Below are 72,089 nucleotides of genomic sequence, written 5' to 3'. Positions count from 1 at the left end.
TATGTATTTTAATACTTAACAGTGCAGTCAAATTGATTAATTGTGATTAATCGCATCCAAAAGAAGTTTATGTTTACATAACATACTGTATATGTGCGTACTGTGTGCATATGTATTTATAAATACACACATACATGTATATATTTAAGAAATATTTACATGAGTATGTATGTATGCATGCATGTATGTGTATGTGTATGTATGTGTATGTATGTATGTATGTATATATGTATATATATATATGAAAAGGATATTCATATATTTATATATACATGAAAAACATATACAGAGGATATACAGATGTATTATGTAAACACAAACTTTTATTTTAGATGTGATTAATCGATTTGACCACACTAGTACTTAAACTAAAGAGAAATGAAAAATGTTGCCTTGGAAAATCAGCTTTTCTTTGTTTTATTTTATTTCAGTTAATATTTATTGTATTTCTAAACAAAGGTTAAACCTCACTGTGTCCCTTTTAACATTTATACTTTTGAATGACTATTTTTGGCCACTTCTTTCAGCATTACACTTTTGATAAACATCTTGGTAAAAGCATATCTTCTTCTCTGTAGTTCTATTCAACATGCATGACACTGACAATGATGGCGTCATCACACTGGAAGAATACAGACGTGTAAGATTCATTTATTTTATATAAAACAACAAACTCAGTGACGGCTTGTTTGACCGCAGTGTGACTGTGATTGTAGGTGGTGGAGGAGCTGCTGTCCAGCTATGAAACCATAGGAGCAGAAACCGCTAAAGCTATTTCAGATGGCGCAATGCTGGAGGTGGCCAGTGTCACAGTGGGTCAGATGGTATGCTGGAAATCCATGATGACCATTTTAAAGTTCTAATGTGATTCTGTAATTAAAAATCCTGTTGATCTGGTACTTTTTTTTTTGGTTTTAGGCCCCTGATGAATTTTATGAGGGAATCACCTTTGAACAGTTCATGCAGGTTTGTACTTTATCATATGGATTATAATTAAATATAATTGTATAACATGCATGGTGCTCATACCTCACACTTGAATGTCTCTCTTACAGATATTGCAGAATTTAGAAATCGAGACCAAGATGAATATTCACTTTTGGAACTTGGACAAAACAACAATGAAATGTGGGAAATGAGTGTCACTTCACCTTCACAGCAGCACTTTTATTTTTAGCTCTAAACATGTCCATTTTTTTATTGAGTTTAAGTTCTCTTAAATATCTTCAATGCTCAAGATATGGACGTGACTACAAGAGAACATGACTACATTTCAGCATCCAAACCAAACATGCCAAGTATTTATATATGTTCGAAAGACATTTATGAGCCCCACGAGGCCTGGCTATTTTTGTGGCTTCTCAGCATATGTTGACATATGCTCAACTCAAGGCATTTAGATTCATACGTACTTTCAGATGCAATGCATACTGGACTTTTAACAGGGGAATTGAGCCGTGCGATTGTAAATTTCCCTTCTGATCAAAGTGCTCATTTCATAATGGCGGAGGTTTTTCACAAAATCAACATTTACCACTCCACACCCTAAGTTAATGAATACACAAATCTTATTCACTTTAAAAACAGCAGGGAGTGATTGTTTTGTTGCCCTTGTGCGTTTGCCCTCTTATTACAATAATATTTAATCCATCTGGCTTCCTTCCACCAAAGTTATATATTAATATTTATTACAGGGTGTGTATTGTTTTTACAGCGACAACATTTACTGTAGGATAGTAAAGTATGATAATTTTGTATATTATTGTCAGTTGAAACGCTCACCTTGACCGTTAACCCTTTCTTTATATTGAAGAGAATAAAATACTAATAGTTTTAAAATAAGCCTTTTTCATATTTGTGCATTTTTGAAGATGAAGTCATGAATCTATGCAAGGTTATAAAATGCTTCCCATACCATATTAAGTCAAAGGTTGTTGGTTCAGATGAACTGGTATTTTGGTGCAAATTCATCTTTTTTCTTTCTTGGTTGATGCCAAATTAGGTAAATGCAATGTAATCATGCTTGAAAAACAAAACTACACATGAGGAAAGGAACAAGACCAGATTAAATATAGATTCACTTGCACAAAAACATGGTATGTGTCGACTACGAAAAGGTTTTTTTTTGTTTTTTTTTTTAGAAATGACTTTTATTCAGCAAGAAAGAATTAAATTGATTAAAAAAAGTACTACTAACACTACTACTAATTATTAATATTAATACTTTATAGCTATATTGACCACAAAACTGTGCAAAAAAGCACAGCAAACCTGGAATGTTTTTAAATCACATTTTAAATATATTAATATCCATTATTAATATTATAAATTAATATTATTAATATTATCCATTTATATCTACTAAAACTACAAATGCATAAAAACTACACAGACATATTTAAAAATTAGGGCTGTCAAACGATTAATTGCATACAAAATAAATGTTTGAGTTTGCCTAATATATGTGTGTGTGCTGTGTGTAATTATTATGTATATATAAATATACACAAATAAATGTATATTTTTAAGAGAAATATGTTATTTATGCTTATGTACAATTTTTTTATTCATATATAATAAAAACAATTATATACAAATTATAATACGTATACTTGTAAATATTTCTTCAATATATACATGAATTTGTTTGTATTTATATATACATAATAATTACACACAGTACACGCACATATATTTGGCAAACTTAAAACTATTTTGTATGCGATTAATCGCGATTAATCATTTGGCAGCCCTATTAAAAGTAGAAAAAATAATAAAGAAAATGACAAAACTTTAAATAAATTTAAATGAAAACAATTAAAATGATAAAATATAAAAACAAACTCAAAATAATAATAAATTAATAAAAAATAAATAAATAATAAATAATAATAAAAACTATAAGGGTATCTTAGTTATTCTAAAATAACACTGATTGTACCCCTTTTCAAAAATACTGGCCCCTAAGCTAAAAACAAAAACTTTGGTTGGTTGCATTACATGTCTAAATGGTCAAATCTTGGCCATTAACAAAAGTTTCAACAAAAAATTAAGCTGCACAACTGTTTTCATCATTGATAATAATCAGTAATGTTTCTTGAGCAGCAGATCAGCATATTAGAATGAAAAGATCATGTGTCACTGAAGACTGGAGTAATGATGCTAAAAAATTCAGCTTTGCATCACAGGAATAAATTGTATTTTATAATATAAAAAAATTTAAGTTCTCTAATTAAGATCAAATAAAAGCACCCTTGGTGACACTTCTTTCATTAAATAAATAAATGATACTCACCTCAAACTTTTAAACAATAGCATATTTTGTCTGAATTACTGACTAAGTATGAAACCACTGAAACTGTACCATTTGTATGTTCTCAGATTGTGATTTAATATAATAATATTGTATACTAAAATGTGCATGAACAGCACATGATACAATACGTATATAGAAACAAAGATGTAGAATCAGAAATAATATTAAAATAATGTATGCAATTCTAGTCCTCATACATATCTTAATGGGTCATCCAGACAAACACTTTTGATTGAATTAATAATTCATTTTAAGGAATATGACCCTACATCATCTTAAAATTCAAAAAGCAAATTCAAATCCTTCCAGTGCAGCTGGTCCTTAAAAAAACAACCTAGGGGCCATTCACTGTGTCGTACGGCATCGCCAAACCAATGTTATAGTTGTATCCAGAGGACTCTGTGTAGTTGGACCTGCAGATGGGCAGAACGTGCTCCTGGGTAGACAAGTCCACTGAGAAGTCATAGTGACAGATCAGCCCTCTGTATCTAAGGAAATAATAGAAGTACAAAATAAACAGATGGAAACACAACAGCAAAGATAGCACAATATAATGTAATGTGTGTTTTTACCTGCGGTGAGCGGTGAGGTCATCGTCTGTGATACAAGCCCCGCGAGGGCTCTTCTCATCAGGGATGTTAGCCGTCACCAGGGTGCTAGTGTTGAACCGTACGTGGCGAACCGGGTGTCTGTTCACACACAGAACCATTATGTGTCGTCAGCGCACTTTTGCTTTTGAAAACATGCAGGATGATCTTAACTCTGTAAAGCCTGACTTATTCCATGTTTAAATGCTATAATCGGGTCCCCGGTGCATCTACCAACCCAGACAACGTGAAAAAGAACAACCCAGTAATTGCATAAAAAAGTGTTTTTTGTTAAGTGTTGAGTGTTTGTTGAGATGCATCAGGCTTTTATGGTTCATATAGTATGATATATGAGAATATGAGAACAGGAGAAAATAAACGTTCTCACCTGTTGTGCATTTCCCAGAGTTTGGCTCCTATCCTCATCTCCCACACACTGACCAATCCCTCGCCACCGCCACTCACGATCTTCCAATCATCTGCCTGGACGGTGGTCACGCCCATGTGATGGGCATATAAAGAGACCACTGAAGAGCCAGTACGCAAATCAAACACTCTTACTCTGAAACAGAGAAGCAACTCAATGTCATTATCAGTACACTTATGATCCACTTAAAGTGACGACAGTCCATGCATAGAACATCTAATTAGGCTGCACAATTAATTGAAATAAAACCGAAATCGCGATATGGCTTAGTGCAATTATTAATTTTAATTAAATATTTAATTAAATAAATAAAAGCACCATCAAAATATATTTAAATCAGAATGGTTTCAAATATTGATGGTTTAATATTTGAAAAAGAAGAAATAAATAAGTATGAAGAAGTAAGAAATATTTGCACTGAAATTTTACAGTTGTAAATTAAAATAAAATGATTTTCTTTTTCTAAAATACTACATTTTTTCATTACAATACTAATATTTTTTTTGCTGTTTTTATTTAGTATTTTTTGTATTTTTTATTTACTACTACTAATAATAATAAAATGATTTTCTTTTTCTGAAATACTTCATTTTTTACATTTTATTCTGACATATTATAATAGTAATATTTCTTTTTTTGTTTTTATTTCTTTTTTTTTAATATATTTAGTATATTTAGTACTACTACTACTGTTATTCTTCTTCTTATTATTATTATTATTATAATTATATAGCCATATTGATATATAATCACAAAATCATGCAAAAAAGCAAGGCAAACCTGGAATTTTTAAAATCATATTTTAAGTATATTAATATACAAAGTATTGTAATAACGGTAGTTCACTAAATAGTAAACTAAAACCATACATTTTCATTACCTTTTCATACATTTAAAATATAAAGAGTTGAGCTTATTTTATTTCAAATAGTTTCAACATTCTAATTTTCATTTAGTTTAATTTAATGTACTAAAATGACTAAAACTGAATTCAAAATTAATAAAGAATTTATATAGACATGTTTAAAAATATAAAAATGTATGAAACAAAAGCACACAAAAACTAAAATTTTAACTAAAAAACTAATTATAAAATACAAAAAAAAAACCATTCAAAATTAGGGCTAAAAAAATGAGTAATCGTGATAAATTGCATTCAAAATAAAAGTTTATGTTTACATACTATATGTGTGTGTACTATGTATATTTATTATGAATATATAAATACACACACATACATGTATATATTAAAGAAAAATCTGTTAGATTTATATATAAAATATTTTTATATACAATTATATACAAGAATAAATATATATATTTTTTTAAATATGTGTGTGTATTTATGTATGCATAATATATATATATATATATATATATATATATATATATTACACACGCATATAGTATGTAAGCAAACTTTTATTTTGAATGTGATTAATCGCGATTAATCGTTTTGCAGCTCTATTCAAAATATTAATAAAAACTATAATAGTATCTCAATGATTCTAAAATAACACTGATTTTAAAGACCCATTTCAAACATACTGGCCCCTAAACTAAAACAAAAACACTGGTTGGTTGCATTACATGTCTAAATGGTCAAATCTTGGCCAGAATAAAGCATAAGTCTGTCTACACAAGACTAATGTGTTATAGAAACTGCAATATGACAGCTTTCCCCTCTAACGGAGCACCACTGTGCGATGACATTAGTAGCTGGTATAAAGAAATTACTTTTACAGGCCCAAAGGAGCTCAATTCCATCTGTCCTCTTTAATGGTACCGGAGGCAGCCAAAGAATGACTCTATGCTGGTGCTTTCCAAAAGATAATCGACAAAATTAAATTTTGCTTGGACCAAAAAAAAAAACAACACTTGGAGGACAAAAGATATTAGTCAGAATGAATCGTTAATGCATAGCCAAGCAGGATTTAATGCAGCGAGTAATTATGTGGATGTGCCTATCTATTGTCCTGTTTTAATTTCATCACAGCATTTATTCTTGTAAGAGGCTGTAATATATTTACTGGCAGGTTGCAGTGGTCATAAATCTAATGCTAAAACAAGATCTAGTTTCACCGAGCTGTCAGCAGACAGGCTTCCTTCAATTAATCAAGAATATTGTTCACAGGCACTTCCAATGCCACCAGCCGTGAGCAAAAACACAACAGGATACACGCGGCCATGAAAAACGCATGTACAGAGATAGCACACATGAGCCCATCATCAGCACCATAACTAACTTTACCACATTTATAAGCAGTGAAACAAAAACCTCGGGTGTTTTCAAAATAGTGTAGCTTTAACAGTAACAAACAATAAAAAAAAAAAAAAAAAAAAACTTTCATAATTACTTTTGTTTAATATGCTTTCTTTTCAAATCTTTATTAAACCTGTTCAAAGAACAGCCATTATCATTGTTAAAAACACACAAAATAAATCCAAGCAGTATCAAGTGAAAGACAAAAAATACATATGTAATATAGCATGTAATACAGTTAAAGTCAAAAGTTCACATACACCTTGCAGAATCTGCAAAATGATAATTATTTTATCAAAATAAGAGGGATCAAAAAAAAATAAAAAGCATGTTATTGTTTATTTAGTACCGACCTGAATAAGATATTTCACATAAAATACATTTACATGTAGTCCACAAGATAAAATAATAGTTGAATTTACAAAAATTGCCCTGTTCGAAAGTTTACATACACTTGATTCTTAATACTGTGTTGTTACGTGAATGATCCACTGCTGTGTTTTTTATTAGTAATAGTTGTTCATGAATTCCTTGTTTGTCCTGAACACTTAAACTGCCTGCTGTTCTTCAGAAAAGTCCTTCAGGTCCCACAAATTCTTTGGTTTTTCAACATTTTTGTGTGTTTGAACCCTTTCCAACAATGACTGTATGATTTTGAGATGCATCTTTTCACACTGAGGACAACTGAGGGACTCATATGCAACTATTACAGAAGGTTCAAATGCTCGCTGATACTGCAGAAGGAAAAACCATGCATTAAGTGGTGGGGGGTGAAAACTTTTGAAATGAATGAGGATGCAAATTTTTTTTTTATTATTTATTTATATTATTATTATTATTTCATTTAGTACTGCCCTTCAAAAGATATGGAAGATACTTACATGCTCCCCAGAAGACAAAATAAAGTAAATGTACCCTGATCTTCAAATTCCAAAAGTTTACACCCCGGCTCTAAATGCACTGTGTTTCCTTCTGCAGCATCAGTGAGCGTTTGAACCTTCTGTAATAGTTGCATATGAGTCCCTCATAGTCATTGTTAAAAAAGGGTTTAAATACACAAAAATGTTGAAAAACCAAAGAATTTGTGGGACCTGAAGGACTTTTCTGAAGAACAGCAGGCAGTTTAAGTGTTCAGGACAAACAAGGGACTCACGAACAACCATCACTAAACAAAAAAAAAAAAAACACACACACAGCTGTGGATCATTCAGGTAACACAATATTAAGAATCAGGCATATGCAAACTTTTGAACAGGGTAATTTTTACAGATGTCACTATTATTTTTTTTTTTTGGACTATATGTAAACATCTTTTATGTAAAATATCTTATTCAGGTCAGTATTAAATAAAAAATAACATGCATTTCGGTCAAATAATTAACATTTTGCAGATTCTGCAAGGTGTATGTAAACTTGACTTCAACTGTATATATTTTATGTGTATACTAAATATTATACTTAATACTAAAATATATGCTAGCAAATTATGACATAAATTAGGCTTTATGTTAATCAGTATATAATAATTAAGAAGCAATTAGGAGAGCATTAAGGCATTCCTTTTTTTAGCTGCTTTAACAATTAGAATAACATTTTTAAATAATTATTAAACGCCACAAAACTTCATTTGTGTAAGTAAAATTAAGGGTAACACTTTACAATAAGTTTCATTAGTTTACATTAGTTAACTACATCAGGTAACATGAAGTAAGAATGAACAATACTTCTACAGCATTTCTTAATCTTAGTTTATGTTAATTTCAGCATTTCTGCAGGCTGGTTTTAGAGGGCTTTTGGGCCTCTTCTTTTACATGTCAAGATGGGAAACTAGCTGACCAACCAGCTGAACACCAGCTTGAGTGACCAGGGGCTGGTTGCATAAAAGGTTTAACCTAGTGTTAAAAGTTAGTCACCTAATTTTTTTCTTGAAGACTAGTCAAAAAATTTTAAATTCAGTTACATAAAAACTTAGATTAGTCCAAGCTGAATCCAAAATAAAAGACTGATTACCCATTGGTTAACTGCTAGTTGGTCAAACTATTTCTTAAGACACTGTCTTAACACAGAGGCTTTAGTTTATGCAACTGGCCCTAGTTAAAGCCAGCTACTTCCTGCTTTAAGCCTGGTTTTAGCTGTTTAGCCAGGAGGGTTCTTAAATGACTAACAAAATCAAAAGGCAGCAGCTTCCCTAGCAATGTTGGTGACACTCATCCATAAATGTTTCGGCGTCTAAAGAAACAACCGCAATCCTTGTTCTGTTCTTAATTATCATGCCTGGAGCTGAACATGCCGATCACTTATGGCTCCGACTTCCTGGCAGATTCAATCAGGCACAACAACACAAACACAGATTCCTCTCTCTCCACAGCTAAAGAGGCCGAACAAATTGGAGAGCAGAAGCGATGCATTAGGTCCTGGCCTTTGGCCACGCTAATAAAGGGCAGGACCCGAGCCCTCATTTCCTCTGGGCTGTTTGGTGTTTCGCCCGCAGATGAATCAGACAGGGTCAAATCATTACAGGCAAAATGACACTCCAAGGAGTGTTTCGCTTCGCTCATTCATCAAAAGACGAACAAAAGGTGAGAGCATTCGCTTTTGTTTGAACCGTGGAAAGACGGACGAAGAAAGAGGGATGTTTTAAAAGAGAGCGCAGCTGGCCAGAGAGACATCATGTCCTCCCTCTTGGCACTCTATATAGTGTCTGAGCGAAGATGCAGTTGGAATTTATTTACAAAGACCTGCCAAGCATCTCTCCACCTGCCAAAACAGCGCTCCCGCTGTCACAAGTGTCAATGAAATGGCTCTTTATTCGGCGAAGACTAATTGAGACGCAAGCATCAGATGTGGACCGCGCTCGGGATGCTGTATTGAGTCCGCTGGGCAGATGTACCGCATCTCTCCTCGTCTCCAACATCTCTTTGTCCACTAAATCAATAGCCCTCAGTGATGCACCGCTGACAATAACACCATCCTTTCAGACCGAGAGCTTTCATTATTCCCATTCCCACTTCTATAAGTGCCTGAGCTTTTCAGATGCTCTCCGTAAAATGATTTTCAAGGTAAGCCAAAAATAGTCGAGAGCAAGCCCAAGTGCTCGTCGCGCTTTGAAAGGACCACAGCTGTAGGAAAAAAGTTTCTCCGCTTTGGAAATAATTAGGTGTGTTTTATTCTAAGTGCTTTAATCTTGGATATCTAATGCAAATCTATTAAACTCTGTCCAAATGTGCTGTGTGTGGCCAGTCGACAATGAAGCAGCCATTTATCAAAAACTTCTGTTCTCAGCGGTGTGGTTTAGCGGTTAGTGCACAACCTTTAGATATTGAGCTGTGGTGCACATGTGGAAGGTTAGAATTCAGCTTGCATCCTGATGAATTGCTGGATTAATCTCTTTAACCCTTTTAAAAACATGCCCAGGTAACATTTTCTCCCAACATTTAAAGAGAAAATTAAAAAATGATATTTTGCATAAACAAAATGAAGATTACATTTTTTTGTTGTGTGTTATTTTCATGACAATTAAGCTCATTTACACCCTCAGATTTCTACACTGAATTTGTGGCAAGCTTCTAGCAACAGTTTTATATTAGGGAAAAGGTTGTTTTAAAGATATTAAAGGTAAAAAGTGAAAATGCTGTTCAATTGTAACACAATAACAGGCACTTTTGAACAGTCAGATTCTCAAAATTCCTACTTGAAAAAAAGAATGGAACACAAATAAACTATTTTGAATTACAAGTACACATGTTCCTATTAGTATTACCATTTTTTTTAAAGTGCACTTCACTAAATTCACCAAGAAAAACAAGTTTATTTTATTTTTATTTCATTTTTAAGGGATAGTTCACCCAAAAATGAAAATTCTGTCATTAAGTACTCACCTTCATGTCTTTCCAAACCTGTATAAACTTTGTTCATTTTTGGAATAAAATTAAGTTATTTTTGATGAAATCCGAGAGCTTTCTGACCCTGCATGAACAGCAACACAATTACCACATTCAAGGCTCAGAAAGGTAGTAAGGACATCATTAAAATAGTCCATGTGACATCAGTGGTTCAACATTTTTTCAGTGTGCAAAGAAAACAAAAATAATGACTTTATTCAACAATTTCTTCTCTTCCACTGATGTCACATGGACCATTTTAATGATGTCCTGACTACATTTCTGGGCCTTCAACATGTCAGCTGTGTTGCTGTCTATGCAAGGTCAGAAAGTTCTCAGATTTCATCAAAAATATCTAAAGTTATGTTCCGAAGATGAACGAAGGTCTAACAAGTCTCGAAAGACATGAGGTAAGAAATTAATGACAGAATTTTCATTTTTAAGTGAACTATCCCTTTAAAGAGAACTAAAAATGACTACTAACAAAAGGCAACTATTTCTAACAATTACCCATTTCATTATATGGGAAAAAGAAAGAATAATACAATAAACTTCTAAAAGTTTGTGGTAGTTTTTTTGGACAAATGCTGTGCATAAATACAATTTAACAAGAAACATCTATATAATCCCACATCTAAATGTATCTCTCTTAAAGGGATAGTTCACCCAAAAATTAAAATTTGATGTTTATCTGCTTACTCCCAGGCCATCCAAGATGTAGGTGACTTTGTTTCTTCAGTAGAACACAAACAAAGATTTTTAACTCAAACCGTTGCAGTCTGTCAGTCATATAATGGCAGCCAATGGGATCCTCGGCTTTGTGTGTCAAAAAAACATACACAGACAAAACCAAATTAAACCCTGTGGCTCATGATGATACATTGAGGTGTTAAGTAACGAAACAAAAGGTTTGTGCAAGAAACTGAACAGTACTTCTATATCATTTTTTTTTTTACCTTTGATCCACCACAATGTCCAACTGTCCTGAGCGCGTTCCCAACAGCTGTTTTTAATCAGTTGCAACAATCAGGATAGGCATAAGTAATTACCATTTTGAGTAGCTGTCGTACCCACAATATGTGTAAACAATGAGTGATGTATACGTGCGGCATATTGCATCTGCACATGCGTCTAATATGCCAGAGCATGTTTACGCATCACGCGTCAGCTGTTGTGAACGCGCTCAGGACAGTTGGACATTGTGGTGGATCAGAAGTAAAAAATTATATAAATACTGTTCAGTTTCCTGCACAGACCGGTTGTTTTGTGTCTTAACACCTCAGTGTATCTTAATGAGCCACAGTGTTTAGTTTGGTTTTGTCTGTGTATGTTTTTTTTGACTCTCAAAGCCGTGGACACCATTGACTGCCATTATATGACTGACAGACTGCAACAAGTTAAAAATCTTTGTTTGTGTTCTACTGATGAAACAAAGTCACCTACATCTTGGATGCCTTGGGGGCATTTTCATATTAATTTTTGGGGGAACTATCCCTTCAATTTAGCTGATGTTATAACCAATTACTAATAAATGAATAAATAAAGAAATGTATTTATTTTCTTAACATAAAAAAACCTGCTGTAAAGCAACAAAATCCTTTTTTCATTACTGTAACATTAAAATAAAAAGTACAATATTGTTCCAAAGGTTAGGGGTCAATTTTTATTAAAAAGCAATTAATACTTTCACACAGACATTTATAAAATATAAAATATATTAAAATCCAAAAATGAGTTTAAATTATAATAAAATTTCAGAACATTACTGTTTTTACTCTATTTTCGATCAAATAAAGGCAGCCTTAAGAGCATAAGAGACTACCTTTAAAAAGAAACAATTTTATTGGCCTCAAACTTTGAACGTTAAAGAGCATTATTTATGGTATTTTAAAGTGTACGAATATTTTCAGGTTTAAATGCATCTAAGGTCAGAAAAAAATTTAATTTTTCCAGAATATACATTTATCCATAGAGTCATTTCTCAATTTCGAAACAATGCGTTCAAAGCATCTGTCTGTAAACCCCTCCCTTCCATAAGCCTACTCTGCTCTGATTGGTCAGTCGGCCAAGTCTGTTGTGATTGGTCTTTCCATATACAATGCAAGCGAATTGTGCCCACAGCTAAAGTTTAGCAATAAATAATAGTCTGAAGAAAGACAGACAAAAGATGCTCCGTGTCTTAAAAGGGATCATCAGATGCTGACTAAGTTCACTTTTACATTAATGTGTGCTGGCAGTGTATGTACAAATCTACCCTATAATGCTAAAAATCCATGCAGTGGTTTTTAATTAATCTGTAAAACTAATATCCCCTTTTTCAAATCGAGCCATTCTCAGATGCCTATCGGTGTGGCATCACACAGACAGAGGCCGCTATCATGGTAGTTGATTGACATGAGCGTCTTACCTAAGATCAGTTGTAACAGTCCAACCTCCATGTTTTGATGCCGGAGCAGGGACTTTTCAATAAGACCCTAAAGAATCATATCAACTAGTGGAAACTGGGCATCCGATGACAACTTTTAATTAGAATGCAGAACAGCTGTATTACAGGCACACCAGCCTAACTAACTTGCTCGTCTCTCTCTTCCGGGTCTTTTATTCCCGCATTAAACTTATAACTGCTGGTGCAGCAAAATAAACAGCAATTTCAGAATGATTATACATTATGTGCAGTACACTACATTGGGGATTATGTGGGAATTATGCTAATGTGTTACTGAGTGATGTAGATCGGTAACAGGCAGAAGATTTGAAAATACAACGACTCATTAAGGCGATTCAGAATTGACTCTCTCTTTTAAGAGACAGTATCTTTATCGTGCAATTTTTTGATTAACAACTTTGCAGATTTAAGGATAGCCATGTTACAAACTGCAAAAAATATATTTTTCAAAAACCCATATGACCTGCTTTTTAACGAATAATAAAAAAATACTTCTACTTTATAGTAATATGTATTGTTTGGTTTATGTAAGTTTTAAAAAGAAAAGCTAATTGCTTTAGGGAAATGTAATGCAACCTAAAATAAGAGAATTCACACTAGCTGCAGGTGTAAATGAGAGTGCTACTATTCCATCCGAACTCATCAAACTCTCCATGTTTAAGAAACTCAAGTCACAGGAGGTTTTAAGTTGCCAGACAGAAGACAGAAAGAGCATGAGTGTGTGTGAATGTAACGGTGATAGATGAGGTACACATGTTTGCGAGCGTGTCGTACCTCCTGTCTTTGTTCCCACACACCAGCAGGTGAGGGTGGCTGTCTCTCAGGTTGACGCAGGTGAAGTCTCCCGCCGAGTTCCCCACGGTCAGCTCGCACTGGCTGGTCTCCAGGCTGTACACCTGAATCTGAGGAGAGAGGACGATTGCTCCTGGTGAGATGGAAGATAGATTGTAAAATTGGCAGGATTGTGCCATAACACCTGCTAAGGTTCAAATGTCAGGCCCACAGCTTGCATCCACAGATGCCAGATAACACATTTCACAAGTCTTGCATGCCTTTCTATGAACTTCTAACACACTTTTAACATTTCAGGTACACAATCAGCTCAAAACAACAGAAACAACCTGTTTTACCATGTAAAACATTCTCATTATGCAGATGCTTTTATATAAAGGGATTTGAAGTTTTCGGGTAAAGGGGACACTTAATTGACAGGTATATAAATTAACACTTTTATTCAACTATGCTGCACTAAACTGATCTGAAGTGACAGTAAAGACTAAAAAGTAAAATATTAAGCAGCACAACTGTTTTTGACGTTGATAATAAAACGTGTTTCTCAACCAGCGCATCAGCATATTAGAGTGATTTCTGAAGGATCATGTGACACTGAAGACTGGAGAAAGGATGCTTAAAATTCAGCCTTGCATCACAGGAATAAATTACATTTTAAAATCTACTACAATAGAAAACAGTTATTTTAAACTGTAATATTATTTAATATGATGGTGTTTTAGTGTCACGTTAAAAAATGAAAAAATCTAAAGTTGAAATATTACAAGAATAAAGTTAAAAATATGAGAATAAAGTCTAAATATTACGAGAATGAAGTCAAAATATTTCGAGAATAAAGTCGAAATTACGAGAATAAATTCTAAATATTCAAGAATAAATCGAAATTATGACAATAGTCTAAATATTTCGAGAATAAAGTCAAAATTACGAGGATAAAGTCGAAATATTTTGAGAATAAAGTCGAAATATTACGAGAATAATGTTGAAATTACGACAATAAAGTCGAAATACTGCAAGAATAACGTCTAAATATTTTGAGAATAAAGTCAAAATTACGAGAATAAAGTTGAAATATTACGAGAATGAAGTTAAAATATTTAAAGAATAAAGTCAAAATTACGAGAATAAAGTTGAAATATTACAAGAATAAAGTAAAAATATTTTGAAAATAAAGTTGAAATATTACAAAAATAAAGTAAAAATATTTAGAGAATAAAGTTGAAATATTATGAGAATAAAGTTAAAATATTTCGAGAATAATGTCAAAACTATGAGAATAAAGTTGAAATATTAAGCGAACAAAGTCAAAATATTTTGAGAATAAAGTTGAAATATTACGAGAATGAAGCTGAAATATTTTGAGAATAAAGTCGAAATTACGAGAATAAATACAAAATATTTCGAGAATAAAGTTGAAATATAATGAGAATAAAGTTAAATATTAAGCGAAAAAAGCATAAATGTTCGAGAATAAAGTCAAAATTACGAGAATAAAGTTGAAATGTTCGATTCGGGAATTTGAATGAGCAATAGGCTAGAATATACGTTCAAAATATTATAACTTTAATAAGCGTAATTGCTACAAATTAATTCTCGAAATATTTTGACTTTATTCTTGAAATATTTCGACTTAATTCTCGAAATATTTTGACTTTATTCTTGAAATATCGACTAATAACGATATTCTCAAAATATTATGAATCGTTTTTTTTTTTTTTTTAAGACTGGCACTAAAACACTGTCGTACTTTAACAATATTACTGCTTTTACTGTAATCTGGATCAAATAATTGCAGCCTTGGTGTGCATAAAAGACTTTGTTTGAAAATATTAAAAAAAAAAAAAAAAACTTTTTAACAGTAGGTTTAGTTTAAGAGAAGAAATTGTTCTTTGCTAGCAAAAACTATTATTGCAACTTCATAATATTACGGTTGAATCACTGATGTCAATTAGACTATTTTAATGATGTCCTTACTACCTTTCTGGGCCTTGAATGTGTCAGATGCGTTGCTGTCCATGCAGGGTCAGAAAGCTTTCGGACTTCATCAGAAATATCTTAATTTGTGCTCCGAAGAGGAACGAAGGTCTTAGGGGTTTGGAATGACATGAAGATGAGTATTTAATAATGGAATTTTTATTTTTGGTTGAACTGTCCCTTTAAAACTTTTCTGAAAGCACAGAGAAGCAAAGTGTTCAACAGTCGATTATGAATCGTTGTATTGCCAGTCCAGGTGCTTTAAAACATCTGAAGCTCTTGATCAATGCGCACACATTAAACGGCATCTCTGAGGTAATTCAATCCTAAAAAGAGATTGGTTAACTGATTGCATCAGCTGCCGTTTAAACAGCGAGCAAAGGAAAGACAACGGCACGGGCCAAATTGGACACGAGTTATTGAGGCAACAGATAGAGATGTTAAACAAAAGAGAGAAGAGAGAAGAACTGCATGATGTCAGATTTGAGCTCATGCCAGCTGTTTAGTGCCTCCAGTTTGGGCCAGACACACTTAATTGCGAGCCACCGCGCTGCCAGCCAAAATCCTTGAGAGGACCCAAAAATTACAGCCAACCGGAGTTTGTCGTCAAGACACGAGAAAAGCTTCCAATATGTAGAGCTACAATATGTAAAGACTTGAGGAGGAAAGCTGATTAGAATGAAGAGGTGATGAGTGCATATGTCACTGGCGAGAAGACAGACTACCGGGATTATGTTTGGGATTTAGTCATCATTACAGGATTCAGGAGTTTGTGGAGATGTTTACACAAGTAAACAATGATTTAGCTGCTGCGCTGAGGTTGAGCACATTTCACAAATAGCATTTTCATATGCACATCACCGCCTTTACTTGTATCAAGATGAAGCTTTGCCATGTGAAAATACTCAGTTTTCACGTTAGTAAAATGTACATTACCATTCAAAAGTTTGGGGCCCGATTTTATTTTCTGGAAAGAAATTAATACTTTTCAGCAAGAATGCATCAAATTAATCACAATTTATAATGTTACAAAAAAAAAAAAAAAAAAAAAAAATCAAATAAATGCTGTTCTTTTGAACTTTCTATTTAGTCTTTCTATTAAATAAACCCGAAAAAAAAATGATCATGGTTTCAGATGTTTTCAGCATTTATAATAAGAAGAAATGTTTCTTGACCACCAAATTAGAAATAAATTACATTTTAAAATATATTAAAATACAAAATAGTTAATTGTAATATTAATATTTGTAATAATAATTTATAATAACGATTTTATTGTATTTTTAATCAAATAAATGTCAAAACAATCAAATTCATACCAACCCCAAACGGAAGTGTATTAAAAAATACATTTGGTGTGTTTTGTATTGTTGCTTTACTCAAGATTCTTTTAAAATATAAAATAGACTTAACTGTATAATGAAATCTGTAGAAATTGGCATGTAATAACAACAAATGTGTTATTCATTCATTCATTCATTTATTTATTTTTTGTGACCAATAACTTTGTGGTTGGTAATTGTTATCTCTGTCAACAGGTTAAAAATGTAATTTAAATAAAAAAATAATAATAAACAATACAACAATACAATACAATACAATACAATACAATACAATTACTACAAGTTAAAAAAAAAACTGTAAAAAATAAATTAATTAAAAAAATAATAATAATAATAAATAATTTTAAAATCTAACAACATTTAAGAAGAAATGTTTGTTGACCACCAAATTAAAAATAAATTACATTAAAAATATATTCAAATTCAAAACAGTTATTTTAAATAGAAATAGTAATTTTTGTAATAATAGTTTATAATTTAGTAATGATTTTACTGTATTTTTAAATACAGAATAAAAGACTTCTATCAAAAACAAAAATCTTTCCAATCCCAAACTTTTAAACAGCAGTGGATTAAAAGAATAGATTTGGTGTTTAAATTTTTCTATAACAAATATGTTTTGTATTGTGGCTTTATTCAAGTCTATTTTAAATATAAAAATAGGCTTAATTGTATAATGAAATCTGGTAAACATTTGCATGTTATAATATACTTTTTTGTTATAATAACCACTAAAAACTTGACTTTTTATCCTTTTTTATAGTTTTGTGACCAATAACTATGTTGTTGGTAATTGTCAGAGATCTCTGTCAATAGGTTAAAGATGTAATTTAAAAATAATAATAAAAAAACCTTTGACAATTACTACAAATAAAAAAAAAGTAAAAAATAAATAAATAAATAATAATAATAATAATAATAAATGCAAAAAATAAAGCAATTAAAAAAAATAATGTCAAAATCTTAAATAAAATGTTGGTAGCTATTATGACGCATTTGCCAAAGCGACAATTCAAGAAAATGCTCACTGAAAAATAACTATTTCAAAAATAGTTGGATGCTTTCTGAAATTTTGGTAATCAATAGAAAGTTTCTTACATAGAAACCAAAATTCTCAAATTCAACTAAAATCATCATTCACTGTAAAGTGTCCTTTATATTCTGTATAAATCTAGATTTTTCAAGCCTTTATATCTTGTTAGACAGATTCATCCTGATCTCACCAGATACTGTTCTACGTCTCTGAATTTCAGCACCTGGAGGTGCAACAGTGTGCCACATTTTCACCAGCCTCTCTGGCTGTTAAACATGAAAGTGGAGCCTCAGGGTTTGCCAGCATGATCTGCGCACTGTGTATGTGTGTGTCTGGGTCAGTGCTTCAAACACACACTGTGCTGCACATACACAACAGATGCCCGAGCTTCCAGTCCTCCAACTTAAAAAGATGATGACATTAGAAAGCTCAAATAACACATTTGACTCCCATTTACACTAAATAAAGCGGCTAGAGAAAAACAAACCGGATTAAAACACGTAAAGGCCTCTAGACATTAGACACTAACCTTCTTGGTAAAAACTGCTGAGATCCCAATCTCATCCTAATTATTATACATAATCACAGATGTGCATTGGTAATAATAGTAATTCAAAGTCTGAATGGTGCTCATCTTCTGAAATTAACACCAAAGCATGCTGTATGACTCACTCTGTTACCTCACAGACAGTGAACTCCACTTGCCGCCTCTGTTTTTGACAAGTTTTAATGAGGCATATGTCTTCTCATTTAATAACACACAAACACCTTGGATTCACCAGCGTCGGTTCTGGCACGTTTGACTTCCCTCTCGCAGTTTGAAAATCCTGTCAACATACACCGCGGCTGACAGACATGACATCACACGGATGGGAAAGGTGCTAATCATGAATTGGTTTAATGGAAACTTGTAGGGTAACTAGCAGGAGTGACACAACATGAAACAAAGAGTATGATTTCGGCAAAACGTGCTGCAAGATAAAGTGCCGACATTCTCAAAAGACTGAAGACAGACGCAACAAATTAAAGTGAGATTAACGGTTTCACTTTCTAAAGTACAATGATGATAAATATCTGCAGAAAACAACACATAAGCAGTTGTTTCTTGTTAGAAGAAACTTACAAAAGCTATGATGCTAATAATTAATCAAAATTTACAATGTTACCAAAATTTTGTTTCAAATAAATGCTGTTCTTTTGAACTTTCCATTTAGTCTTTCTATCAAATAAACTTGAAGAAAAAAAATCTATCACGGTTTCAAATGTTTTCAGCATTTATTAAGAAATGTTTCTTGACCACCAAATTAGAAATAAATTACATTTTAAAATATATAATATATAAATAAAAAAAATTATATATAATTATTACAATAACTACAAAATAGTTAATTGTAATATTAATATTTGTAATAATATTTTATGATAATGATTTTACTGTATTTTTAATCAAATAAATATCAAAACCATCCCCAAACTTTTGAGCGGAAGTGTATTTAAAAAAACATTTGGTGTGTTTTGTATTGTTGCTTTACTCAAGATTCTTTTTAAATATAAAAATAGACTTAATTGTATAATTAAATCTACAGAAAATGGCATGTAGTAACAACAAATGTGTTATTCATTCATTCATTCATTCAAGGGAGAAAATACGATTGGAGTTTTTCGACATACCCTAACTGTCTTGAGCCAGAATACACAGAGTTTAGGGAGAGAAAGACAAGACGAGCGTTTGAGAATAAAAAGTATTTAAATTGTATTTTTTTTTTCATAAAAAAATAACCAATCATTTCGCTAGATAAGACCCTTCTTCCTTGGCTGGGATCGTTTACAACCGCATTTGGGATCGTTTGAAGCTGCATTTAAGCTGCATTTTGGAAGTTCAAAATCGGGGGCACCATATCAGTCCATTACATGAAGAAAAATCCCGAAATGTTTTCCTCAAAAAACATAATTTCTTTATGACTGAAGAAGAAAGAGATGAACATCTTGGATGACAAGGGGGTGAGAACATTATCTTTAAATTGTTGTTCTGGAAGTGGGCTTCTCCTTTGATTTTTTAACTTCACCTCGTTCCAAACCCGTAAGACCTTCGTTCGTCTTTGCATCACAAATTAAGATATTTTTTGATGAAATCTAAGAGCTTTCTGACCCTGCATAGACAGCAACGCAACTACCACGTTCAAGGCCCAGAAAGGTAGCAAGGACATCATTAAAATAGTACATGTGACATCAGTGGTTCAACCTTAATTTTATGAAGCTGCGAGAACACTTTTAGTGTGCAAAGAAAACAAAAGTAATGACTTTACTGAACAATTTCTTCTCTTCTGCTACGAAGATGAACAAAGTTTTTACAGGTTTGTAACAACATGAGGGTGAGTAATTAATGACAGAATTTTCATTTTTGCGTGAACTATCCCTTTAAAAAGGCACTGGAAAAAAGACAAATAAGACAAATAAAACCTTTTTGTTAGGTAATGCAAAAAAAACTCAGTGCAACATGATAAGCAATGAGCTATTCTTGGAACACTTTGGATTCAATAAAATAGTGAAACAAGACAGTCCAGCAGAGGCTGACTTTGACAAACTGTCCTGTCGTTTAAACTCTCGGCTGCCTCTAAACAGCCGCTCCGGTGCCCGTTTGGTTAATGAGAGTGTTTAAATGAGGGTGATGTCAGTGGAGAAGGAGAGCCAAAGCATTGTGTGATACAACAGGACACCATCTGCATCCATCTATCAAGCACTCATCTGATTACTGTCAACATCTACGCCTGTCGCTTTACTGAAAAACTACCAGCCTCCCTTGAGGACACCCATCCCTCCCCCTCGAGCGCTGATCTCCCCCCAGACACGAACGCAGACTATTTAAACGGTTGCATAAACACGCTGGGGACTTGCCGTGAAGGCTATTGTGATTTGGAGAGGTTTATTTTAAGGTCTATTTCACATGGTAGTTGAGCTTTTAATCAGGAGAGTATGAGTACAAGATTGCAGCGGCTCAAACTCAAAGCTCTGGAGAAACTTTGCATCAGGTTTGTTATTGTTGACCAAAACGAAATACCACAACGAAAACATTTTAATTACTTAAGGTAAAATAATCATTAACTGAAATCAAATGTATGCAGTTTTATTTTTGATTATGCAGTTTTATGAACTTTATAAACTATTATTTATGAATAATTATAAATTATAGTCATAATTCTAATCATTGACAATTTGTTGTTATTTATTAGTGTAATTTTATTTCAGCCAGTGTTATTTTAGTAACATTAGGATATTATTATAGTTTTTGTTTTTGAATATTTTGAATTAGATATTTTTCATTCATGATTTCACGTTAATTTTAGTTATAGTTTTAGCAATGTTGTTGTGTGTTTTCGTCATTTTTATGACACTATATAATTTTTATTATTTTTTATTTAAGTTTTAGTTCAAGTTATTTTACATTAAGTTAAACTAAATTAAAATGGGATGTGCTGCCTTGGAAGTTTTTTTTTATTAGTTTATTTATTTTTTTATATTTGATTTCAGTTAACATTTATTTTATTTCAAGTAATTAATTTTTTATAGTTTTAGTTAACTATAATAATCCTAATTTCAGATAGCTGCCAAGGAAACGCTTCTCATTTGCTTTTAGTTTAAGTTTAGTTTATGTACTAAAATAACAGGTAATAAAAACTAGATATATTTTAATTATAATAGACATATTTTCATTACACATTTTTAATAAAAACAATAAAATTAAATACATAAAAAAGCAGAAAATATTTAAATAAAATTACATTTAATTCAAAATATTAACAAAAACTATAATATCACATAGTAAAATAACACCGATTTGCACCATCTATGGCATCTAAATGAATCCCTGAGTTTTACATGCCAGACTTAGAAACAAACGAGGGACTCTTAGGAGCGCTGGGACACAAGGTTGTGTTAATTAAGTAACTATTCCTAAAATAACAACAGCTTTTTATTTAATATGACTTTGGGAATAAGGTCACACTGTACTTTACTGGTGGGCTCAAATTATGTAAACATCAGGGATGAGCCACATGAGATCACCAGACCACACTTGTTGACATCACCATGTGGTGGTGTGGCTTTAGTGGTTAAAGACCTCAGCTAGTAAGCCAAAAAACTGTAGGGACACAACTCATGAGGGATGATCCATAAAATATTACCTCTGTGCCTTTGAGCAACGCTCTAAACCTCAGCTTACTCCCTAGTGACCATGTAATAATGTACTGTCTATCATTTACTTAAGATAACATCACCTGCCAATACATCATGCAATACATTTTTGCACAATTAAAAGATGAAATGTGTTATTTCTGTGCCACCAGTGGCACAAAGTGAAAGTGTGATTTATTTGTTTGAGCAGCCTGACTAGGTTGAATATAACTCAGTGGATAGAGTACAGAAGGGACCTTGTTCAACCAATGGAAGAATGTAAATTTGACATTAGTCATGATTTCCACTATTCTGTCAGCTTCAAGGACGAGTACAATCAAAGACAAGTCAACTAAGCTTATATTTCACCACTGTTGTTTGTTAAATGCAACATTCAAATGCAAGCATTACATAAGAGCTTGAAAAGGTAAGCACCAAAAACATATTTTATATAAATTTAGCAAAAATAATCACATTAAATGCTGTTTCTGTAAGAGACTGCTTAAAATAATCAAATCTTGAAAACCCTCATGTCTACTCTGATGCATAAACTGACCAATCAGATTTGCTATGTAAATGAAGCCACACAAAAGGCAGCTGAAAACAGGAAATGGAAGAAGAAACGTAATTTGCCTCTTTCTGAATAAATAGCCAATCATTTATCAGAAGTAGTCTCTCTAATCTGTATATGGCACTGCAAGATTTCCTATACTGACAATAAGATATTCAATATGAAAAATGTATAGCGGGGCTTGATTTAATTTATACACTAGATTATGAAAAGTGGCCATTGCATACCCAAATAGTATTGAAAAATAAGAGCGCTTGGTGACGTCAGGCAGCATAATCAAAGTTGTTTTGATATGATGCAGATGAGCACAATAAGACCAGAAAAATATATTAAGAAAGTAAATATGGTCAGTTTTGATGTGAGAGTTTTTCGTAGCAAACAGATTTGAAGAGAAATCTATTATTCTTATTATTAATAGTTAAAGGAGAAGTCCACTTCCAAAACAAAGATTCATATATATTGTACTCACTCCCTTGTCATCCAAGATGTTCATGTCTTTCTTTTTTCAGTCGTGAAGAAATTATGTTTTTTGAGGAAAACATTTCAGCATTTTTCTCCATATAATGGACTGATAAGTTTGAACTTCCAAAATGCAGTTTAAATGCAGCTTTAAACAATCCCAAATGCAGTTGTAAACGATCCCAGCCGAGGAAGAAGGGTGTTACCTAGCGAAACGATCAGTTATTTTTATTTTAAAAAAATGCAATTTAAATACTTTTTAACACTTTTTCAAACACTTGACTTGCCTTTCTCTCCCTGAACTCTGTGTGTTCTGACTCAGGACAGTTAGGGTATGTTGAAAAACTCCAATCGTATTTTCTCCCTCAACTTCAAAAATCATTTCGAAATCATCCTACATCACTCCAGAAGTACCGACCCAGTCTTTGCAAACTGAACATGCAAAGATCATCAAACACCCTTAACGAAAAAGGTAAAACAGCGATATAGGACGATTTCAAAACTGAGGGAGAACATGAGATGGGAGTTTTTCAACATACCCTAACTGTCACGAACTGGAACAAAAACAGTCCAGGGAGAGTACGAGCGTTTGGCATTAAAAAGTATATAAATGGTATTATTTTTATTAAAATAACCGATCGTTTCATTAGATGAGACCCTTCTTTCTCAGCTGGGATCGTTTACAACCGCATTTGGGATCGTTTGAAGCCACAAAACTGCATTTTGGAAGTTCAAAATCGGGGCACCATAGCAATCCATCATACGGAGAAAAATGCTGAAATGTTTTCCTCAAAAAACATAATATTTTTACGACTGAAGAAAGACAGACATGAACATCTTGGATGACAAGAGGGTTGGGTACATTATATGTGAATCTTTGTTTTGGAAGTGGACTTCTCCTTTAAAGTAAGTCTCTTTTGCTCACCAAGGCTGAAACGTGATACGTAATATTGTGAAATATTATTACCATTTAAAATAAGTATTTTCTATTTGTGATATATTTTAAAAAGCTGCATTTTCAACATAATCCTTCAGAAATCATTCTAATATGCTGATTTGCTGCTCAAGAAAAACTTCATATTTTTAATAGTTGAAAACAGTCGTGCTGAATAATATTTTTGTGAAAACCAGCTTTTTTCAGGATTCTTTGATGAATATAATTTTTTTCTGACATTATAAATGTCTTTACTGTCACTTTTGATCATTTTAATGCATACATACTGAATAAAAGTATTCATTTCTTTTAAAAAAATGTGTATTATTACCATTATTTATGTACTATATTATAGGGATGTAACAATATCAAAATCTCACGATACAATAATATGTTATATTGTTATATGAAAATTGAAAATTTTGTACATTTTAAAGTTAAATTCTTCTATCTAATAAACTTTGAGAGTTCAAAATTAAGAGCTCCAAACCATGTTCTTAACTAAAAACTTCAGAAAGTCAGAAAAAAGTCACCTGAACTTTAAAGGGGACTCAGGCCTTGTTATATTTGTGATATACTGTCTCAGTCTAAATTACATTAACACTAGTGTTTTAAGAAGGCAAACAAATTAGAATATAATAACAGAAATAACAACAATGACAGTGATAGCCATGTATTGTAAAACAATTGCACTTCCAAATAAATGAAAATGAATATTTCATAGGTATATTATTTTTGCTTTACACTACAGTAGGAAAATTACAATACTTCTTTTCTAATTTCTACATTTGAAAGAGATATTTTTAATTTGGACTGCATTTAAACTGGCAGCTTCCAACAACTCTGCACTTTTAAGCTTTTATTTTCACGGAAACGACAGTAGAGCTTTTATTTTCACAGAAAACTCCAGCTTCAGTGAAAACAGGCTTGCAAAAACGCATTTCACTACAAATCTAGTGAAATGCTGTAATCATCTCCCGCGAAAATAAAGCATAACTGGTGGCCATTGCATTCCCAAATGCACACTAAACTCAGCACATGCAATCAACAAGTTCACTGTATTCATTCACCATGAAGGGAGAGTTCTGAGGTGCAGAAAACACCAGATCACGAGCTGAACGCCTGAACGAAGTGTTCACTTTGCTTTGAAACGCGCAGTAAAAACAGACTTGATGAAGCGATTAAGTCATATTGCGCTTTCGGTTTTAGTTCGTTTAACAGATACTGTGTCAAAGCATAATGGCCCAAAAAACAACTTTAAAGACCTTTTAAGTTAGAATAAGAAGTTTAAAGTTATTTTAAAAACCTACATTTTTTGCCCAGAAGACCTATCATTTCATATCGCCATGCAACCACAATAATTGATAATATCGTTGCATCCCTAATACATACTGAATAAAAGTATTCATTTCTTTTTTTTTAAAAAAAATATGTTTTATTATCATTATTTATGTACTACATTACTATTATTTTTTACTTTTTGGCTCAAAACTGCACTATGAGTCTGTGTTTGTACATATACCTTGTTTCCACCATCATTCATGCCCCATCCACAGCTCTTGATCCCTAGTGCGGCTCTACTGGGTGACACGTCTACACAGGTCACCGGATGGCCGTATACAAAGTGAAGCACTCTTGGTTCCAGTTCTTCCTTCCATCTGGAATCCAGCAGGTAAACGCTCTCACCTGCCCATGCTGTGACCAAAGGGAAGTCCCGCCTCCCTGGCACCACTAATACTCCATCTACCTGCAAATCACAGTTTCTCTGATCAATACATGATTTGTATGTGGTTGAGTTGTGGATGCAACAAACAACTCAAATCTATGGAATGCCTTTCTGCTGCCAAAATCACCCACATGCATGATGTCAGCTGTTACTATGGTTGGCATATGCTCCGCTTGTCTCAGATTCAACTTACAGGCTTTGGTAACTGAACGAGACATCGTGATCTCCAGTAGCCCTGCTCGTCTGGAGCGTCCACGCGCACGTCTTGTCCTGATGCAGAGGCCACAGCCGAACCGTCGGGACTTAGATCCAGAGCATGAACCTTCTGGAGATGCTGGTACTGATGAACAGGCTCAAGGCCCGTTTCAGTGCTCCACACATCTACACAGCCTACACATACATGACAAAATGTATTATCAGAATTAAATTAATTTTATTTATTTGATCCCAATTTGATCCATTTATTTGACCCAAAGTACAGCAAAAACATTCTGAAATATTTTTACTATTCAAAATAACTTTTCTATTTGAATATATTGTAAAATGTAATTTATTCCTGTTTCAAAGCTGAATTTTTAGCATCATTGCCCCAGTCACATGATCCTTCAGAAATCATTCTAATATTCTGATTTGCTGCTCAAAAAACAGTTATTGTTATTTTTTTATTTTTTTTTCAGGTTTCTTTGATGAATAAAAAGATCCAAAGATCAATAAATAGCTTTTGTAACATTATGCACTATACCATTCAAAAGCTTGGAGCCAGTATAATTTTTGGGGGGGAAGAAGCTATAGAAATTAATACTTTTATTTAGCAAGGATGCTGTAAATCCATTAGAAATGATGATTAAGACATTTATAATGTTACAAAAGATTTCTATTCCAGATAAATGCTGTTCCTCTGAACTTTCTATTCATCACAGAAACCTGAAATAAATTCTACTCAGCTGTTATCAACATAATAATAATAATAAATGTTTTGAATATTAAATATTGAATGCTTTAAAATCTGAATATTAGAATGATTTCCGAAAGATCATGTGACTGGAGTAACGATGCTAAAAAGCTTTGAATTCACAGGAATTTAATTTTTTTTTAATATATATTTAAATAGAAAACAGTTATTTTAAAAAGTAAAAACATTTAAAAAAATGTTGCTGTACTTCGGATCAAATAAGGCTGCAGGCTTTGTGAGCACAAGAGACTTCTTTAAAAAAAAAACATTAAAAAAAAACATAAAATTCTTACTGTTCAAAACCTTGTATATTCTGAAAGTTTTTATAGCTTTTTCTTTTCTTAAAATCAAGGTAGAAAATTTTGTTGTTGATGTTGTTATGTAATTTATGCGAAAAAATGAGTTTCCCAGTTTTTACTACAACAAAATGAAGCAACAATTTTAAACCTGGCTTTACACAATGTTTAGATTTCTGTTCTGGAAATTTATGCTAATGGGCGCACATTAAATTATATAATGCCACATAACATTTTATAAAATTTGTAAAAAAAAAGTTTGCAACTGGAGTACCTTGTCCTAAATAATATTAATGGATACAACTTTAGATTTAAATAATGTATCAGTAAATGATGAAATTAACATTAAGATTAATAAAAGCTTTAGATGTAGTATATCGTTAGTTTTTGTTAACTACTGTAGTTAACTAACTAAAAAACCTACTGTAAAATGTTACAGTTTTGTTTTTTTTTTAAGAACATGTGTTATACTTTCAGCAAAAAATTGGTGATTAAAACCCCCACAAATGTCTTACCATTCTCATAAGCGGCTGTGGCTATGGTCTTATTGACGCGTACATGACTAACGTAAGGTGCTGGGGTTTCATCTCTGATGTAATGTGTGGGGTGCAGGTAAGGCTTGTCCCAGTGAAGCGTGTCCCACAGGCGCACATCACCAGAGGTGTAGCTGTATAGAACAGATGCACACAATGATTAAGTGATTAGTTTGGATAACATGAAAACATACAGCTTATTAAATTTATGTGCCTTACTAACACATACCCAGCGATTACTAGGCCAGCACAGGAACTGACATCACACAACACCTTTCCCAACTCATACTGCAGGTGGCGAATGGACCCAACACGATTCTGTTCATTAAAAAGGTGTACAAATATTCTGTTAAAGACAAATTACTTTTGCATCTCAGATTTTTGCACTAATTTTCATTCTATATTATTTTTTTTTAATTGCATATTTTTATATTATAATTCATAATAAAAGTCATTTGTTGAAAATAAAAATAAACATTAGTCCTATTTTGATTTCTTGTTTTACAATGATCTAGAATCAAAATGATGTTTTTCTGGGATTGTAAAAGCAACATGCTTACCTTCCAGTTTGACTTGACAGTGTTTTCTGTATTTCGGCAGTCTCTGAGTGTGCTCTTCCAGCAGGGGGAGTCAGAGATACTTGCCCCATTATGATAACCTTCATCCAGGCACAATCTGTGCCACAGGCACTCATCCTCAGCCAGCACCTTCCAGGATTTAGACACCTGGAACAAAAAGAATAAAGAGAATTTTCTAAATTTACTTCAAACTATATACAATAACAATATATATATAATAAAAATAATTAAAAAAAACACTATAAAATAAGAAATATCACAAAACATTGATAAAGTGTTTAGATTGTGATACAGGAAATGCGTTGCTTTGCAGTGTGAAACCAAAGTTCTTTGAATATCTGTCTGAATATAATTTTATTTATGTCAGCAGTCTAGAATAAAATAGCACTGTATAGCATACAATGCCATTTTTAGAGATTATCAGACAGCTAGCGAAAGGTTACATATAATATATTTTATTTATAAACATTTTGCATTTAATATATAGGCCTACACATATGGAAATCACTATTTTAATACTCATTTTCCAAAGCCCTTGGGAACCATACAGAACAGAAGGGCTGTCAAACTATTAATCACATCCAAAATGAAAGTTCATGTTTACATAAATACACACACACACATATATATATATATATATATATATATATATATATATATTAGGGCTGTCAACGATTAATCGTGATTAATCGCATACAAAATAAAAGTTTGAGTTTCCCTAATATATGTGTGTGTACTGTGTAAAACTACTATGTATATATAAATACAAACAAATTCATGTATATATTTAAGAAATATTTTCAAGCATATATATTTATTATAATTTTTATATAATTTATATTATATATAAATACAATTATTTTGTATATTATTAACATATTTCTCATATATATACACATCAATTTGTGTGTATTTATATATACATAATAATTGCACACAGTACACACACATATATTAGGCAAACTTAAACTTTTATTTTGTATGTGATTAATCGCGATTAATCGTTGACAGCCCTAATATATATATATATATATATTCTTTTTTTTTTTTTAAGAAATTAATACTTTTATTCACCAAGGATGTATTAAGTTAATAATTAAAAGTTTATTAAAAGTTAATAATAAATAATTTACATTGTTATAAAATATTTATATTTTGAATAAACACTGTACTTTTTAAACTTGTTATTCATGAAAGAATCCTGAAAAAAAAAAAAAAAAAATCACAGGTTCCAAAAAATATTTGGCAGCACAACTGTTGATATTATCCAACATTGATCATTCTAATAATAAATCCACATATTAGAATGATTTCTGAAGGATCATGTGACACTTAAGACTGGAGTAACAGCTGATAAAAATTCAGCTTTTCATCACAGGAATAAATTCTATTTTAAAGTATGTTAAAATAAAAAACATTATTTTATATTGTAAAAACATTTTGCAATATTACTGTTTTTTTCTATATTTTTAATCAAATAAATGCAGCCTTGATGAGCATAAGAGACTTCTTTAAAGACTATTACAAGTCTTACTGACCCCAAACTTTTGAACGGTAGTGTACTTATTATTACTTATTAATTATATGCACATCATTAAGATTATATATATAGATATAAATATTTTACATATAAATCTAACATTTTTTCTTAATAAATACATATATGTGTGTATATTTATGTGACCCTAGACCACAAAACGTAGAACTTAACGTAAGTAGCATGCGTATATTTCTAGCAATAGCCAAAAATACACTGTATAGGTCAAAATTATTGATTTTTCTTTTCTGCCAAAAAATCATTAGGATATTAAGTAAAGATCACATTCCATGAAGATATTTTGTAAATTTCCTACCGTAAATATATCAAAACTTAGTAATATGCATTGCTAAGAACTTAACTTGAACAACTTCAAGGTGATTTTCTCAATATTTAGGTTTTTTGCACCCTCAGATTCCAGATTTTCAAATAGTCAGCCAAATATTGTCCTATCGTAACAACCCATACATCAACTTTTAGATTTTCAATAAAAAAAAAAAAAAAATGATTATGATTATGCAAACATAAACTTATTTTGGATACAATTAATTGTTTGACAGCCCTAGGAATAGAATAGAATAATAGGCATTCATTTTTACCTGGGCACATCGTCCTAGATCCGTTCTGCCCAGGAAGTGGAAAATCTTGAGAGCCAGTTCATAGGGCAACTCCACATCAAAGAATGGGATGTCATTCACCTCATTCTAAACATATCATATCTGGATTTATTAGTAAGACAAAACACAGTCAATATCATGAATGAGCTACATAACAAAAGCGTTACCAGGTCCTGAAGGAACTGCTCGAGCAGCTTCTGGCACTTGTTGACTTTTTTCGGGGGCGCGTCTGTGTTGAGCGCCTCGCTCTCGGGAGCGCGCTTCCTGCGCGTTCGCTCCTGCTCGATTCTGTGCAGCAGTGGACTGCTTCTCCCGTCCAGCAAACCCTCGGCGATCGACACGTACTGCGGCTGGTCTTTTGGTGTGGGCTGACTTTGCTGTGACGCACTGCTCTGTTTTTCCCAAAAGCTTGTGCTTTGGTGAAGAGATGAGCTGTCTTTACTGGGATGCCCAAAATATCCCTCTTTGTCTTTACTTGATGTCTTGGTATTTGTCTTTAACTCCTGTTTCCATTGCTCTCGAAAGGCCGAAAGCTCGTCCTCTTCCGTCCCCATTTAATCACGTTTCGTTTTCGTTCATATTTCATAAATGATAAATTCATTCGCAAGTCTTGTGGAATCCCGCTGTTGCCATCAAAACAAACAGCGGTCCGACTGCGAAATGGCCTCGGCTGGAACATCGCGTTCAAGCGGAATTGTTCCGCATGGCGCATATTCCTCACCCACCCGAACGAAGAATTATTCACAACACAAAACAAAGGCTCCGTTTAAGAGACTGGTGAGCTGTCTACATAGACAGCATTTCGAGCAGCACCAGCAAAATCAGCTGCACGCGCCTGTAATACATAAAACTCCGGGTGTATACGACAAACATTTATTAAATGTATAGAAATGTGTGAGACTGAATATATCAAAACGTGTATATAAACGGAATACGTGTTCTGTTGTATTGTATTCTATTCTATTCTATTCTGCATTCGTATATTACATCACTAATTACTGAGGTTCTCAGACAAAGGCTTCAAAACTAAAACAATAACATTTTATTATTTTGGAGAAGCCTCTCCTGTTTCTTCTATTTGCTTACAAAATGTGTGTTTATCACTATTGGTCAGCATTATTAGATATGCAAAATAGTGTACATTTTTTATTATACCCTAATTATTGACAAACAGCATTCACGTCACTGAAAGAATGAAATTGGATGTTGGATTTAAAATCCCAAATAGCTGACCTATATTTAATATTTGTGCAAACAAAATTGACATACGGTAAAATTTGAGCACAATTGCTAAATAAAGTAATTAATTAAATGTTGACGTTCTAGCAGTTAAAATAAAATCACAATAAATAAATAAATCAATCAATAAATAAATAAATGCAATGTTAAATTTCTAGGAGGTAAAATAAAATCACAATAAATGAAATAAATGCAATGTTGAAGTTCTAGCAGGTAAAATAAAATCAATCAATAAATAAATGCAGTGTTGTTTAAGTTCTAGCATGTCAAATTTCAACACAATTACTAACTAACTAAAACAAATAAATAAATAAAAGCAATATTATTGAAGTTCTAGCAGGTAAACGATATGAATTGTAATTTAAAAAATGAATTTAAATATAGAGCTATCTTTATATCTATTTAAATAGATTTTATCTTCATATTTATTTAAATACACATTTTTGGAATAGATTTTTACAATTTTTAAAATTGTGATTTACAGGCTAGCAAAACCATCATATTAGAAATATTTCTGAAGGATCATAAAACACTGAGCACTAGTAATGGCTGATTAAAAAAAAATCAGTTTTGATTACAGAAAATAAATTATATTTTAAAATATATTAAAATAGAAAACTATTATTTTAAATTGTAATAATATTTCACAATATTACTGTTTTATTTTATTTGTTTATTTTGATCAAATAAGTGTGGTCTTGGTAAGCATAAGAGACTTCTTTACAAAAAAAAAAATAAATAAAAAAACATTAAAAATCTTACTGCTCCAAACATGTTGAAACTTTGAAAGAACCCTTTAGAATAGAATAGAATAGAATAGAATAGAATAGAATAGAATAGAATAACTTTTGAAGGATTATGAGACACTGAAGACTGGAGTAATGGCTGATGAAAAATTGGTTTTGATCACAGGAATAAATTACATTTTAAAGTATATTAAAACAGAAAACCATTATTTTAAACTGTAGTAATATTTCACAATATTACTGTTTTTTTTTTTTTTTTCCTGTAAATGCAGTCTTGCTGAACATACAAGAAAAAAAAAAGCATTACAAATCTTACTGCTCCCCAAAAAATTAACGGCAGTGTGTTTATATGTTTGTATATATATATACACACACATGATAACCCTTTTTAGACCCTTGAATAGAAAAGAATAGAACAGAATAAAATTAGCATTTATGCACTTTTCTGTTGTGTTCTATGTGCTTTTGTCTAAAAATTCACAAGAAAAATACAAAAAATGATTAAATGTAGCCTACAAAAATGCATGACAAAAATATTCAGAAACTGCATAAAAACACTCTATTTTACTACACATTTACAATTCTTCTATTTCATTGTATTCTAAAATGATTCTATAATGTGCACCATAAATGCTGCCTAGGTAGGCAGCTCAGTAGGGTTTGAGACGCAGCCAGTGTGTTTAATGTTTACAAATGTTTCAAAATCTCCTCACTAGAGTATCTGCTTCCATCTGAATGAGCACAGCCAACACAGCACATAACAGACGCAGCTCCTTTCAGGAATATCTTGTAAATTGTGCGCCCACCCCCTTGTTGCAGGAAAGACAAAGCGTGTGATGCGAGAGAACAGGACAGTGAAGAGTTAACCATTACCGCTGTCTTTGGGGAGATGGTGATGTAAACCCTAAACCATGTGACACTTTAATAAATCATAGCGCCGACAGAAACAAACACACACTGTCCCATCGACAGCCGAACAAAACACCATTCTCCACGTCTAAACAAAGATTGCAAAGGGGAAGAGAAGGCGAGAGGAGAGGATGTGCTGTCTGCCGGTGGAGCAGACTTTAGGCGCGCTCGGAGATTCCGTGTGTGCGCACGGATGCGCTCCGCTGCCGTTTGCGCACCGACTGCGCTGGATCGGAGACCAGCTGGAGAAGAGATGGGCTGCAAACGACAAAAGCTCCGACGGCGGACGGCGAAGCGGCGGGGAAAACATCATCAAAAGCTTCCACTTAGTGTGCACAGTCATTCAAGTAACGCTTCTGGTGTTTTTAGTCAAAAAGCGACACCTGTAGGTGAGACGAGGCTCTGCTGATCTACAGCAACAGCAGCAACAGGTAAGAATGACCTTAAGAACAGGAGGTAATGGGACTTTTACATTGACATATGTGCAGAAATGCTTTCATTCTACGTAACACGTTATCTTGGAACGACATTGATTAAATGTATTAATAGCAATAACAGTGTGTACTTTGTAAGCTATCAAATCACATGTAAAGAGGTACTACAGTTGAATATGCTAAACAAAAAAATTAAAAATATTTAATTTTCAAAAATGTGCAAAATATTATTGATGCATGATTGATTGCTTTAATGTAACTTTAAAGGCTTATGACAGAAGTAAATCCATGCAAATTCAAATAAATAAAAAAATAGCCTCTAAAGCTGCTTTTTTTTTTGGATATTTTGGAAAGTTTGATCATTGGTACATGTATGCATGGTACATGCAAAATACTGTAGAAAGTAAAATTGTAGAACGAAATTGCTCAATGCTTTATAAATCATCAATTATTTATTAAAAATGACATGTTAAATGGAAGGTACTGGAAGTTAAAAGTTTGCCTGAGCTTTAATTAAAATGCAACTTTGCGATAATTAAAAGTCTTTTTATTATTATTATTATTATTATGGTTTTAAAGCCCAAAACTTCTAAATAAAAATGCTATCTGGGCACCAGCTTACTAAGTCTACACAATTGTACTGTGTGTGTTTATTACATCAAAAGTTCAGAGAAGAATAAAATAAATAAAAATACAATTAAAAATTAATATAAAAAAAACACCTTCTGTAGACTTAAATTAACTTATTTTTATTTTAATTATTTTTTTGTTTATAATTATATATTTTCTTTATTTAACAATATTTTATTTAACATATTAAATAAAAAATCTAATTGTTTTCTTATAATATGTATTGTCAGAATAAAATATATATTACTAAATAAAAATATTAACAATATATATAATTAAATATTTATATTGAGTAAATTAATTAACATAATTTACATTTTCAAATAAATAAAACAAGAAGTGCCTCCAAATATATATATATATTGGAAAGTTTGATCATTGGCACATGCATGCATGGTACATGCAAAATACTGTAGAAAGTAAAAATTGCTCAATCCTTCATAAATTATCAATTATTTATTTAAAATAACATGTTAAAAAGAAGGTTCTGGAAGTTAGAAGTTTGCCTAAGCTTTAATTAAAATTCAACTTTGCAATAATAAAAAGTTTATTATTATTATTATGGCTTTAAAACCCAAAACTTCTAAATAAAAATGCTATCTAGGCACCAGCTTATTAAAAGTCAAAACTTATTACATCAAAAGTCCACAGAAGAATAAAATAAATAAAAAGAAAATAAAAAAAATCAATAAAAAGAAAAACAACTTCTGTGGACTTCAATTGTTTTAATTAATTTATTTTTGTTTAGAATTATATCTTTTCTTTAAAACAATACTTTCTGTCATTTAACATATTAAATAAAACGATAATAAATAAAATATAAATACTTTCTTATAATATATATTGTTAAAATAAAATATGAATATAAAAGTTATATTAAAGATTTATATTTAATAAATTAATGAATGCAATTTACTTTTTGCCCATTTGGTACATTACTCAGCCTAATTCCCATTATTCCCTCCACTAGATGAATCTTCAGACTCTCCTGGGATGATCCATGATGAGAGGAGAAGGTGCCGGTCACGTCTGCACCCTGTAGAAACTTGCCATGCAAACAGTGGGTCAATGTTTTCTCATCCATGTATATCACACAACATTTGCAGTAGTGTTGTAATGGAAACACGCAAACACCAGACGCATCCGTGCTGTACATTACAAGCGTGCCGATCACTTTTCATAACAACCAATGCTTCATCCCGAAGTCTACTCGATTACCGAAGCACCGCGAGCCGACGTCATTCGGTACACGTTTGTTTGCTTAGAAGTCTTAAGGTCAGTGCAGTCAAACCCAGCAGTCAGTGAGTCTCCTGGGGAACCTTTCAAAATAAAAGGCTGATGTCATTGTCCCTTGGCGTTTGCAAGGAAATTTTTCTACCACCGTGGCAATAGGAGCCTTGCGTCAACTTGGATGAGCTTACAGTTGAGTTTGTGCTGAGGGTGCTTTGGATATGCAAAAGCTGTAAATGATTCAAACACGATCAATCAAGGTCAATCTTCAGAGGAGAGCTACCAAAAACACTGCTACCAAAACCTCTCCTCTGCATAATGCACTGTAACATTTAGTTATAAGCTACTGTAAGTGACTATGCCATTCAATATCTTGAGCTGTGATTTTGTTCCTTGTTTTTATGAGATATTTATGACTTTTTTCCTTTTTACACTGTACTCTTCTCAATGGAAAGCATATTTATACTGTAGAATAATTTTAAGTGTATTTGAACTTGATGTTTACACAAATGAAGACAAATCTTTTTTTAGACTTTTTATAAAGGGCTTCTGGCTTGATTGTTTGTGTCAGTGTTAATATAGAAATGTGACATGAATGAGATCTCATGCGAAATGTGAATCAAAGGGCATGCTACTGATGTTTACATAAGCTACAATCTTTTATAGTTTACGTTACTACCACGTGTTTTAAACATGTTTTACCTCTGCTATTTTGATATTGTGAATTTTGTCATTTATGAAAATAAAAAGGCTTTAAATATATACACAGAGAAGTCTTTTAAATGTCATTATGAAACAAATGGGATTAAAAAACTACTTATTTTGTATTATTAATGTAATTGTTTATTCAGCATCAGTGTTTTAAACATATTACTGTTGTCATGATTTTATAAAAGCAATAAACCAATGAGACAATTATGGTGATTAACTGAGCTTACCCATAGCAAATTTGCCGTAAAGCTTGTCTCATCTGGTTACGTCTTTTTACATCAGATTAAAGGAATAGGTTACCCAAAAATGAAAATTTGCTAAAAATGCACTCACCCCGAGGCTATCCAAGATCTAAATGAGTTTGTTTCTTCATCAGAACAGATTTGGAGAAATTTAGCATTACATCACTTGCTCACCAATGGATCCTCTGCAGTGAATGGGTGCCGTCAGAATGAGACTCCAAACAGCTGATAAAAACCATCACTATAATTCAGCAATCCAAGTAATTTTTGCTTAAGTGGTGCTTGATCTGTGTACATTTCTCTCCTGATTCAGATGGGACAACTTTTTCACTGGAGAAAGCAATATTATAGATAGAGGACTTGTATTAATGCAAAAATTCCATCATTAGGACGTTTGTTTCTTACAAATATGCAGCTTTTCACTTCGCAAGATGTTAACTGATAAGACTGGAGTGGTGTTGATTACTTGTGGATTATTGTGCTGTTTTTATCAGCTGTTTGGACTCTCATTCTGACGGCACCCATTCACTGCAGAGAATCAATTGGCGAGCAAGTGATGTAATGCTACATTGACTGAATATGTTTTAATGAAAAAACAAACTTCTACATTCTGTATGGCCTGAAGTGGAGTATTTTCAGCCAATTTTCATTATTAGGTGAACTATTTCTTTAGTTTTAATATTCTAAATAACAAAAAAGTGTTACAAAACAGTTGATTATCATGTTTAATGATAATAATATTAAAAACCTAAATTTTACATGTTAAAAAGCATGTATAAGAAGACAAAAGCCTTATCTCTGTTATCAGAACATAATGTAATGGCATGATATTATAAAAGCGATAAACCAATGAGACGATTATAGTGATTTTACCACAGTTAACTGGGCTTACCCATAGTAAATTTGCTGCAAGGCTTGTCTCATCTGGTTACGTCTTTTTATGTCAGATTAAAGGAATAGTCGACCCAAAAATGAAAATTTGCTGAAAATTAACTTACCCTCAGGCCAGTCAAGATGTACATGAGTTTATTTCTTCATCAGAACAAATTTGGAGATATTTAGCAGTACATCACTTGCTCACCAATGGATCCTCTGCAGTGAAAGGGTGCCGTCAGAATGAGACTCCAAACAGCTGATAAAAACATCACAATAATTCAGTAATCCAAGTCATTTTTGTTTGTAAATGGTACTTGATCTGTGTATATTTCTCTCCTGATTCAGATGGGGCAACTTTTTCACTGAAGAAAGCAATATTATGGATTAAAGCAAAAATTCCATCAAGACATTTGTTTCTTACAAATATGTAGCTTTTCACTTCACAAGATGTTAACTGATAAGACTGGAGTGGTGTGGATTACTTGTGGATTATTGTGATGTTTTTATCAGCTGTATGGACTCTCATTCTGACGGCACCCATTCACTGCAAAGGATCCACTGGTGAGCAACTGATGTAATGCTAGATTTCTCCAAATCTGCTCTAATCAAGAAACAATCACATCTACATCCTGTATGGCTTGAAATTCAGTATTCTCAGCAAATTTTCTTTTTTTTTTTTTAACTATTTATTTCAGTTTAAACTTAAATAACAAAAAAAGTGTTGCAAAACAGTTGATTATCATGCTTAATGATAATAATATTAAAAACCTAAGTTTTACATGTTGAAAAGCATGTATAAGAAGACAAAAACACTTATCTCTGCAATAGTACATGACATTCAACGACGTAACGTATTGTCACACCTCCCATTATACAACAACAGTACAAACAGGAACTTGTACGCATGGTACACGTTTTATCTGATTCAAGTGGACTTGAAAACCTTCATTATTCAGCTGGATCTCCAATCAGTAGATTTGAAAGTGTGCTGACGTTGTGCCATCCTTCCAGTTGCGCGGAGTTTCGACCACCGATGACCGACACAACGGACACGTTCTCTCACGGTCAAACCACAGGCATAAACACTCTTCACAGAACACATGCTGCAGAAAGACAACACATCAAAACACATTTACACATGGGAACGACGTCAATACTGTTTAAACAGCATCAAAGGATGAAGCTCATGAAGCTGTGAGTGTTTTTAATAGTTTTGAATGCCATTCTACTACTAGCGGAATCAAATAAAAGCATCAGCTAAATGACAACTGTCATCATTAAAATCTGGGTCACTGTGGTCTGATGTGCTGAATCACATCCTGTTTTATTTTAAGATTAAAAGTCTTTTACCTGACAGAGCAGTGCGACTGGCTCTCTAAACTCAGCCTGGCAGATTGCGCATACATCCCCGGCCTCACTGCACTGCTGAGCACTGGCTCTCGTACCGTAACTCTGTGAAACACATGCATGTATCATAAAGGATGCATTTATTTGCTCAAAAATACAGTAAAAACAGTAAAATTGTGAAATAGTATTACCATTTAAAACAACTGTTTTCTATTTGAATATATTTTAAAATGTAATTTATTCCTGTGATGCAAAGCTGAATTTTCAATGACATGACTTCTGTTTTCAGTGTCACATGATTCTTCAGAAATCATTGTAATATGTTGATTTGCTGCTTTATTACTATTATTGATGTTTAAAACTGATTTTGCTGCTTAACACTTTTGTAGATTTTTTTCAGGATTCTTTGATGAATGTAATCTTGATCTGAATGGTCTACTTGATCTGTAATAATCGGTATCAGCATCAGCCCTGAAAATGCTCAACCTCTAATATACAGTATATATCTGACCTTAGACCACAAAACCAGTCATAAGTTGCACTGGTATGTTTGTAGCAATAACCAACAATACATTGTATGGGTCAAAATAATCAAATCTTCTTTTATGCCAAAAATTATTAGGATATTAAGTAAAGATCATGTTCCATGAAGATATTTTATAAATTTCCTACTGTAAATATATCAAAACTTAATTTTTGATTAGTAATATGTATTGCTAAGAACTTCATCTGAACAACTTTAAAAGGCAATTTTCTCAATATTTAGATTTTTCTGCACCCTCAGATTCCAGATTTTCAAATAGTTGTATCTTGGCCAAATATCGTCTTATCCTATGTATGTATATGTATAAATGTATTATGTATAAATCTCAACTTCAAAAATCTGACCTATATGTGTGTCACATACATTAATAATGGCTAGGAGAACACAGCACTCACCTGTGAGCTACAGAGAATGACAAATGCTTTCCGAATGCCAGATATTCTTCCACACAAATCAAATGACTGGAAGAAAACAAAATAAATAATTTAATGCCCCACGCACACAAAACCGAGAAGATTACCTGAATAATGAGCCCTGAAAAAAATTTTGAAAGGCTCTGAAGTGCAACGCCACATGAAATTTATCTCATGCTCATAAAGACCCTTTTTGAAAAGGTGTGGGGGGGAAATTAATTACTTTTCAAAAACATGATTATTAATGGAAAAGATAAATCAGATAGACTACCTTACAAAGGCTGTAGATGATTATCAGTGTTGCCCCCAGGAAGTAGCTGCTGGATGGATCTTCACCCATGATGTACTTGTACCACAGCTGGATGGGAACCAAAGCTCTGAAGAGTTGACTCAGCTCCTCTATGAGCAGATAAAACTTCCCCTGCAAAGTTACACACAGATACAGATCTACATCCAAACGTCTCAGCTTAACCACTGATCAAAGCTCCAGTTTCATATGAAAGAATTCTTCTGCAGTGGTAGAGCAGCTCAGACATGAGATGTTTTCCACAAAGGTTAAAAAGATTAAAATCAACCGAAAGAGACATTATTAAGATTAGCGTTTCTATATTTCACATCTCTAATCATAGTGCCGTGAGAAAACTGGAAACATTGTTTTAAACCAACATCCAGGACTATCTGTTCGATAATTAAAACTATTATCATCCTAGCTGTGTTATCTGATAAACATTCAGTGGATATAATACTAGTATTACTACTACTACTACTGCTCTTACTACTACTACTACTAATAATAAATTATTATAATTATTATTGTTATATTGTTATAGTATTATAATAATTATGATTGTTATGTGAGCTGTTTTACCTTTATTTTTTCTGATTTAGTGGATTAAGATAATGATAAGATTAATGATTAGAATTATTAAAACATACATTTAGCCCCCAAGCCTCATGAATGATGGGTTTTTATAATAAACATTGTTTTAGATGACTGATTTTTAATTATGGTAAGCCGCCAGGTACGATTTAATATTTTTTAAAACATTTTTTTTGGAAAATAATTATAAGAAGAAGAAGAAGACATTATTATATCCACTAAATGTTTAACTGATAATAGCTAGCATTATCATAATTTATTACTAGTTTCCAGAAAATGTTTATTAAATTATACAGACTAATCATTATTAATAATGAATCATCTGTAACAATATACTGTAAAATCTACCATATTTATGAAGCTTGTGGGATAAATTTGTGTTTTGACCACTGGATAAAACAGCTAGCATGATAATATAATAAAAATAATACTAATTATAATTATTATATTTATTATTATTATTATTATTATTATCCAGAAAATGTTTGTTAAATCATACAGACTCATCTTAATTAAAAATTAATAATCTAAAACAACATACTTGTTATAAAACCGACCATATTTATGAAGCTTGTGGAATAAATTTGTGTTTTGACCACTGAATAAAACAGCTAGCATAATAATATAATACAATTTTTTTTTTTTTTTTAGAAGATGTTTATGAAATCATACAGACTAATCATAATTCAAAAATAATCATCTGAAACAACATATCTGATTTAAAATCTATTATATTCATGAAGCTTGAGGGATAAATGTGTTTTGACCATAGGATAAAACAGCTAGCATAATAATATAATGAAAATAACACTAATCATAATTATAATACTCATTATTTTTATCACTATTATTAACTACTTGTTTATCGGCTCCTTTCATTATGATGCTTGTAAGACTTCCAGCAATGGCGCCCAACTGTTTAACAATATCTTTACAAACTGAGCGATACTCGAACAGCGGCATGAGATGACAGCACTGAACCAATCCACACATCCTTCCTCTAGCTGAATTTGAACAAGATCCCAGTCTCATCTCATCTGTTCGTTCATTAACTGTGAACATCTTACCCTCAAGCTTTAAAGATGCTGTGACATGGAGGGGGGTGTTCTTCTACCGAAATATGGCCACAGTCCAGCGCTCTGCGCTCTCCTGGCAATTTCACAGCGTGGCAAACAAAACTGGCAGAAACGCAGTACACCTGCTACCCACATAAAATGTAACAAGCCCACCCTTCCCAAACCCTAATCAGAACATTAAAAAAGTAGCGGGATAACTGTAAAACTCATCTAATTTCAGTGTCAAAGGGTAACACTCAACACTTCCACGCTGAGCTACGTCATGTGGCGTAGCGTCTGCAATAACACAACAAAACAAGAATGCTTCAAACATAAACAACAAAGCTTTAAAATATCAAGACAAAATCAGCCTCAAAATTGCACCAGATATCTAAAATGCATTGCAAAACATGCCCCCATTATGAGTTCTCCTTTTTATCAAATATCTAAAATTCATTATATTTCGTAATATTCTATTCTAGGCTTTTTTTTTAAGTTGGGCTTAGCTCCTCTGCAGATGCCACAGTGACCTGTAGTTGTCAGATTATGCTTTTGCTGATCATTTGCTGAAAAGTCAGCTTTGTATCACAGGAATAAATTACATTTTAAAAAATATAAAAAAATAAAATGGTAATTTAAAATTGTAATAAAATTTTACAATGTTTGTTTTTACAGTGTTTTCGACCAAATCACTGCAGCCTTGGTGATCATAAGAGATTGAATGAAAACCCTAATAAAAACCTTTCCAAACCAAACTTCTGAACTTTTTTGAACCAAATTCTTTCACTTGGCAAAGATTAAATAAGTAAAAAAAAAAAAAAAAACGAAACTGTTGCAACCGTCTAGCAACCTCACAGCAACCAATGAAAAAAACAAGTAAGCACCAATCAGATTTTCTTTAGAGATATGCATTTTATAGAAGAAATTGTTTAGATTTTTTACAAATTATTTCTATTTTAAAAAACAAGTTCTTTTGAACTTTATATTCATCAAAGAATCCTGAAGAAAAAACAAACATTTATCACAGTTTCCACAAAATATTAAGCAGCACAACTGTTTTCAACACAACAATTTTTGAAAATTCTGCTTTGCATCACAGGAAAAAATTACATTTAAAAATATATTAAAATATACAACAGTAATTTAAAATTGTAATAAAATTTTACAATATTTCTGTTTTTACTGTGTTTTTGATCAAATCACTGCAGCCTTGGTGATCACAAGAGACTGAAAACACTGAAAAATCTTTCCCACTCCAAACTTTTGAATGGTAGTGTATGAATAATAAACAAAATGCTTGATTTTTATTATTCACAAAGATCTGTGTTTATAACTAATCCTAGATCCACAATCTTCTTGCGAAACTCCAGATGAGTGTCTCAAGTCGTAATCACCCACATCAAGTGCTGACGGCCTGACACTAGTGACTGCACAGGATGCGTAATGACTTGTTGGACTCCACCTGACAGCGATTAATCACCCTGTTGGGGAGCTTGCTAGCTGACTGACGGAGATCTGTAACCTCCAAACGCAAGCAATTCATCTTAGCCAGAGTCCCTGCAGCCCTGTACTCTCTCACACTTAGCGATTAGACAAACTGGAGCTGGAATCCATCCAACGACTGAAAAGTTGAGCCAAATGCATCATGGGGGAGCAGCACATTTCCTCTTAGTCTTATCAGCCATGTCCGTGATTTCAAAACAACAATGAAGAAAACAATTATCGAACACATGAGGAGGTCCTCAGGGTGGGAAACGGTTTAATTTATCAAAGGGCAACATAAGATTTTTTTTTTTTTTTTTTTTAACTTGTTTGCATCTGTTTCTCATATGGGAGGCTTGAGTTTAAAGCTGACCCTCATTTCCTAGTTCTTCTCTCCGTCAGTTTTAATATGCAAAACACAATATAAATTTTCTTTCAGTTCGGAATTTAAAGCACGTCATTCAGAATAATGGGAGAAGCAAATTGAAATTGGTCATAATCGAGTCACATGAAGAAACGAGATCAAGCTTACAGAAAAAAAAAAAATACTCAATTAGCTGGTTAACAAAGCAATGAGCTTGTGCAACAAATATATACACTATATATTAATGTATATATTTATTACTACGTTTCCCATATGTGACCCTGGACCACAAAACCAGTCATAAGGGTCAGTCTTTTGAAAGTGAGATTTATACATCATCTGAAAACTAAAAAAATCTAAACATTAAGAAAATGCATTTAAAAGTTGTACAAATGAATTTCTTAGCAATGCATATTAACCAAAAATTAAGTTTTGATATATTTACGGTAGGAAATTTACAAAATAACTTCATGGAACATGATCTTTACTTAATATTCTTATGATTTTTGGCATAAAAGAAAAATCAATACAGTGTATTGTTGGTTATTGCTACAAATATACCCGTGCTACTTATGACTGGTTTTGTGGACCAAGGTCACATATTTCTCTGGATAAACTACAGAAATAAAGCACCACTTGTTCTGCAAAATAAAAAGTAATAATTCTAATACAACTAAATAAAAACAAGTTTAAATTAACATTATTAAAATTTAAAAAGACGTGTTGACTATGAAAAAAAGAGGGGAAAAAAGTAGGGGAAAAAATTAAAAAGACGAAGAAATATGAAATGGTGTATTGAACATTTCACATCATCATGTATGACTTTACATAAATGTTTTTTAACACTAACAAAAGTCTGCATTCATTGATAAAAATACAGTAAAACAGCAATATTCTGAAATGTAATTACAGTTTCAAATAACTGTTTCCTACTGTAATATATATTTAAAATGTAATTTATTCCTGTGATGGAAAGCTGAATTTTGAGCATCATTACTCCAGTCTTCAGTGTCACATGATCTTTCAGAAATCAATCTAATATTCTGATTTAATGCTCAAAAAAATCAATGTTGAAAACAGTTGGGCTGGTTAATTTTTTTATGGAAACCATAATACGTTGTTTTTTTGTGGTTTTTTTTTTTTTTTTAATCAAAGAACCTTAATTTTTTTTCAAAAGAGACATTTTTTGACATCTTTACTGTCACTTTTGATCAATATAATGCTTACTTCCTTACTGAATAAAGGCATTAATTTCTTACGGACCCAAACATCTGAGGTAGCACATCGACAAATATTTTTGCGTATCAAGCATAAGCATCACTTTATTAAAAATAAAATAGTATTACAGTTAGACTATTCTGCCAATAGCAAGTTAAATTAAATAACCATACTGGTAGTAGACAAAAGGATAGCTCACTAGGTTTCTTGGATACAAAATATCTTTACGGAACATGATCTTTACTTAATATTCTAATGATTTTTGGCATAAAAGAAAAATCAATAATTTTCACCCATACAGTGTATTGTTGGTTATTGCTACAAATATAAACTAAATAAAAAAAAAAAGTTTACATTAACATTACTAAAACTTTAAAAGATGTGATGACTATGAAAAAGACAGGAAAAAGTTATAAAAAAAAAAAAAAAAAAAAAAAAGGAAAAAGACAAAAGAAATATGAAATCGTCTAGTGAACGTTTAACATAATCAGGTATGACTTTTTAAATGTTTTTTAACACTAAAAAAAGAAGTCTGCATTTATTGCAAAAAAAATATTTTGAAATATAATTACAATTTAAAAGAACTGTTTCCTACTGTAATATATTTTAAAATGTAATTGTAACCTTCAGAAATCATTATAATATGCTGATTTAATGCTCAAAAAAAAAAATAAATAAATAAATAAAAATCTTATTATTATCAATGTTGAAAACAGGTGGGCTGCTTAATATTTTTTGCTTAATAGTTTTTTTTTTTGTCTTTTTTGTAAAATTTGACCCTTTAGAAATCATTCTAATATGCTGATTTAATGCTCAAATAAATAAAAAATATTATTCATATTATTATTAATGCTGGAAACAGATGGGCTGCTTAATATTTTTTGCTTAATAGTTTTTTTTTTTTTGAAAGAGACTTTTTTTTGTACAATTTTAAATGCCTTTACTGTCACTTTTGATCAATTTAATGCATCCTTACTGAATAAAGGCATTAATTTCTTACTGAACCCAAATATTTGAATGATAGTATATCAACAAATATTCTTGCATATCAGTCATAAGCATCATTTTATTAAAAAAAAAAAAGTAGTATTACAGTTGGACTATTCTGCCAATAGCAAATTGAATAAAATAACCATATTGGTAGTAGACAAAAGGGCAGCTCACTAGGTTTCTTGGTCCTCATATCCGTGTGCAATGAAGTGTTATGGACAGTGTGAGTTCATACTGACATGCACAGACTTGCTGCTGCGATTATGAAAGAGGTTATACCGACATGTATGGATGCACGTGTATGTGTTGTGTCTTTGTAGCTGTGGTGATGCTGGGCATGGAAAGTCAGCGGAAAGCCTGACACATTGACCATGACATCATTGCCTGAAAGTGCGCCACCTGGGCATGATACAGGAGGTGGAAAGTGTGCGTTTTGTTTCAGGGGGTGGTTATGGCTGGGGGTAAGTTCCTGGAACAGAGTGTCAGAGGAACAGAAACCGTCAGATTATCCTGGCAGATGCGGACACAAAGTGTGTGTTTGACTCAAACAAATGGTTTGGAGCAGGTTGCATATGTTTGATTCCGCAATATTACAGAGCGTGATGTGTTTACAGAACGGCTCCTGCTGTAATAGACCATACTGTCACTCCAATGAATGTGTGATTGTGTAAGAGCGCGCGCGTGTGTATGTGTGTGTGTTTGTGTTCCTCAGAGAGGTGACCTCATCCTAGCCCCAGTGGGCCAATGAGCTCACATACTGCCTTCCAAGCAGCCAACCACGCAAGGCAGGGTGACACGACACACTATTTTATTTTTTTTTCCCCTTATTAGGTTTAACTCGCCAGTTGCACCCAGTTTGAACTGGTGTCTTGGAACTGACCGAAACTACCCGGGATTTCCTCCCTAATCACAAATGTTCATCATGCTAACACATGAACACTGCAGGGATTCAATACAGTTAGACTGAACCTGCAGGTTTCAAGCAGTTTTATCTGCTTAAGGATTGATTTAGAGCCCATTAGACCATAAAAAATAATGCATTACAAACATACAGAAGAATCAAACATTCATCAAACAGAGCTGAAACAGAACTGACATGAATATTTTTCACACAAATAAAGGTTTACTTTGTTGAAATAGTCTGTATCTGTATGCAAGGCAGGGTGACACACCACACTAAATGGGTAATTCTATAATTAGGGGGACATTTAGAATTTGACAATGTGAGGAAAAAAAGTTTTCCTGTTTCCCAAAGACCCAGACATCACCCTACATAGCTGGTCTGAAACAATGTATATTGTATAAAGTGCTTTATAAATAAAGGTGATCTGTAGGAATATGTGCATAAAATACCATGTGTGTTTGCTACTGTCCACCATGTTACCTTTACTGGGTGACACAGTTGACAGGTAACTCAGTTGACATTTTTAGTGTTTTGGGCCTATACTCAACATGGAAGTCTAGAACTGAGCATATGGTATGTTTAGAAATATACACTGACCAAAATTACAAATGCAACACTTTCGTTTTTGCCCCCATTTTTCATGAGCTGAATTCAAAGATTTAAGACTTTTTCTTCTGTACACAACAGGCCTGTTTCTCTCAAATATCGTTCACAAATCTGTCTAAATCTGTGTTAGTGAGCACTTCTCCTTTGCCAAGATAATCCATCCACCGCACAGGTGTGGCATATCAAGATGCTGATTAGACAGCATGATTATTGCACAGGTGTGCCTTAGGCTGACCACAATAAAAAGCCACTCTAAAATGTGCAGTTTTACTGTATTGGGGGGGTCCGAGGGGGTCTGAAAAGCAGTCAGTATCTGGTGTGACCACCATTTGCCTCATGCAGTGCAACAGATCTCCTTCACATAGAGTTGATCAGGTTGTTGATTGTGGCCTGTGGTATGTTGGTCCACTCCTGTTCAATGGCTGTGTGAAGTTGCTGGATATTGGCAGGAACTGGAACACGCTGTCGTATATGCCGATCCAGAGGATCCCAAACATGCTCAATGGGTGACATGTCCAGTGAGTATGCTGGCCATGCAAGAACTGGGATATTCTCAGCTTCCAGGAATTGTGTACAGATCCTTGGGGCCGTGCATTATCATGCTGCAACATGAGGTGATGGTCGTGGATGAATGGCACAACAATGCGCCTCAGGATCTCGTCACGGTATCTCTGTGCATTCAAAATGCCATCAATAAAATGCACCCGTGTTCGTTGTCCATAACATACGCCTGCCCATACCATAACCCCACTGCCACCACGGGCCACTCAATCCACAACGCTGACATCAGCAAACCGCTCACCCACACAACGCCATACATGCTGTTTGCCATCTGCCCTGTACAGTGAAAACCGGGATTCATCCATGAATAGAACACCTCTCCAAAGCGTCAGACGCTATCGAATGTGAGCATTTGCCCACTCAAGTCGCTTACGACCATGAACTGCAGTCAGGTTGAGACCCCGATGAGGATGACGAGCATACAGATGAGCTTCCCTGAGACGGTTTCTGACAGTTTGTGCAGAAATTCTTTGGTTATGCAAACCAATTGCTGCAGCAGCTGTCCGGGTGGCTGGTCTCAGACAATCTCAGCATCTTGATATGCCACACCTGTGAGGTGGATGGATTATTTCGGCAAAAGAGAAGTGCTCACTAACACAGATTTAGACAGATGTGTGAACAACATTTGAGAGAAATAGGCCTTTTGTGTACATAGAAAAAGTCTTAGATCTTTGAGTTCAGCTCATGAAAAATGGGGGCAAAACAAAAGGGTTGAATTCATTTTGGTCAGTGTATTTTCATAAATCATAAGTTTTAGTTAAATTGTCTTGTTAAAATTTGCAGCAATAATACTTGGGTAACACTGTTGGCAGTTAATTAATCCACTCTTGAAACAGGTTTGCTAGTTTATAATATTAGGGGAAAGAGAGAGAACATAACTTCTAGTGTTTCATCCATGTGCTTCTAGAGGAAATATCATCATACTGTACAAATTATGTGAGAATGGGCCAAACCATTCCTTTTTTGGGGGGGGGACAGTGGTTTTTTGACAGTGGTTTTTCGGACACAAATAAAACAAGTTATATCACAATAAATACTTATTATTTTTGAAGTGCACACCCAAATGTCTTGATAATCTAATCTAACTGAAGGCAAAACTATGAAATGAATTTATATTTGAGGTCATGTTCATGCTTAAATGCAGAGTAGAATAAGCAACTTAACAAAACCGGACAGCTGAATACCAGGGCTGCATGTCATTTTTGAACAAAAGATATGGTTTTTTCAACATATAGTAGTGTGAGAAAATTAGAAAATTAAGCATCAGGGGTTTATATTGATAAATACATTAAAAATATACTTCACGGACATGAGATGTACCCACAATTATACAATGACCCATATATATCAGCCACTTCTCTATAAATAGCAATCGGTATGAGCATCTAATAGTACACTGTAGAAAATTATTCTTCAACATTGTAAATAAAACTAAAATTACTGCAGTATGTTTCACATTTAATTCAATGTGTTATTTTCTTTATGAATTATTTGTGAAATTTACTAGCAATTTCTAAGTGAAAATTATTCTCTATTAAATCATAATTTTATCCTTTTTTTTCAGCATAAAAATTACATATCGGTCGACCAATATGCATGTGATATTTACTGTAGGACTGTACTTTCTGACATGGTACACATAAGAAGAAGTAATGTAAAACATGGAAAGTTGTCATCTTACCCTGGACTTGAAAGCGAGGATCATTTTAGGCAGGAACAGTATGAGGCATTTGAGCTCGATGGTGAAATATTTCAGCACAAAATCTGTTATTCCAACAGCCCAGATCAAGTCAAAGAAATCAAAGCTGTTGATGTTTGGCTTCGCAAAAAGAAGGCTGGGGGGAAATATACATATATTTTGTTTTTATTTTATTATAGTCATTTACAATAATATAATTGAAATACAAATCACATAATTTGATAATATACAATATTTATTTACGATACATTTTTGTTACAAAATGTTTCATGCTGTTCTTCTGAACCTTCCATTCATGAAAGAATCTTGAAAAAAATGTATTTCAGTTTCTACAAAAATATTGATCAGCATAACTGTTTCTAACATTGATTGACTAAGAAATGTTTCCTAAGCAATTCAGCTTTTCAAAAATTACATTTTAAAACATATTGAAATAGAAAACAGAAACAAACTATGATGGTATTTTACAATGTTACTGTTTTACTGTATTTTGATCAAATAAATGCAGCCTTGTTGAGCATAAGAACTGTATTTCAAAATTATCTGAGAGAACATCCAGCAAACTTTTGAGCAGTAGTGCATATGAAATCATAACAAAAAATGATAAGCAGTGAATGCTTTGATTTAAAAGATGATTCAAGAGTGAATAATGAAAAATGATGGGAAACTAAATACTCACAAATGCTGATAAATGCAAACATAAAATGAGAGATCACTCTGCAAAATAACAACATGGAGTGAATGAATTTTTTCAAATGAACAAGGCAAAAAAAAAAAAAAAAAACCAAGATAACATAAAAACAGATGAATGTTTGATACATGTAATCAGTTATGCTGGTGACTCTGAAATGAATGAATATACTGTACCTGTTCTGGAGTTCCTCTGCACTGAACGTGTAGTACACATACACAATATTGCCAGCGAGAAAGATCATAATCCAGAGAGTGGTAAACACAGACCTCTCCTCCTAAAAATACAGACATGCACAATGAGACACATGGGCATGTACTGAACAGAACAAGCACTGCTTATGAATTTATAAATTTTGAGGTCAGTAAGATTTTTAAACTGATCAAAAGTGACATTTCAAATGGTACAAAAGATTCTCATTTCAAATAAATGCTGTTTTTCTGAAGTTTCTATTCATCAAAGAAGCATGAAAAAAATGCAGTACAGTTTCCATGTTTTCAACATTGCTAATAAGAAATATTTTACTGAGGACCAAATAAGCATATTAGAATGATTTCTAAAGGATCATGTGACACTGAAGACTGGAGTTATGATGCTGAAAATTCATAATATTACTTTTATTATTAAATATAATAGTTACTATATATTTTTGATCAAATAAATTCAGAGAATTCTTTTAATTAAATTAAACTAAATGTCTTGCTTGAGGTCAAACGCAAATGTCTCCTTGTGCATAAGGGTAAATGCAGGAACTGAAACAGTCTATAACTTGACTAATTATAGTACAGTATAAAAATTAACTGAACAGAATCTCACCCGCAATGCCACCTGATGCTTCAGTGTTGAATTAGCAAAGGCAAATGTGCTGATCATTCCAATGCAAACAGCAATTCCTGAGAAATGCAAAGAGAATCATATTTCAGCACCTTGCATATCTGCTGAAAAAACATTGCACTAGTTATTAACATTAATATTTTTAAAATATTCATTCCAACATTATGAAAACATCAGTAGCTTTTCATTGCATATCACTCACACAGGAAAAAAAGCATCATCCCAATGTTAACAGCTGTGATTTTGATAATGCATTCAACAACAAAGGCAGCTCATATTTGAACCTACCAAGCTTGTGCTGAAAGCAGACTTTAGCAAGAAGAATGAGGATAAAAGGAAATCCTCTCTGAAGCCAAGTGACCACAGCCTTGAGCTCAGAGAGAGCAGGAGCTGGTGTAGAGGCATCATCACCTGGAAACAAGCAGTTATAGGAGAAGTTTCAGGCTTTATTGCCAAATACTGAGACATATATAACTGCATTTAAAACAAATTTAACTGTCAACAAAGTCTGATCCAAATTGTAGCTTATTAACATTTTTATAGTTACAGTTAACTAAAATTAAAACAAACATTTAAAAAACGTTATTTAAAATAAATAAACACTAACTGAAATAAAATAAAATATTTTTAAAAAAATGTTAATTTCTACTAGTTGCCAGTGCAAAATGTCTTTAATTTAGTTTAACTGGAAGTACTAAAATAACTAAAATTAAAAGTGAAATAAATATTTATAAAAACTATAATTTCAATTAAATTATGTTATTTTAAAATTTCTATTCATAAGAGAAAAGTAAAAAATATATCACGGTTTGCACCAAAAATATTAAACAGCATAATAACTATCATGATTGATAATAAAAAGCAGCAAACCATCATATTAGAATGATTTCTGAAGGATCATGCAACACTGAAGACTGGAGTAATGATGCTGAAAATTCAGCTTTGATCACAGGAATAAATTACATTTTAAAACATATTCAAATACAATACACATATTTTAATATTGCTGCTTTTACTGTATTTTTTATCGAATAAATGCAGCCTTGGTGAGCTTAAGAAACTTCTTTTAAAAACATTAAAAACCACAAACTTTTGAATGGTAGTGTATATATCATTATACTATATTTGATCATGTGGTCACTGGTTTTGTAAACACAAAAGCTCTTACTTCCATCATCTCTGCCCCCGTGCCTCTCAGCAGAGGTGGCCGCATGCAGGAGAGAAGAGCGGTGCTGCCCGGAGTGATGATGATGATGGTGATGATGATGGTGCTGAGGAGGCCGAGGGAGATATGGTGGGTTCTCTGTCCGGTGAGAGCCTTCGTCTCTCGATGAGGATGTCATCTGGATGAAGACATCCGGTGGAGAACCTAGAACCAGCCCTGCGGCCTGGAAGGGAGCTGAGGACACGTTCCCAGCAGAGACGCCCACCAGACCAGAGAAGAGCTGCTGGGGCGACGTAGGAGAGTCTGGCTTCAGACAGTCAAACACTCCTCCTTCATCAAGACTGCTCTCTGAACCGAGAGTTTGACTCCTGTTCCTGCAAAACAACAAGGAAGCAGGCTGCATTTTCAATACACTGGTCTGATATTCTGACTCACATTTGATGGATCAGTGGTACAGTGCTGTGCTTCCGATACAGCTCATAACTACACTACCAGTCAAAAGTTTTCAGACTAAAAGAAGTCTCTTCTGCTCACCAAGACTGCATTTATTTGATCCAAAATACAGCAATATTTTGTGAAATATTTTTAGTTTTTAAAATAACTGCTTTCTATTTATATATATTTTAAAATGTAATTTATTCCTGTGATCAAAGGTACATTTTCAGCATCACTACTCCAGTTTTTAGTGTCACATGATCCTTTAGAAATCATACTAATATACTGACTTGCTGTACAAGAAACATCTTTTATTATTAAGATTTAAACAGTATATTTTTCAGGATTCTTTCATGAATAGAAAGATCCAAAGATCAGCATTTATCTGAAATAAAAAGCTTTTGTAACATTATACACTATACCATTCAAAAGCTTGAAGTCAGTATAATTTTTGGAGAGAGGGAGAAGTTGTTATTGAAATTAATACTTTTATGCAGCAAGGATGCCTCAAATTGATCAAAAGTGAAGATGAAGACATTCATAATTTTACAAAAGATTACTATTTCAGATAAATGCTGTTCTTCTTAACTTTCTATTCATCAAAGAAACCTGAAAAAAATTCCACTCAGATGTTTTCAACATCATAACAACAATAAACGTTTTTTGAGCAACAAATCAGAATATTAGAATGATTTCTGAAGGATCATGTGACTGGAGCAATGATGCAAAAAATTCAGCTTTGATCAATCACATCACATAAATAAATTATATTTTAATAAATATTCTAATAGAGAACATTCAATTAAATAGCAAAAATAATTCAAAAACGTACAGTGTCTGCTGTACCTTGGATCAAATAAATGCAGGCTTGGTGAGCAGAAGAAGTTTCTTTAAAAAACACTAAAAATCTTACTGTAGTGTACATAACATCGGTGTGATTACAGAAAAGTGAAAATAAAATACTGATTTGTTAACATATTTAGAGATATTTATTTTAATATTTCGAAATAAGCCTCTTAAACTCACCAAAGCTGCATTTATGTAATAAAAAATTCAGTTCAAACAGTAATATTGCAAAATATTATAATTTAAAATAACTGTTTTCTATTTGACTACATTTTAAAATGTTAGTGTCACATGATACTTCAAAAATCATTCTAATTATTATTCTAATTATTATTTATTGGTACTCTGTTAATAATAACGGTTCTTATTATTTATGAATGTTAAAAAAAAAAATGCTCTTGCTGCTTAATATTTTTGTTCAAATTGTGATTTTTTTTTAATTCTTTGATCAAATAAAATTCTAAAGATCGGCATTTATTTATTTACTGTCATGTTTGTTCAATTTAAGATGTCCTTGCTGAATAAAAGTATTAATTTCTTTATTCCTTTCTTCTTTTTTTAATAATACTTACCAAAAATTCTGAAAGGTAGGCTTTCACAATAATATTAAGAAACAAAAACTATTTCAGTGAATTCTGAAAAATCATGTGACACTGAAGACTGCAGTTCAAATAGAAAACAGTTCCTTTAAAGCGTAGTAATATTTCACAATATTATTGTTTTTTTGTATTTTTGATTAAATAAATGCAGCCTTGGTTAGCATAAGAGGCGTCTTTCAAAAATATTGCAAATCTTATTTCTTTCAAATGATTGAACAACTAAGGTAACATAATATTAATCGCAGGTATTCCTATGCATTCAGTAACTTTACCTGAGTCTGTCTGTCATGTTACAGTGACTTAACTGGTGAAGCTAGTTAACTAAGAATGGTTCAGGTCAGAAAGCCTGGTGGGACCACCAACATCAAAACCAAACACGAGAGACCAAATAAATCATTCTTTTGAGTAGGATGAGAATGAAATTAGTCTTAAAAACATAAACATGTTTTTTAGTAAACCTTTCTGGCGGCATGCCCTCAGTGTTGCTGCTGTGGCGTCTCTGCATGGCACCCACTTTATCACCAGCAGCTCCAAAACTGGAAAGAAACAAAAAAGAAACAGATTTATGAAAACTGTTGTAAAAACTTCAGTCTATCAAAGTATATACATAAAACAATTAAAATGAAATTGTGCAAAAGGAGACTGTATAGAATCACTCAGTGCAACGGGATACTGTGACACACTGTATGTTTAGATTATAAAAATTGTAGGACATATATGTAAGTGACAGTTCATACGACTTCATCTCTTCTGTGGAACACAAAAAAGGGAAGTTTACCAGCAGCCACTATAATGAGCTACTTTCTTGCACAAAATGAAACTGTGACAAGAGGCTTTCATACTCCATAAACAATATTTAAAAAAAATAAAAGGAGAGGTCCACTACTGCTTTGTAGGTGTGTTCCTAGTCTTCTGAAGCCACATGAGATCTCTGTGTTATTCAATGAAAATCTTGCTTGATAGACTTTTCTCTTTCACTTAATGGAAAAGAGCAGCTTAGACACACAACTATAAATGACTCCTACTTTGTCCCACAGAAGAAAGAAAGTCATAAGCATTTCAAAAAACACAAATGAGTAAATGATGACAGAAATTTTATTACAGAGTTAAAGATATCTCATGACATGAACATAAAATTGTCTATGTATGAACGTAAGTATACATATAGCCTACACTACCAGTCGAAAGTTTTTGAAAAGTAAGATTTTTAATGTTTTTACAGAATTCTCTTCTGCTCATCAAGCATGCATTTATTTGATCCAAAATACAGCAAAGGAAGTAATATTGTAAAATATTTTTACTATTTAAAATATCTGCTTTCTATTTGAATGTATTCCTGTGATCAAAGCTGAATTTTTAGCATCACTATTCCAGTCTTCAGTGTCACATGATCCTTCAGAAATCATTCAAAAGAATGTTTGTTTTTTTGGGATGCTTTGAGTGATGATAAACATGTATAATGTTACAAAGATTTCTATTTCAGATAAATGCTGTTCTTCTGAACTTACTATTCATCAAAGAAACCTGAAAAAATCTACTCAGCTGTTTTAAACAACAATAACAACAATATGTTTTTGAGCAGCAAATCAGAACATTAGAATGATTTCTGAAGGATCATGTGTAGTAATTGGAGTAATGATGCCAAAAATTAAGCTTTGAAATCACAGGAATAAATGACATTTTAAAATATATTCAAACAGAAAACAGTTACTTTAAATAGTAAAAATATTTCAAAATTTGAATGAAATAAATGCAGGCTTGGTGAGCAGAAGAGACTTATTTAAAAGAAGACATTAAAAATCTTACCGTTCAAAAACTTTTGAAAAAAGAAAGAAAGAAAGAAAGAAAGAAAGAAAGAAAGAAAAAGAAAACTGTGGTAATTACAGTTTCACAGATTTATTTAATTTTCTATGTTGGTAATAGTTTATGACAGCGATGTACTAGAAATAATAGCTATAGTAACTATATTATTTTAAGTAAAAATTAATATGTCAACATTGTTGGAACAAGTCATGAATGAACATGAGCCTTTACATGTTGAATAGTGGGTTTTTCCGATATAAACATTCATCTAATGTCTTAGAAACGAGCAGAATTATCTTACCTTCATCTTAGCTTACAACAGACACGTATAAATGAATCTTTAACCGCTGTTTTTCGTGATATTGTTTAACACAGACCTTAGAAGTATGAAAGCATCACTCAACGATGCAGGTTGTAGAGCGGATGTGAATGGATTTGTTTCCGGAAGTACACACGGCGAGCAGCCAATCACGACGCGTCGTTGCTCCGCATTTCCGCATGTTGAGAGCTGTTGTTGTGCAGCTAGATTTCTGCAACTGTCGTTTTTAAAACGATTTACGATCAATCTCGTAATATAGACGTGATCGCGAACTTTAGATTCGGTTAATTAGATTAACACCGCGCACGTTTGAATCGAATTGATAACAGTCTGGTTTTGTTTGTTTTTGCGGCTCCATCTGTCAGTATGAGACCTATCAAAGTATAATCTGAACATTTCATGCATAAAATGGGTTAAATGTTTATAAAACTCACTGTTTGACAACTAACGTCGGCAATCGATCTCTATTGGCGGCCTGTGTCGGATAACAGTGTCATATAATACGTATTCTCCAGCCGATCGCTGCCAGTGACAGTGAGTGTTGATGATGCAAGAGATGCTGTGTTAAGTGAATCAGCTGGGTCTCTCTGTCTGAGATCACCAGTGCTGTTAATTTCGCTCCATCGCATCTACCTGGACCTGGTGCACATCCAGAAGAACGCCTCCATGGTGTTCCGCCGGCTCTTGCGCAAGCGTTGGGTACTGGGGGTTGTGTTCGGATTGTCGCTCATCTACTTTCTCACCAGCACCCTCAAACAGGTGTGTAGTGGTGTTGTTGTTGATGCTGATGCTGCTGTCCCCCCACTAGGGAGGATCCCAGATTTTAAAACAAGTCTGGCTGCAAGGGTGCATTTATTTCTTTAAAAAATACAGTAAAATTGTGAAATAATATTACAATTTAAAAGAACTCTTTTCTTTTGCAAAATATTTTACGATGTAATTTATTCCTATGATGCAAAGCCGGATTTTCAGCATCATTACTCCAGTCTTCAGTGTCACATGATACTTCAGAAATTATTCCAGTATGCTGATTTGCTATTTAGTTATTACTAATGATGAATTATTCAAAATTGTTCTTATTATCAGTGTTGAAAAGTTTTTGCTGCCTCATATTTTTTCCATATAGAAAAACTGTTTATTTGCAGCCTTTTGTAACCTTATAAATCTTTATTGTCATTTTCCATTAATTTAACGTGTCCCTGCTGAATAAAAGTATTAATTTCTTTAATGGTACTTTTGAATAGTTGGTAGTGTATCGTGGTTTCCATAAAATATTGAGCACCAAATAATAAAATAATTCAATTCTGATAATAATAAAAAAATAAATGTTTCTTGAGCAGTAAATCGGCGTATAGTAATGATAAAAGATCACTATCACTAAAGACAGGAGCAATGGCTGTACAATATATTCAAAAAGAAAAGTGTTGTTTTAAATTATAATATTTCATAATATTACTGTTTCATTGTTTTTTTCCCCTCAAATAAATGCAGCATTGGTGAGCAGAAGAGACTTTGCTCAAAAACATTTTAATTATTACAAACTTTTGAGTGATAAATATTGTATTTTATTCCAATTAACTGTTTAATGGTGAATCGTTGTACACAATCTTAAACTTTAAATTCTTAAAATTTCTAAATTTTACACAATATCCACACAAATAAAATTTGTTAGAAGTCCAATAGTAGTAAATCTCTGGGTCTAGGTGCTTTAAGGTCAAGGTGCTCTCTGGTCTAGGGTTTATCACAGTCCATCAAAGAAAACTTTAGAACGACCTTGGCACTCTTGTAAATTAAAAAGCATTTATTACCAGATGGCTACATCCCAAAAAAAAAAAAATCTAAAAACTCTCCAATGCTACTTTCAGATCAGATGACTTAATGAATGACACTGCTTTCACCTGTGCTGATTTTGTTGCTTGCTCTCCCTGAAGACGGCATGTGCCGAAACACGTTGGAGAAATAACATTTGTTTTTAAAAAAAAAAAAAAAAAAAAAAACTTATTTCCTGGCCAAGGCATCCAATATTGTTCCAATTGGACTTACAATACTAAAAAAAAAAAAAAAAAAAAAAAAAAAAAAAAAAATCACACTAATGAATACCGATATAGTGATATATTGTGCATGCTGAACTAGCAATGGTTTCTTTCTCAGCTCAACATCACTCCTGAGAGGCGATGAAGCATATAATGGCAAATGAATGATGTTTTGTATGTGACACGTACTGTGTACAGGAGGAGCGAACCATCCGTGATCGGACCCTCTTAGAGGTGAGGAACTCTGATCATCACATCCAGTGGAAGGTCAAGTTCATCCTGGGCAACAGCAGCAGGCAGATCTCACAGTGCAGAAACTCCATTCAGGGAAAGAGCCTTCTCACAGATGAACTGGGTAAGTGACGGGAACAAAAATGTTCAATATATATCAGGTAAATTGTATGTAAACAAACTCCTCTGTAAAAAAACATTAATATATAAATATGAATAAAACTGTAAGTATGTTAGTGCTGTTTAAATGTACATTTCTAGCTCAGTGCATGAGAGAAAATTCCCTTTAAAGATATCTATTGTAATCAAAATCTAGATGTGTGTAATAAAATACAATGAAAAACTTAAATGTGCATTTTAGCTGTTTTCCAATATTTTTTTAAAAAGCAAAAAAAAATCTCAAAATTGACACAATTACTAACCACACAATGCTTTAATGTGCAACTCCAATTGTTAACAGGTCTCTGAGCTTTTAACAGACTTTAGTTCTCTTTCTCTTCAGGTTATGTGTGTGAGAGGAAGGATTTACTGGTGAATGGGTGTTGTAATGTTAATTCTCCCGGCTCAAGCCAGTATGTCTGTAAAAGCTGTCTGGCCAATGGCTGCTGTAGCGTCTATGAGTACTGCGTTTCCTGCTGTCTCCAACCAGATAAGGTGAAATTTGATGAAGTTTGACTTTCTTCTGTTTTTTTGTGTTGTTGCAGTGCAAACAAAAACAATAAGCATGTGCATACCAAAACGTTTGCAATTGGAACAATTTATGAGAGAAGTGTTGCATTTTCTGACATAAAATTTATTGACAGATATATTTATTGATGTATACACACACACACGCAGATGCAGTGTTGGGAAGGTTACTTTGGAAATGTAATTGGTTACAGATTACAAGTTACTCTATTTAAAATGTAATTAGTGTAACTTTTCAGTTACTTTATTAAAGTAATGTAACATTACTTTTGATTACTTTTCTAAATTTCTAATATTTTCAAAATTGTTAATCATTGTAAAACATTTAAACCAGGCAGAGTTAACCTTACAGTACCACTCAAGACTGATTACTGTCAGACTTTATCACTTGAATTAAGATTATAAGTAAGGGATAATATACATCTTTATTATTGCAATAACAACTGGCTGAATGTACGTTATCCCACTTATTACACAGCTGCTTGCCACAAAAGTTAATAATTAGACACTAAGTTGAAATATTTGAAAGCAAAACTTCCATGAAGTTGCTAGCAAGTGGCAAGTTGACAGAATTAAGAAATTGTACACATAATATTAAATTGAGTTTTAATATTTTATTAGCTAACCAAACGCAAAGCTTCCGCCAAGAAGAACTATCACGCATATAGCGCCCGCATAAGTCTGAGTTATTAGCGTTTACCAGTTGTTATCGGGGAATAACATACCTTGGAATGTCATGACTGACCAGTCAGAATCAAGCATTCCACAAAGTCGTGTAATAATTTAATTTAAAGCACAGCCACACTAATTCAGACTTAACACCTCTTATTTACTTAGAGATATTCTGAGGTTAAATACAGATTTAAAATCATAACAAGAAATAGTTTAATAGCTATGATACTGGTTTTGAAATCAAATGTTTGCATAGTTATGACAGGAAACACTGGCATCTAACAATGCCTTAAAAATTAATTAATCTTATAGGAAATAAAACAGTTAAGAATGAGCATGTGTCCTAAACTCTTGAAACATTGGTGTCTCATTTTAGAGCAGTCAATGCAATTTTGGAAAAGTCAATTAAATCTGTATGTGGGTATGTGTGAAAAAAATTCAGATGTAATCCCCTTTGTAATCATTAACATTTTTTAAGAGTGACTAATTTAATTACACATTTTTCTCAGTAACTGTAACTAATTACAGTTACATTTATTTTGTAATTAAATTACGTAATTCCGTTACACGTAACTAGTTACTCCCCAACACTGGACCTATGTGAAATTGGACCACAACATTTTTTAAAACTGAGATTTATACATCATCTGAAAGCTGAATAAATATGCTTTCCCTTAATGTGGGTTTTCATAAGATATGACAGTATCTGGCCGAAATATGGATATGAAAATATGGAATCTAATGGTGCAAAAAAAAAAAAAAAAAAAAAATCAAAATACTGAGAAAATCGCCTTTAAAGTTGTCCAGATTAAGATTTTAGCAAAACATTGCTAATCAAAACTGTATTTACGGTAGGTAATTTACAATATATCTTCATGGAACATGATCTTTATTTAATATCCTAATTATTTTTGGCATAAAAGAAAAATCAATAATTTTGACCCAAACAGTGTATTATTGGTTAATGCTACAAATATACCTATGCTACTTATGACTGGTTTTGTGGTTCAGGGTCACATATATTTATATCTATGTATGTATGTATATTGGTTCCTCTGACAATGGAATTATTTACCTTTTTTTTTTTTTCCTTTTTTTCCATTTTCCACTTTTGTCAAACAGCACTAGGTCAATAGGTCACTTGAAGTGCCATACAGTATGCAGTCTTTCTCTAAAATGCCACTTCAGAAATATTTAGACTCGTGGTTTGTATTTTCCGTTTAGTGACCGCAACAACAGAAATGTGTTGCAACATGTTCTGGAGTTGCAACAACTAAAAAGAAAAAAAAGATTGGTTCCCTAGTTTGAATGCATTATTATGCAACTTCTAGGAAAAAGGTTTTATGTATATATATACACTTACACAGAAACCTATACAAAGTTGCCATAAAGAAATGCTAATTTCTGGCCAAAAAAACAAAAGTGTGTCACTTAACTGGAATACAAAATTAGGCCACTTTCGTTGGAAACTCCCCTCCGACATAAACTCTCTTTCTCCTGCTGTCTTCCCATCAGCAACCCCTGTTGGAGCGTTTTCTAAACCGAGCGGCAGAAGGGTTCCAGAACCTCTTCACCGCCGTGGAAGATCATTTTGAGTTGTGTCTCGCCAAGTGTCGCACTTCCTCACAGGTGAGCATCAATCAGAGCCTTTGGCCATTTCATGTTTTAGCAGGTAGAACTAAATCACACTTGCTGTTGTTGTTTTTTTTTTCAGAGCGTCCAACATGAAAACACCTACAGGAACCCGCAGGCCAAATACTGCTACGGCGAGAGTCCACCAGAACTGCTGCCTATATGACTCTGTTTGCCAGCTAAACAGGCTTTGAATAATGAAGGAGATTTCTTGCAGGTCTTCTCAGGGGCCCCGATGGGCCAATAAATGAACAATCTGAGTGCACAATCATAAAGACTTGAACAAAGACTTTACACTGCAAGTGCGTAGTATCCGTTTTTACCTCATCAGTGGCGAACATCTCGTTGAAGACTCCGCCCGTTTCTTTTTTTGGCTTGTTTTGCTAAGATTAGGCTATTTTTTTAGTAACCTGGCTAATTTTATCTTTGGGTGGGATTTCAGGAGGAGTCATTGCGTTGTTGTTTCATGCTAAAAACACTCATGGAAACACATGGAAAGCACCTCAGACGATGTGACAGCACCTCTCACACCCAGGGTCTGTGAGTCAGCTTAGATTTATGTGTACGACCTGCATGTCAACTACTATATGTTAATTTAATAAAGTAAATGTGATTTTCTGTAGCCCTACAATTGAGGATGTTTCTATTATTCCAGACTTCTCTAATTTAAAGGGACAGTTCACCCAAAAATGAAAATTCTGGCATTAATTCCTTGTGCCGTTCCAAACCTGTAAGTCCTTCGTCATCTTTGGAACACAAATTAAGATATTTTTGAAGAAATCCAAGAGCTTTTTACAAAGCTTTAACAAAACATTTTGGGTTTAATCCAAGGTTGTTTGTGCCATAACAGACTGCACAGTAAATGTTAAAATACACATGAGTCTTCAAGGGGTCATCGGATGCCCATTTTCCACAAGTTAATATGATTCTTTAGGGTCTTAATCAAAAGTCTCTAATATACTTTGATTAAAAATTCTCAATGGTTTTGTAAAACAACACCTTTTTTACCTTGTCAAAATGAGTTCAGCAAAAATCATCTCATTCTAAGGGGTTGTTCCTTTAAATGCAAATGAGCTCTTTTCACCCCGCCCCTCTCTTCTCTCTGTGGAAAGACGATCTTGTTTACTTTAGCCGCGTTTAGCCACTAGACTTCCTAACTACCACGTTATAAGGAAAGGCGATCGCAAAGATTCATAAAAAAAACGCTTATACACACTTCTGCTGTAAGTGAAGCTGGATAATGAATGATTCGTGCGAACATAGACGGATATATGTAGATCGGGAGGCGCATTCCCTTCACAAACAAATGTACGTTAATCTACTGCATCTTCAGCTGCTCAGATGTCGGGAGTAAATGACGACCACTATGTTCATTATTACATCCAGCAACACAACACCTCAATCGCTCAATCAGAGATATTCTTGTCTAACTTACATCCCTGCTTCGGCATCAAAACAAGGAAAGTTACTGGACTGTGACAGCTGGTCTGAGGTAGGAGCTCATGTCAATCAACTATCATGGGAGCGGCCTCTGACGGTGTGACGGCACTGAGAACGGCTCGATTTGAAAAAGGGGATATTATTTGTACAAATTAATTAAAAACCACTGCATGGATTTTTATCATTATAGGGAAGATTTGTACATACACTGCCAACACACATTAATGTTCAAACAACGTGAAAAAGTGAACTTAGCATCCGATGACCCCTTTAAAGAGTCTTGATTTGCTCTTCCACAAATTAAGGACTTAAAATATCTTATATTGGAGCAGAAGATCTTAAAAAAGCAAATGTTTTACATGTTGCATGCACTGCAAAAATGAATATCTTTGTATTTTAAAAATATCTTTTATATATATAAAAAAAAAAAATCAAAACGTCCTTAAATCAAGACATTTACTTGCGATACAAAAAGATCTCAAGTGTTGTTTTTTGAGAGTTTATGCTTAAATCAAGAACAAATATCTGTCAATGGTGTATAATTTATTTTCCTTTTGAATTCAATTGATCTGAACAAGCACATTTGGTAGTTAACAAATAATTCACTTCATTTTGATAAATTTGTCAGGAAAAAAAATTGTTTGCATCTATGTTTAATTTTTAGATATTTACAGTGGAAAAATAAGACAAAATACTAAGGAAGAATACTGTTGTGTAAACCTATTACATGGATTTTTTTTAAAAAAGGACATAACTACGCGTTGATTCATTTAAAACAGTAGTCCTACCACAAAATTCATACATTACTGTAACAATTTCTTGAGTGATAACTGACATTATGCCACAAGTGCTGCAATTTCACATGGATTTCTGGGAAACATTACAGAGGATTTAGATTTTAAAAATACGTGACCCTGGACCACAAAACCAGTCATTAGTAGCATGGGTATATTTGTAGCAATTGCCAACAATACATTGTATGGGTCAAAATGATCAGTTTTTCTTTTATGCTGAAAAACCTTTTAAGATATTTAAGATCATGTTCCATGAAGATATTTTGTACATTTCCTACCGTATATATATCCAAACTTAATTTTTGATTAGTAATATGCATTGCTAAGAACTTCATTTGGACAACTTTAAAGGCGATTTTTCTCAATTTTTTCCTCAGATTACAGATTTTCAAATAGTTGTATGTCGTCCAAATATTGTCATATCCTAACAAACCATACATCAATGGAAAGCGGCTTTCAGATGACTTATAAATCTCAAACTTAAAAAGAATTACCCTTATGACTGGTTTTGGGGTCCAGGGTCGCATATAATTTGTTTATTCTTCCTCAAATTTACTTTAGGCTTAAGGTCATTTGTGCTCTCTTGAATGTAATTGATGGTTTTTACAGGAACATTATTTCATTATTAAAGTGAAACATATTAGAACTTTTAAACGGTCTATTGCTCACTTATCACTTCCAAGTTTCAGTTCTAATTTTGAAGATGACCTGTGACTTTTGAGGGGAGGGGGATCTTTGTTGGCACATCTTAAAATATGAGCATAGAAATAAGGAAATGCATCATAATTTGGCATAATTCATCAGAATGAACACTGCCATATTTAGCGTTATGCTTAATGTCTTTTGGATTAGATGATTAGATGCCTGCTAAATTTCTGTCAGAACAATAGGCACTGTTAGAGTTTATTTTACCCTTTCCAAAAAGCCTTGACTGTCTATGACAATGTCAATAAATCATATGAATATATATTTACCTCTAAATATTGCTGTACTGTTTGGTAAACATAGTTTTCACAAATTTTCACACAAACTGCCAACAGCCAAAATAAAAGAAGTCACTTGGGGATACATGCCTACTATTAACCAATTAATCATCCTGATTATTCCAAAAGAAAAAAAAACAACTGCATTGAAATTAGAAAATTAACAAGCTTTTTCATGGCCACATATGACAGTTTGATTAATGACTGTCACTGGAGACTATAGAATTACACTGCAGACTTAGCAATAAGATCAAGTCGACCACCTGCTTCATGCTTGTACATTTAAGTCTGAAAATGTTATACACGTTTCCTAATATTTGTAACAAAATTTTTATTGTTGTATTTTTTTGACAATATGTATTACGTAACATTAATATAAATACTATTTTTAATGTTAAAAACGGATCAGTATCACCATAGAGTGCCTTTCAAGCCTCACAATACTCAAAAATTTTGGTCTTAATTTCCAATTCACATAAATAATAGACACTCAAGTAGTATAAAAACATATTAGCTGAGCTCCCACATATTTTTTTTTAAGATAATTATAGGCCATTATTTGAAGCGTAAACCTTAAGATATGTCCACCCTGTCAGGGACATATATATTACTGTTAAATACATTTTCATTGCAATATTAAGATGCAAATGACATTTTCTGAAAGGTATGATGTCCGTTTTCTAAACAGGGTTATTTGTTTGCTTTCAAATTACAAATACATGAAAGATGTAAAGCATGTGTTTCTAAAGAAACTCATACAATTCACACACATATTTTTCTTATTTGAAGAAAACTGTGACATTTGGATATTTTTTTTTTTTTTGGTTTGCATGCTATTGCCCCCACACCTAGCTATTGAACACACTGGATTACAGATATGATTGAATTATTATTTGAAATGTTATTTTAAAATATCAAGATGACAGGGTGGACCGGCACACGACAGGGTGGACATATAAAGCAAAACACACAAACCATGGCAAAATATGACAATGAAACATTTATTCAACTTCAAAAAATATATAATAATAATAAATAATTACATTCTCAATCACATTGATATCCCCAATTCATTTTAGTTTTTAGCAATATTAACAACATATATATATATATATATATATATATAGTATTATGTATTATGATCCAGAACAATATGGATGAAGTATTAATATAAATATTAAATAGTTATAGTTATTATAGTAATAGTATAGTAGTATTAATAATTATGTTAAATAGTGACAATATTTTTCTCAAAATACTGAAAATTGCAAAAAAAAAAAAAAAAAACTCTCTCTCTCTCTCTCTCTCTCTCTCTCTCTATATATATATAACATGCATTTAATTGTATTAAATTATGATCCAGAACAATATGGATGAAGCAACAATAATATAATTATTTTTGTTAAATACTGACAAAATTTTTGACTCAAAATACAAAATATTTTTAATCAAAATACATTTTATTGTTGTATTAAATTATGATGCAAAACAATACAAATGAATATAAATATGTTATGTTAAATAGTGACAATATTTTTTCTCAAAACGCTGAAAATTGCAAAAAAAAACACACTCTCTCTCTCTCTCTCTCTCTCTATATATATAATAAATAACATACATTTAACTGTCTTAAATTATGACCCAGGACAATACTGACAATATTTTTAAAACAATTTTTAAAAATATATAAATGTTAAAAATAAATATTAAAATGGACATGAGAACATTTCAACAGAACACTTCAACAGGAAATGACTTAATCTTTCATAAATTATTAAGTGCAGTTGACAAATAACAAGGATATATAACTGAAATGCATCATTTCTTTGATGTCAATGTTTTTTTGCTTGAGAGATGACGTACCATTTTTAACAGTTCATCCAGAAAGTCTACAGAGGTCTCAAGAACAGCTTGGTCCCAATGTTTTTTACTATAATAATCTGCATGAGCGAAGACAGGCTGCGTAATGTTTTTTGTGCATTTACCTACAGCTTTGCTAACACAGTCATTAGTCAGCTTTAATTCTTTAATTGCTGCATTTGTTTGATTAAATATGGGCTTTGTGATATTGTGTAGCTCACTTTGGTGTTGATATATCAGCTCAAGTGCCATTCGCATGAAGTTAAGTCCACATTGAGCTTTCTGTATTTTCTCTTCACAGGGCAAATTCGTCAACTCAAGTTCTGAGATTGATGGCCATGTTGTAGAAGTATTTCCATTTATTGAGAGCTGAAGAGAAAGAGTGAGATGGTTTATACATTAGAAGCCTTTAAATTATCATTTACAAACTTTGCTGTTTACAGTTAAATCATAGTTTTAAATGAAATGTCATGTAATGATTGAGAAATAATTATGAACTCCAGAAACAATATTACACATGTAATAACACATTGCCTCAATTTTGATCTCACAATACTTTAAACAAACCAAAATAGTGTTACAATTGTACATTTTTTACACTTATGCATTTGGCAGATGCTTTTATCCATTCAAGGTACACGTTTTCGGGAATCAAGCCCATGATCTACTGTTTGAGCTACAGGAACACTGTAATTGTTTGTTACTGACTACATTTAAAATGTTTTAAATATTGCATTGTATTATAATTTTTCATGTATTAATCAGAATTATTTATAAACATGAAATCTCAAAAGTGTGCTTACAATATTTGATGTGCTCTTTGAATGTACATTGATCAGTTTGTATGCGAATAAAAGCTTAAATTAAACCTTTCTAAACTGTGATTTTTGCAAGATACACAATACACATTGTCGCTACCCATGATACATATTATTGCAATTTTGTATCGTGATATACTGTGTCACTGAAAGATACTGACAGCTAAATTTTGGTGTTCATCATCATCATCATCATCATCAACATCACACTCTAAAAAGTGATAAGTTGACTTAACTTAAAAAATTAGGAAACCTGTTGCCTCAAAATTATTAAGTAAATAATAATTTTAAAAAATAAGTTACCTTGATTATTCACTTTTTATAGTGCATCTTAATCATCATGTTAAAATGTATAAGCATGTTATTAAAAGCACATTTATAAAAATTTAGATATGCTAATATCCTAATTCTTTAGTCATAATACACTGTAAAAACAAAAAAAAGGTTTTCTGTCCTTCGACTTTAATTCATTAGTTGCTAATTGTTTGCTAAATTTACCAGCATACCTACACCAATAATACTAAACAGACAAAAGCGCATCTTAATAATAACAGTTGCACCATAAGCTTTTAGACACTTAAAATGAAAGTCACTGCATTAGATACCTAATTATTTAATTATTAAATTATTAAATAAATTAGATAAGAGATATTTTCTTGTAAAAGTTACTCCAATAACCTTTAAACTTATATTTACAACAAATAACTAATTATAAATATCTGTACAGTGTTTTAATGTAATGTATCTCTTGAGCTCATCAGCATTTCCATTTCATTTTTTTTTTCATCAAATACAGAAAGAGTTTTATACTTACAAACTCCTCCAACAGTTGTTTCATTATGGTCTTTGTGAAATCTGTGCGTGCTATCACATGACATCCCGGTGTGACACTCGGTCTGTCTGTCGGTCTGCATGTTGGTCTGCATGTCATCCCCTGGATCATCATTAAAATCCACCAAATCAGAAGTCCTAAAAAGAAAAGTACATTCATTAATGGCAGGCATAAAATGCCATGTACAGCAAACACTTTCTGAAGCTTAGAAAGTTAAACTAGTTCTTACAAAAAAAACTACAGATTTAACTTGCCTGTTTTTGCCTCCATGGTGAAAACTGGCAGTATTTTAATTACTCTGTGTGCTAGAGCAAACTCTTCAGTGTATGATACGTTTTCATGGTCATATCTGTCAACTTTCCATCTTTTATACGCCTGTGACTGCTTAGTCACAAGAAAGGAAATATGTTATCTCAAAATTGAACTCACGAGGTAAAAATCTTATCTTACCAGCGCAAAAGCATACGCAAAGAAGATGTCACACTGGATGTTTTTCTCAATTCGAATGAAACTGATACACGCTTAGACTCTGGTAATTTGGTTTAAGTACACCTGAAGGGTTCAGGATGTTTGACCTCATAATCACTGTTTATGACAACACATTTCATGCAATGTTCTGAACATGTGATGTGTGATTAAATACTGTGAAATCCCTGATTTTACTTTTAGTTGTGAGATGATGAAAATATGTTGCATGTATTGCCTTGAAGGTCACAATAAAGTTTACTTGTAAGTTTCATCAGCCCATGCATAAGGACACATATTAAAATACATATGCAGACATAAAGTCACTGCTCACATGCTTTCTGCTGAATTTTTTTTTTTTTTTTTTTTTTTTGTGTGACTGTGTTTGTCATAACCTAGATGTGATGTCACACATTCCTGTAAATATAGTGGGAGCTACATTATGCATTTTATTCCACATATGTCATTTCCTATTCAAAGTTACATATTCATTTGGAGATTTCCATCCATGCTACTTAGAAGAGTACAGTAGGATATATGGGGGAGTTGTTTTACTTTCTAAGTATTGTGGGCATAGTGGTTACAGAACTGGTAGCCTTAAGTTTGTAGGTTCAAACCACAGATTGACCCAGGACGACTGACCCAGTGATAAACATTAAAAGTATGTTACTTTGAATTCTCTGTTTTGTAGTGTCTGCTCAACTATTAACACTAAGCAAGAAAAAATGCTGACCAAGGCTGAATTTATTTGATCAAAATACATTAAAAACAGTAACATTGTTTAATATGTTTTAATGAATTGGCCAATCCGGGTTCGAGAAAGAAAACACCTTATTTAAAATATGTATAATTTAATCTCCTACTTAAAAAAAAAATTCATTATACAGCATATACATTCAAAGATAAAAAAAATAATAATAATTAATAAATAAAAAATACAAATAAAACACGCTAAATTAAAACATGTGAAAGAACGCTGCATTTACGTTGCGTTGCATTTAGAATCCTGTGAAAACAGCACTACAATTTCCCGAGCCCCTCACTCGGCCACTCCAGCTAATTCGATTTCATCAGAAAATTTAACTATAATTTACCAATTGCTGATTTTATATGAATACGACGGCTGAATAAGGTAGGCAAGAAGCTTCGTTCTCAATGGACCGTGAACGCACGCTATGAATGAAGTTGGAATTGGGCTAACGTTACTTTAAAGGAGAACTCCACTTCCAGAACAACAATTTAATAATTTACTCACCCCCTTGTCATCCAAGATGTTCATGTCTTTCTGTCTTCAGTCGTAAAGAAATTATGTTTTTTGGGGAAAACATTTCTGGATTTTTCTTCATATAATAGACTTGATTGGTGCCCTGATTTTGAACTTCCAAAATGTAGTTTAAATGCGGATTTAAAGGGCTCTAAATGATCCCAGCCGAGGAAGAAGGGTCTTATCTAGTGAAACGATAATTTTTTTTTCGAAAAATAACAATTTGTATACTTTTTAAGCACAAAAGCTCATGTAGCACAGGCTCTGGGATGCGCGTTCCTGATGCTACGAATTAGTGATAGGTCGTTCTTAAACGATTCGTTCATTTTGAACGAATCTTTAATGTGACTTGGGAAGAACGGGTTATCTCGGGGAGTGATTCGTTCAGTCGCGCATGCGCAACATCCTGTTAGGTTCTGTACTGGAATTAGTTCACCTGTTTCGAGTCTTCGGGTTTTTCCGAGTCGTTCTTTCATCTTATGCGGCTGTCACATGATGAACGAATCACTCAAACATGAAGACTCGAGAGATGAACTAATCAATTCTATTTCCGGCTCACACTGCATTGGTTGAGCTTATGGGGCTGTCACGTGACGAACGAACGACTCAAACCCGAAAACTTGTCAGATAGGTGAGGTGAGCTAATCATAGACTAAAGACCCTGGTAAACAATGAATTAATCTTTTCTGTTTCTTATAGCATTATCCACAAGTTTCATACGCCCCATGAGGCCTTGCGTCAAAAGTGGGAGCGTCTTCCGGTTCAAAGTAAACAAACGGGAGGTGACATTCATTCATTCGACAGTTGACAGGAGTGACGGGCAAATAAAGCGTCGTGAAGCACCTCTGACTGTTTTGGTAAAAGATTCAAAGCTCCGAGAGTGTCGAAAACAGGGTGATCTGGTGGTTAGTAAAAATAAAGCAGCCAAAAGACTAAAGCTCCGTCGGAAGATGCATTTACCACAATGGACATAGATCGGTCCATGTTATATGCACAAAAAAAGCACCGTGTGTGTGTTTGTTTGTTGAATTTCTGACTCTGATAAATGAATTTACCCATTGAATAGTGCCGAATATCAATATGATGTTATATAAGAATAGTGTACACATGTATTAATTGCATATGGCATATATTTAATTTTCCTGAAATAATTTATATTCTTCATATTACTTGTATGACTGGGTATTTAAAAATTAAAAATTAAATGCGTCCCAATGAAAATGTACTCGCAAAGTAAGATCTGGGGGTCGAAAATGTACACGCAAAGTGATTCGTGCACATGACTGGACAGAAAATGAGGCTTCTACGAAAGTGATTTCTACGTTAACAAGCCTCGAATCGAGGCTTCATCTGTAGTACCCTTTAACACAAGTTCTGAAGTCTCGGTTCAAATGTCATTTCACTAGTTGACAGTCATTCAAGATTTATCGATCCAAACTTGCTAATAACACAAATTCGAAAAGCATTTATTTTCCATAAGATTTCCTCTTCGCTAATTAGCACACAAAATACCACTGGTATACTACGTCCGCCACCTCGCCGGAAGTTGTACCCACTTTCTTTTTTACATTAGCGCCCCCCGGATAGATTTGTCTTGTTTGTAGTGTAATCAACGTTTGTGTAAGCAGTAGATGTGTTAGGGAAGTAACACGTAACATTTTAATTATATTTTGCTAAAATGAACGAAATGACTCAAAAAAAGATTTGTTCATTTTGTAGAACGAGACTCAAAGGTCCAAGTCGGTAAAGTGATCCGAACTTCCCATCACTACTACGAGTCACGTTTAAGTTCATCGTCTGTGTACTCCGGCTCAAAAAGGTAGAGTATGGCAAAAAACTCCATCTTATTTTCTCCTACAACTTCAGAATCGTCCGACATTGTTGAATTACAGCATGGCGTGAATGCAGCATTAGCCCTTGGAATGCGAATTTACCATGATAACCCCGATAACAGGGTTGCCAGGGTTCAATAACAAAACCTGTTCAATTTCTCCTCAAAACCCAAAACTATCCCAATCACGTTTTGATGGGGTCAGCGCGTTCAGGGGTGTAAAATACACATTTTTCGTCGAGGTTCCCCTGGTAAATTCGCATTCTAGTGCCCATGACGTTATTGGGGTTGCTTAAACCCACGGACATCAAAAACAACCCGCAGCAACAGTGTTAAAGTA

General features: G+C 32.8%; 4 protein-coding genes across 7 annotated transcripts in view; 2 read left to right on the top strand and 2 right to left on the bottom strand.

Annotated features, from left to right (window-relative positions):
* Positions 1–2,757, top strand: part of tesca (tescalcin a) — a 10,017-nt gene extending 7,260 nt beyond the window's left edge. The window contains exons 5-8 of the mRNA XM_051110120.1: positions 579–640; positions 717–824; positions 919–966; positions 1,056–2,757. Of these exons, the coding sequence (XP_050966077.1) occupies positions 579–640; positions 717–824; positions 919–966; positions 1,056–1,139 (302 nt within the window). The 3' untranslated portion in view covers positions 1,140–2,757. The remainder of the gene's footprint in view (positions 1–578; positions 641–716; positions 825–918; positions 967–1,055) is intronic.
* A 33,609-nt stretch (positions 2,758–36,366) lies between these two features.
* Positions 36,367–56,947, bottom strand: rnft2 (ring finger protein, transmembrane 2). 4 transcript variants are annotated; one of them, XM_051110290.1, is made up of 11 exons: positions 56,841–56,947; positions 54,544–54,621; positions 52,209–52,579; positions 51,329–51,451; positions 51,023–51,099; positions 50,383–50,483; positions 49,498–49,651; positions 40,028–40,177; positions 39,739–39,804; positions 38,803–38,904; positions 36,367–38,555 (listed from the first exon to the last, which is right to left on the bottom strand). In XM_051110290.1, the coding sequence occupies exons 1-11, from the start codon at positions 56,936–56,938 to the stop codon at positions 38,421–38,423; spliced, it is 1,455 nt and encodes a 484-aa protein (XP_050966247.1). In that variant the 5' UTR covers positions 56,939–56,947; the 3' UTR covers positions 36,367–38,420. The 4 variants fall into 4 exon arrangements, with proteins under 4 accessions (XP_050966247.1, XP_050966249.1, XP_050966250.1 ...); XM_051110292.1 differs by lacking the exon at positions 56,841–56,947 and adding an exon at positions 56,642–56,761; XM_051110293.1 differs by lacking the exon at positions 56,841–56,947 and adding an exon at positions 56,266–56,317.
* A 652-nt stretch (positions 56,948–57,599) lies between these two features.
* spring1 (SREBF pathway regulator in golgi 1) lies at positions 57,600–61,628 on the top strand. The gene is made up of 5 exons (XM_051109455.1): positions 57,600–57,605; positions 58,439–58,595; positions 58,974–59,125; positions 61,346–61,459; positions 61,545–61,628. Exons 1-5 carry the CDS (start codon positions 57,600–57,602, stop codon positions 61,626–61,628), a joined length of 513 nt encoding a protein of 170 aa, XP_050965412.1.
* Positions 61,629–66,257: 4,629 nt separating this feature from the next.
* osm (oncostatin M) lies at positions 66,258–68,506 on the bottom strand. Its single transcript, XM_051111090.1, has 3 exons — positions 68,444–68,506; positions 68,172–68,326; positions 66,258–66,908 (listed from the first exon to the last, which is right to left on the bottom strand). The coding sequence occupies exons 1-3, from the start codon at positions 68,457–68,459 to the stop codon at positions 66,498–66,500; spliced, it is 582 nt and encodes a 193-aa protein (XP_050967047.1). The 5' UTR covers positions 68,460–68,506; the 3' UTR covers positions 66,258–66,497.
* Positions 68,507–72,089: the final 3,583 nt, after the last annotated feature.

This window comes from Labeo rohita, chromosome 5 (genome assembly GCF_022985175.1).
Source record: "Labeo rohita strain BAU-BD-2019 chromosome 5, IGBB_LRoh.1.0, whole genome shotgun sequence".
NCBI lineage: Eukaryota > Metazoa > Chordata > Actinopteri > Cypriniformes > Cyprinidae > Labeo > Labeo rohita.
Note: the sequence above shows the minus strand (reverse complement) of the source record. Positions and strands in the feature narration are given on the sequence as shown.

Coding starts and splice junctions, on each gene's coding strand:
- osm (XM_051111090.1), bottom strand. Junction 66,909..68,171: donor AACAACTGTTGGAGGAGTTT/GTAAGTATAAAA, acceptor CTTTCTCTTCAG/CTCTCAATAAATGGAAATAC.
- spring1 (XM_051109455.1), top strand. Junction 58,596..58,973: donor CCTTCTCACAGATGAACTGG/GTAAGTGACGGG, acceptor CTTTCTCTTCAG/GTTATGTGTGTGAGAGGAAG. Junction 61,460..61,544: donor AGTGTCGCACTTCCTCACAG/GTGAGCATCAAT, acceptor TTTTTTTTTCAG/AGCGTCCAACATGAAAACAC.
- rnft2 (XM_051110290.1), bottom strand. CDS start 56,938: ATGAGCGACAATCCGAACACAACCCCCAGTACCCAACGCTTGCGCAAG. Junction 51,452..52,208: donor CGGGGGCAGAGATGATGGAA/GTAAGAGCTTTT, acceptor GCTTGTTTCCAG/GTGATGATGCCTCTACACCA. Junction 39,805..40,027: donor TCATCTACAGCCTTTGTAAG/GTAGTCTATCTG, acceptor GTTTTCTTCCAG/TCATTTGATTTGTGTGGAAG.